Source organism: Hoplias malabaricus, chromosome 16 (assembly GCF_029633855.1).
Source record: "Hoplias malabaricus isolate fHopMal1 chromosome 16, fHopMal1.hap1, whole genome shotgun sequence".
NCBI lineage: Eukaryota > Metazoa > Chordata > Actinopteri > Characiformes > Erythrinidae > Hoplias > Hoplias malabaricus.
Genome location: NC_089815.1, coordinates 19661555 through 19733643, shown reverse-complemented (window position 1 = coordinate 19733643; position 72089 = coordinate 19661555). Strand labels below are relative to the sequence as shown.

General features: G+C 41.2%; 1 protein-coding gene across 1 annotated transcript; it reads left to right on the top strand.

Annotated features, from left to right (window-relative positions):
- The first annotated feature begins 34443 nt into the window (after positions 1 to 34443).
- Positions 34444 to 66479, top strand: LOC136671369 (CUGBP Elav-like family member 5). Its single transcript, XM_066647042.1, has 3 exons — positions 34444 to 34822; positions 56874 to 56956; positions 66353 to 66479. Exons 1-3 carry the CDS (start codon positions 34444 to 34446, stop codon positions 66383 to 66385), a joined length of 495 nt encoding a protein of 164 aa, XP_066503139.1. The 3' UTR covers positions 66386 to 66479.
- The last annotated feature ends 5610 nt before the right edge of the window (positions 66480 to 72089 follow it).

The window sequence follows — 72089 nt, the reverse complement described above, 5'->3', positions numbered from 1 at the left end:
AACCTCTAAAACTCATCTCTGTTTATCAAAATTACACCTTTAGAAGTTATTTCCAAGAATGTAATCCCTTAAATCCATAAAATGGCTGAGACATATCTCTAAAACCTTACCTTAATTCAGTATGCACAGATTTATGAATATTCAGGTAATGGTCAAAAAATTAGAATATCATGAAAAAGTTGATTTATTTCAGTAATTCCATTAAAAATGTGAAACTTGTATATTATATTCATACATTACCCACAGACTGATATATTTCAAGTGTTTATTTCTTTTAATTGATGATTATAACTGACAACTAATGATATTCTAATTTTATGACCAGCACCTAAACATATAGATCCCATTCCATCCTATCCCCACTTACACCTTCTTTGATCTTGAAAGCTTGAAGCTTGAAAGCCCCACCCCGAAACTTGATGGGATGGGTTCCTCAGTGTTGTAACAAAAAAAAACAAAACCCTGTTTTTCTGAATTTACCTCTTTGAGATCTTCTTTGGAACACTGCCATGCTCTTCATCATTTATTTGCACTCATGATACGTCTTAGCGAATAAGCAACACAACACGGACAAGTTAACAAGGTGAACACACCATTTTCATTGGAAGGAATGTTCCATATATTCTTTATTCATACATTCTGATATTAACTCTATGATAATCCAAGAAAAGGTGACTGTAGCTTTTGGGACAGAAGATTTCAAATGAATTTTTCATCACGCTGAGGGACATATTCATACAACGTTGTGTCATTGACTTGAATTATGAATCCTCGACTTCATAATTTATCATAATTATCTATTAAACATTACTAGTCTCTGGAAATTTAGAATGTCCTTGTCTGTCCTATGGCGTGGCAAAAAATGACATGTTGGTGAAGGAAACTTTCTGAGGACAAGGGTCAGTGTGTGTAATGACTGGGTTAGTGTGTTCCTGTCTTACATCCAATGATTCCAAGTAGGCTCCAGACCCACCGACCTAATAAATAATAATAATAATTTTATATGAATTAATACATTCATATTTGGATGGATATTTTTTTGTATACAACTATTTTCCTTTTGCTTTCCCTTCTGAAAATCATTGAGAATAAAGAAAATATCAGAGATAATATAAGATTCAAGATGCCCAGATATTAGTTTTGCTCTTTGAGACACATCTTCAACCCATTATAAAAGAACTGGACCACAATGGTTGTAATGAAGGGAAGATGAAAACCTTGTAAACGGTCTGGCTTCAATGCTGTTGTGTTGCTGTCCAACAGCGAGGATAAAACCTCACATGAAAAGATATTATAGGTCCCTTGTCCTCTAACTATCCACAAATGCTGGCAGTGCCTATGAACCTATGATTAGAGCCGAGAACACTTTTGTGTGTATCCTGCTCACCTCTGTGTTCAATACAAATAAACTACCTTTGAAAAGGAGTTGGGTGTAATGTGTTGAAGAAAGAGGAGAATGTGCTTAGTGCATAGGTCCCACTGCTGAGATGCTGGAGTGGAGGAGCAGGAAATTTATTGACTGTCACTGTTGTCTACACTTTCAGTCTCCCATGGGCCATGGGCTGATAACCAGACCCTCAGCCTTTAAAGAGAGAATCATGAGATTTCTTCTCACTCTCTTTCACTTGCAAGCCAAGACCTGGATTATAAATACAGAGGGATGGGCAATTTATCCCCACAACACTCTCTTTTTAAGAGGGGCCTCAGCTTTATCTTTGCAGCAAGTACCCCACAAAAAAGAAATTAGAAATAGGTTGAGTAATTTATGATTACTGATTATCTGTTAAACAAAACCTAATAGAACAATTATTGTCTTAATCTCACATGACTGTGCTACATGAGGCTTTTTGAGCGATGCCATAGAATAACCATTTTTGGTCCCATAAAGAAGATGTTTTGATTAAGAAATGGATGTGTGAAGAACCTTATAAGGGTTTACAAGTCCATCACTCTGTCCCAAGGTTCTTTATCAATTTAAACATATTAGCAAAATGGTTCTTCATGGAACCAAAAGTTGTTCTTCTATGGCATTGCTCAAAGAACCTTTTGTAGCACCTTTATTTTTAAGAGTGTAGGCCTATTTATTTTTAAACTTTATTTAAATGTGTACACATATTGCTGCACATTTGTGTTGTTCCAGATAAAATGCAGATTTAGGTGTGTGTATAAATACATTTGAAACTTTCAGCACATTTTAAAATACAGGGATAATATTGATAAAAACACTGAGGCAGGAAGATCACATGACAAGAGGGACACAAGGGCAAGGTGATCACATGACAATAGGAAAACAACCAGGAACCAAAACAAAGCAGAAAACAGGGAACGAAACAAACACATTACACCAGTGTTCAGCTGCATCAGCAGTGAATGCTTGTTTGAAAGCTGAATTTACATATTTTGGGGATATAGTGTTTGCCAGTGATGGCACTTTCTGGGACCATAAAATCAACAATAAAATTATGACCGCCTCCTAAACTCACTGTCGATTTTCTCAGCTCCACTGATCACACAGGAGCACTTTGTAGTTTTTTTCTCTGCACACTTCGCTGTCCTCCTTTTACTTTGAAATGTTCGTCAATGGCCAGTACCCCCACAGGACCACCACAGAACACATGGTGGATCATTCTTAGAGCTGCAGTGACACTGACGCGGTGGCGGTATGTTATTGTGTGTTGTGCTGGCGCAGCAGTGCTGCTGGAGTTGTAAGACACCTCAGTGTCACTGCTGGACTGAGAATAGTCCACCAACCAAAAATATCAAGCCAACAACGTCTTGTGTCCACTGATGAAAAGGATAACCAACACAAACTGTACAGTAACTGATGTTTGTATACACACAGTGTATAAAAGAAGCACTGCTGTGTTTGATCCACAGACCATCACCACATCAGTGTCACTGCAGCTAAGAATGATCCAACACCCAAATCATACCTGCTCTGTGGTGGTCCTAAACATTGAAGAACAGGGTGAAAGAGGGCAAAGAGTGTATGCAGAGCAACAAGTGGAATACAGTCTGTAATTGTAGAGCTACAAGGTGCTCCTGCGTGGTCAGTGGAGCTGAGAGAATGGACAGTGAGTGTAGAACCAAGGTGGTCATAATGTTATGATTTATCAGTGTTCATCTGCATATACAATCATAGCATTTGGCACATGCTATAACCCAGTGTGACTTAAAAAATTAAACATTTTTTGGAGTCTTGCCCAAGGATTTTTACTGGAATATTGTGGTTATCTTGCCAAGCTTGGGATTTCTTTTTTTTCTCTGATCATATTTGACCATACCCCATGTCTTTTCCAACGTCCACCACCAAGCATCCGAAGCACTTACCTAAATGACTTCCTCTGCACTTTGTCTCATCCCCATCCATCTCTGGGATGGTCAAGGAGATTTGCTTGTGGACTGAGGGACAGTAAAAGCACAAGGAGAAGTTAAAAGTGCTTTGGAGGGAACATCAGGTCTCAAGGGAGAAGCAGAAAGAGAGAGGCAGGTAGCAAGGCAGCAGGTCTAGCCCTAGATGCTCAGCGAAGGAGAGAAGATGAGAGGAAAAATGGAGAAGAAAAGACAAGGTCCATTGATTTTCTTAATGGTGAGACTAAGCCTCTGACCCGATGCTTGGCTGCTGGAGGTGGGGTTGGGAGGAAAAACCCAAGAAATGTCAAAAACAAGCACTGACGGGTGGTTCTTCCTGCTTCTCCCCTCATCAGCAGCACGTCAACAGTGGCAGTTAACCTTTTCTCTCCGACGGTGGGCACTGAGCACTCTGTTGGAAGTCTGGATAGGACGCAGCCTAGTGGACTTTAATTAGAACCTGATTAAATGGGAGTCTTTACACTATGACACTGTTTGCTTGTTGCTTTTTCCGCCTGAGATACTTAATCAGTGGCTGTCATGGTGTCTTTGGATCAAAGACGCAGCAATTTATCAACGGCAGCAGACCGGCTCCCTGTGGGTCAGACCCCTCAAGAACTAACCCCTGTGGTTCTTGTGCATTTGCAAACCATCCTAGAGATCTGTTGGAAATTTAAGGACCTTTACAAATGGAAGTATTTCCACTAACAGCCTGCCATTTTTTTTGCTGAGTGAAGATACATAGCCCTTTCTTTTCCGACCCAATGACAACTGGATGGACACTACTCTGATTTCATTATTGGGCAGCATGCCATCTTTAACATCACCACATTCTGTCCATATATGAGCGAGTGTGCCTTTGCAACAACATTGCTTGTTATTCACTGGAACCCAGAGCTATGTCCTTGGCTTCTTATGTCTTCTTATGAGATTGCTGCCTAGCCTCCAGAGGGTGTCAGGAGGATGAGGAAGCCTCTCCTGCTGAATGGGTGCAAATTGAATCTGCTGGCTATGATTAGCAATGGGAGCTGCACTCTGTGCATTCAGTCTACACCCAGTGCTCTCTGGCCGCTTCTGTCACACACCTTGTCTACACCTTTCAAGTTCATTGGAGATTTATTCACCGATGTGGCATAAAACAAAAGCATGTGCTATTTAATGGACCTCATACTAGGACTGGACACAAGCCTCCTGCTTGGTTTCAGCTCTTCAGTGTCGAGGCAGGTGAAAATTGTGACCATGTGCTTAGTTAAATTGCATTCTTGAAAATAAAGGTGGTGTAGAGGAACCTTCCCAAAGAGATGTGCGAGAAGAACGTTTTAAAATATAAACAACACGTAGCACCTATTCCAAATATTCTAAAGGTATAAACATCACTTACCAATCTCCTCCAAGTGTGTTCAACAGTCCTATAGGCTTTGGAGTGATGTCATTGAGTGATGCCATAGAAGAACCATTGCCCTCTAGAACTGTGTTTGAAATGTGATTTAAAAGTTCTTTACCTATTTAGGAGCAGCCTGATCTCAACAAAAATATATGTATTTATTTCCCTAATATATCACTTCCTATTTAGCATGAAAAATCACCATGTCTTGAACCTAACCATAAACTTAAGTCTTAGTCTAAAGTCCAAAAATTAGAAGCAATAAAATTTCTTGTGTAATGTTCAACAACAGCAGTTTACAGCACTCTTCCTGCAATTCTCCTTTGGGTACATAACATCGTTTGCCTCGATTTAGTCAAACAGCGCCACCAGTGGACTGGAGCTTACTTTAATCACTTACGCGGAGTAAACTATGAATTGTAATGAATCATAATAAATCACAACATATGAATATCTGACTTTCTTTTTTCATTGTGTATGCACTAATTTGTGGAGATCTTGTTAAGGGTGCTTGTAAGTACCCGACTCATTTTATATTTACATACACAATTACATTTTTTGGCAGATCTCAAGCAGTATCCACTGACTCAGTGAACACACACACACCCTATTGTACTAGGGACAGTGAACACATCCATGAACACACACCGGTGCCGGGGGAGCAGTTGGGGGTTAGTTGCCTTGCTTAAAGACACCTCAGCCATGGACTGAGCTGTTCCTTCACACCCAACCCCAGTTTCCCTAACGGAAGTGGTGATATTCAGGTCCCAGTTCTGCATGATCTGCCCTCACTGGGAATGAAGAGCTTCCTTTTAACTCTTTTTTGAGATCATATTTAACCAAAGAAATTGTGGGGAATAAGTGAATAAGTCTCTGACATTGTCCAAGTTAATATTTTTTTTCCCCAAATCAGTGATGAGTACTAAAAGAGACAGCTTCTGTGGAATCTGGCATAGGTACGAACTTCCATTGATATACAGGTCTGTCTATCATTTAATATTTTCATGAATATAATGGAATTATAATGGAGATTTCTCCTTAGTACAATGTGAAAGTCAAAATTTTTTTTGTGTTTATTATTTTTGTTGCCATCTGGAGCGCTATATCCTTCCCTCTCCAACAACTATCTTTGTATCCAATGCGCCACTTCACTTTACTAGACATTTACATGAATGGCACAATGTCAAAATCATTTTGGCAGATCATTGCTTTATACATATACAGTGGGCAATTTACTTTACTTTGCATAGGCCTTAGGCACCGGAGATTAAAAAAAAGCTATTTATCGGAGTAGTAAGAATTTACTTACACAAAAACAAAAGAAAACCATCTATGGTTTTGTTTTTATTGCAGTTATTGCACTACATTTATTGGGGAGATTGAGAAAATGTATTTTAAATAATAATAATAATAATATTCCTATGTGCCTAAGGCTTATGCACAGTACTGCAATGTACATTCAGCAACTTTAAGCTGCACCCATTGTAGGCAGGTGTTCAAATGTGCAGACTCAGCTTGTACAGTCTCCATCACAAAGATTGAAACATGACCTTAGGTACCAACCAATGACAAGCCTCAGCCAGAGAGGTATACAGCCCCATTCTCTGGAGCGGAGGAGCACTACTAGGGTGGTGTTACCCAATGCCAGTACCTGACCTCACTAATGCTCTTGTGGCTGAATATCTTCAAATCCTCAGAGCAGGCTTTCACAGACCCTTGACTACATCAGTCTGAGAATTGGCACTGCACAGATGGAAAAGAAGTAGTGTCTCTGAGTAAGTAAGTGTTCATCCTGCACCCTTCTGAGGCAGGTGGCTTTTGTTTGTGTGTTGCTTGTGTGACACCAAGGGAGATTCACTAATGGGTGGTATTGGAAACAATTTATTTATGAAAAATACCAGTGCTTTGGCATTTGTTCACAGTTCACATCAAATATAATCCATAATATATGATGTTATACCACACAACAGTATGAGTTGCTACAAATGTGACGGATTTTCTTTCCTTTTGCTTTGTCTTTGGGCTTTTCAACAGGGGAGAATCCTGCTGAGTAAATCTTTAAAGCCTAGTGACCCTGGCATGCTGGTTTAACGCTCACAATACTAACTCATACTGCGCGGACTGAGACTGTAGGCAGCCTACATTCACTGTAAAACCCTTTCAAACTGTTCATGGAGCATAATCGACCTGTTCAAATGCGCTGGGTGAAAGAAAGTCCTCGCGGATCAATGAAAGGACAAAGGTTTTGCTTGAATTTCAACACCCAATAAATGTGATGTTTCTAGACCAAGTTGAGATATCATACACCTGTTGTTGCTGCAATATATTTCAGGACATTAATGGGTTTTTTAATCCTGGATTAAGACCCAATTACTGAGAAATGATTAGTTCCCATCCTTTATAGCTAGGATTCCACACTGCAATCAGGCAGCCATGTTTGTTGTTGTTCAAAAGGCTGTTGATGTGTAACATCACAGAAAGTATAACTTGCAGTTATATTTAGAGCAGTACACATGTAAACATGAAAGAGTGAGAGGATGAGAGATTGAAACCATAATGAATGTGGTGTCAGAAAGGAAGACAAATTAATTTCACATATCAATTAATGGAAGTCACCAATGGGGTGCTTCCAATCAAGTGCCAGATTGGAAAGGCCTGCAGTCCATTCTCTTTCAGTCCACTTTTTTGTTTTTGTGGAGTCTCTTGGATCCGACAGCATTAGTATTCAAAAGGGCCTGCATTGGCTCATTGAACACAGAACACAGCCTGGCATTCTCCCAGATTTTCCAGACTTATATGTGCTTGTGTAGGCCTTCAGGGCATTTGGGGAAAATCTCAGCAGACATGTCATGCAACATGTATGAAAAAATGAAACAAAGGAAAACAGAACCTAGTTGGTACATACCTGTTGCATACGGAGAAGTTCAGCCTTGAAGTTCAGCCTCTATACACCTCTGAAGCATGTAGTGTTCCACACTGCGCACATCGTTATAAAAATACTATGTGGGTAGTGTCCAGTTTAATTCATTCATGGATAAACATTTAAGTAAAGTACATTCAAGTCATAATAGCTTCTACATAAAAATACTGACATACACACTGTAGCTGCTTCATATCAGCCTAAATTCACCAATGCCCAGCCGCTTATCCAGTTCAGGGTTGCGGTGGGTCCGGCGCCCACCCAGAATAATTTTTTCACACACATTTACTCACACACTCACACCGTGGGAGGAAACCGGAGCACCCAGAGGAACATGGACATGGGGAGAACACACCAAACTCACAGACAGCTGCCCGGAGCACCACAACTTCCAGGTCCCCAGAGCTGTTTGACTGCGACACCTGCTGCACCACCGTGACAATTGTATGACAATTGTAATTTTATTTAAAGAAAAACAACAAAAATGTAAGTATTAATATGCTTTATTTGCTATTGTTATTATTGGAATCATCATCTTTTAATTGTCTAGACCAAATGTTTGGATACAAAATTATCCCAAAGAACAGAATAAAATCGATGCACATGTTTGCAGCACTTTCCTTCATGGAAATTATAACAAACGCAGTAACAATAAATTCTTTTCACTTGCAATTTTTAACCTGCTTAAATTTCAGGTTATTTTTGTGGAAATTACCAGAAAATGACGAAAGAGCAGGAGAATATTTGAATTTTGAATTATGATTATGCGTAACTTTACAATTATACATTACATAACTGCTTCATATTTGGTCAAAAAACTGAGAAGAGAAAAACATCACATTATATATCCTCAGTTCCTGTGCTGATAGTTGCTGGACGTATTAATAAGTTTGACTACTTATTAGTACTGCCTTTCAGCTTCTGTTATTTATTTATCTTAGACTCCATGTAGCTTACCCACCTCTGCACTGTAGAATATATCATGACAGATTAAATAATCTCATGCATAATTCCCATGCATAATGAATGTAAGTGGAAGAGTAGGATGGAATAATACATCACGGATCCCTGGTGATAAATAAACCTATGGCCCCCTCTCACCACACACGAACCAATGTAACTCATCCTGTCCTTCACCCAGCCAAACCAAATTCAAGCAGCCTTCAACGCTCCCCTCCCCAATACAACATCTTTTACAAAAAAGCACACACATTACTACACTACACATCCATTTGAATATTTGAGTTGCCTCACTAAACAAACAGTATACCATCTTAACTTAAGCTACATTCTTCTTTCTTGCGTTTCTCAACTCTAACAAGCCGTTAACTGAAAGCTCATTGGTTAAAAAAGCATAATGCTACACCAATTGGAAAACATATTGGACATTTATTTGGGAATTTATTTCATATTGTCAGGATCATGGGGCGGACTGACGGAGGCGGATGCACTTGCTAAAACACAGTGACTTTATTGAAACACAAGATAATAATAAACCAGACACAGACTTTGATAACTTGACATGATATAAGACAGAGAGACTTTGACAGATAGAGAGGGAACAGGACAGAGAAACCTAGTAGGAGCTAAACAGGGCAAACGGGACTGACAGACTAAAGAGTTAACGAAATAACGACAGAGGAAATGAAACTACGACATGAAACAACGACTTGGAAAACAATCACGGAGAAACTGCACAGACAGACAGACAGACAGACTAGATAACACGACCGACTTGATATAGTACAAAGGAGAAATGTTCGACCAACAGGAGAGACACAAGGGAACTTAAATACAAGGCACAGACAAGGTACACCTGGACAGATAATGAGGAGGACGGACAAGGAGGCGGAACAAAGGCGGGACTAGGGTAACAACAAAGAGCCATGTGCTGAGAACGAGCACATGGTCGGGAAAACAGACATGACAGGACGAGGGTGTGACTGTGACAGTACATTCATTGTTTCGTGCCCAATAATCCCAGTTGGTAATCCATCCCTGGTAACATTCAATACTATTTTAATGGGGGATTTTGGTTTATAAATACCAAATAATAATAATTTTGATGAGTTTTTAGTGTTGTTAATAGATGTCTACAAGGGTAAGCTGTTTTTGCATAACCCAATAATAATGTGCACATAACCAAATTCACGCAGAATCAAATGAATGAGTCTCTCGCATGGAGCAGAAAGTCACATCTGTTTATTTGCTGAACTGTTCGTGCTTGTGAATCTGGCAAGGTCACCTCCACTGAGCAAACAGGAATTAAGACCTCATTAAAGTTCTGCGGATGAGAGGTGGCAAACTGAACTCCTTATTTGATTGCCTGTGAGTTTTGGCAACTGCATGGATCTGAGGAATTCATTCTTACTCAGCCAAGATGAATATTTGAAGGAAAAAACAAAGGGCTGCACTTCTACCCCACTTTTCCCAGCCCTTGATCAATTATAGACGGTGAATTAAGAGAGTTCATGAGGGAAAAAGGGCTTTTACAAGAACCCAACATTCCTGACAGATCAGTTTAAGCAGGTTATTTATATAAATCTGAATTATGTGACGGAACACCACTAAATATCTCTTCAACAAAGGAATTAGCATTTCAAGGCCACCACAAGTCATATTTTTCTCGAGTCTTTGCTGCCTTAACTCGACCTGACTGACAGAGAATATTAATACATAGTAGGTGTAAGGACTCAGAGTCAGTAGCCCTCTGTTGTGGGTCTTTCAAACCACTTCATACAGGGAAAAGATGAATTTTTGATATATGTTAACATCTCAATGCACTTAAAAGCTGGTCTGGGTGTTTTGCTGGGTTCTGGATGCAACAATTTAAATAAGCAAAAAATACTTTATTTTAACTTTATTTTTAGGTGTCATTCCACGCCAGAGTCCCAGGCAAATACTAAAATTACCACCTACAGATACTGCAGACTTCAAATGCAGCAGTTGTTACTGACAAGTCGAAAACAGTGTAAGCAGATCAATCTCTTCATGTTGCTACAAGTTAAAAAAAGTTTCTTAAGGCAAGACATGGCAATTTTATTTATGTAGCACATTTCATGCACACTGTTAAGTGAAAGTAAGTAAGAAAAAGTAAGATGCATAAAATTTGTAATAAGTAAAAACATAGTGTCAGGAAAGGGTCATTGTATATTCTTTCTTTACATGGGCATCAGATCATACAGATATACATGTGTGTAAATATTCAGAGCTGTCCAAGGTCATGTTGTGCTGAACACAGCCACAGGAAATACACAAATTGAGCATGTTCCTGTTTTATTTCCTTTCTGACTAGCTCCACTGCCCCATAACATTTTATTTGAGGCTCTGTGCTTTTTTCTGGAGGTTCTTTAGCTTGACAGACCCCCATTCAGCATTACAGTTCACACTGAAGAACCTACTATTTGGTTCAAGCTAGGGACATGTTTTCAGTCAGTGAAAATTCACCAAACAGTTCCAAATTAGGTTCAAGAGTGGGAACCAAACTGGTTCCATGTTGAGGGAAAAGCATGTATGTTATGTACCCACAGAACTTTTACAAAAATAACTTTTCTGGGAGAATGTTACACAGAACAACATTATGCCATTTTAGAGTTTTAGGCTTAGGGTTTGAGGCAGGGTAAGGCTTATGGTCAGGGTTAGGGTAAAGATTAGGGTTTTGGGCAGGGAGAGGGGTAATTTATCCGGCTGGAAAGGCATCAGAAATTTGAACATATTTTCACAAAGGGCAAATTAATGTTGTAGCCTTTGTACAAATCATGGGAATGGTCTTTTAGTCAAATATGTATGAATACATGTTGAGGCCAGTCTGTAATATACTTTAGCTATAATCTTGTCACATTCTTTTTTCTGACTGACACCTTTATTTATTTACAATTTTGAATGTACCCCTCTTGTTGATGAGTGCAATCTCTAAATACTAGCATTGCATTTATTTTTAATGAAAAGAAAACAAGCCAGAAGATAAAACAATGATTCTCTCTTTAATAAGCACAAAATGGATGCCAGAGACAATTTCTTATGCTTCTCTCCAGAAAGGGAAAAATAACCATGAGATAGTGGGTCCAGAGTGTATGGAAAATCTTCAAGATACACACCCTCACACAGTGGTTTCCTCATCTTTAGTCAGCCATCAGATTGGTGAGGTGTAAATGACATTCATCAGAAGTTTTTTTACCTGAAAAATCTTGCTCTTCACTTCTGTGACACCACTATTGGATGTAAGTAAACATCTTACAGCAGATGGCAATAATTAAGTTTCATTTTGTCACTTTGAAATACCATCTACACCAATGGTGTACACCTGAAGAGGTTTCCAATATTTTTCCAACAGGTTTTCAAAATGACAGCTAACAAAGCTCGTGTGAATCTGGCTTCTGGCCTAAGTGTTAGACATTTTCACATCGTCAAGGATCAACATAAAAAGTGAAACAGCAGGACAGCATCGGCCCTCTAGTGGGCTGTGTGGATTAATACCTAAATTCTTGGTGTCAGGCCTGGGGCCTGTTTGCATTGATAGGATTGACAGCTCAGTGACAAAGTGGTAGAACAAACAAACTCACAGAATGGGGGATTAAACTCCCCAAATAAGCACTCAGTGACAAAAGATAGGACTGTTGCAGTTATGACTCAAATGATTACAGGCAGAGCCAGAGTGGCCAATCTGGAGATTCGGGAGGATTTCAGATTTGGCCCGGTTGGATGGGAAAAATTATTTTGACACTTATCTGTCACTTATCTAATCTTCTTGCATTCATTCTCCATTCTCCATCTGACAGTGCAGCCCTTACATCGCAATAGATTTGATGAGTTATACCATCTGATGGAATTCTTCCCTCCCAAATGTCTTTGTTGTTCCCAGGAGTCGTCTTTTCTGGAGGGGTGAAATTAAATATAGCAACAGAATAGCGCAAAGCGTCAGTCAGTGGTGTTGGGGGGCAGGAAGAGGCCAGGATAAAAAATAGAAAGGCATTGGATGAAGAAAATGCTGCCAAATTTTAATGTGCGAAATTAACAGACCTGTTGAGTACAGACCCCTGTTGCAGCCGGTAAAGAGAGATATGGAAATAATACTGTATTGCGCAACGCTTGCAATGACAACTTAGCACAGTTTATTTTTTTATAGAATTCTATAAACACTATTGATCATGCCCAGTTTCAAGCTGAAAATAGTAAACATAATTTAGAAGTGTAATATATTAAATAGCCTAACTTGCTGCGTTTTCTGTTAACATACCAACATATACCCAAACTTGTACCCAATAAAAATGCATCATAAGAGCTAGCTGCTGTTTCATTTATTCAAATTCCTCCTTCATGGAAAAAGTAGGCCGGGTTTGGGCATGAAACACCCGGCCTGAAAAAGTCTGGCCCCAATTACAGATGTGGTCTGATTAGACACTGGGTCTTTTAACAGACACACTATTAAAAACCTTATACAAATGCTGTAATCTCTTACATATATAATCATTGCATTCGCACATATCAAGATTCATTCAATTCCAACGACTCCTTTGTGGTGTGCTACCTCAGATGTTGCAATGGTTAAATGTTTCATTTTGTCACTTGTGCCCCTAGGGATCCTAGCAGGTTTCCAACAGGTCTTCAGAATGACTGCTGACATAGGTTGTCTGAATCTGGCCCCTGGCTGAAATGTTACTTACGACTGACACTTTTCCCAGGTCCAGGGACCAAGATCAAAAGTGAAACAGCAGGACACCAGTGCTCCAACAAGGGGGCTGTGTGGGTTAAACGGTATGATCTGGGTGTCAGGCCTGGGGGCTTGCTGCACTGATAGGATTGACAGCTGCCACAGAGTGATTTCAGCACGTCTTTCTTTCTCCCCAACCTCAAAACAGTCATATTAGGCCAGTTATCAGCATGACAGTAGCTGCCTGGAGCTACACATATTGATCCAGTGCACGCGGGCTGACAGGATCAATTTTCACAGCGGAGAAGCAGTCGTCAACAATATCTCATATCATAAACAAACACGGATGGGGAAAGCTCGGCGGGATGCCCGAGCACAAACAACGCACAGTGCTATGATTCTGCTGATGCAGAATTTATTGCTGGAGCTGGAAGGTTATGCAGATGAGCTAACCTTATTGGTGTATGCACCCTGCGCTTGGATGGTTTACTTCTGAATAATTCTACCTACAAATGTGCACCCGAAGCAGTTCCTGACTCCAAGGTAAAGCTATTAATAGGTGAACAGTCAGAGTGCGATCTCAGAGAGATGTTTTGGTGGTGGTATTCAGGCGTAAGACAAAAAAAACAAAACAAACAAAAAAAATAGAGGGGCAGAGAGTATATAAAATGAATATAAACTGATTCGTCTGATAATAGGGATATAAATACTTCGCATTCATTTGCATTGAATATTGCAAGTTTTTTGTCCTCTCTTCTCAGATGGCCACAACCTTCTCCCAAATTACTGAGTTCACAGGTTTCAGCCACACCCACTCCTAACAGGAGGATAAAATCAAACATATAGACAGTCCATAGACCAACACTTTGAGTAACATGGGGCATACGGTAGAGATCAACAGCTTTTAACATGGCACTTTTGTCATGCAACCTTCTATACAAGTCAATGCAATTTCTGCTTTGTTAGAGCTGCCCCAGTCAAATTAAAATGTTTCTTATGTAAAATAATAACATCAAGAAATTGCAACATCAAGTATAAACACTGTTTGTCCTCTAGCTACAGACTGTCACAGGAAGTAAACATTAGCACAAGAATTGTGCATCAGGAGCTTTAAGAAGTGGTCTTCCATGGCTGAGCAGCTCTATACAAGTTTGCACAATGTCAATTGTCCACTGCGGAGGTGTACATCATGCTATTACTTACCATACATCCTCTTTTTCCTGGACATATCCTCTTTTCAAATATGCATAATACCTCTGGCTGGGATTCCTAGAGTGTGTAAAACATCTGGAATTTTGCACTGATTTCACGTAAGGGTTTATGGCTACAATTGACCCCAATTCTATGTGTGTATTTATACAGCTTTAAACACAGCTGTTATGTTTTTTCTTACTGCTGCTATTTGTCTACACAAACTTGTATCCACATCAAATATTGGTCAAAGTGCTTCCCACCGAGTCTGACACACCACAGCCTACAAACGCCTAAATGCAGAGGTAAATAAACACTAATCAGGTTGACTTTACCTGAGTGAACTTTTTTATTGATATAAACATTCATATTTTGAAATTTACTTTCATGATTTTTTTATGTCATAACAAGCTTACATAAGTGTAATGGTGAGTGTAATGGTGAATAAATGAATGAGCTGCACTGACTTGTCAAAGTTTAAGCAGAGGTAAGAAATGTAGTCTGAAGCAAAAGTCATTTTAGCAATGACTTGAGAAATGTGTTGTCAGGGACACGGAGTCTACAAGCTTTGCCTGGATGAGATTGGACTTTGCTAAGTTGTTCAATTGCAAAGAGTGAAACCTAAGAAAGGGCATTAAATTTCAAGTTAATTTACTCCACACCGCAGAGAGAGAGATCAATTGGTGGGGCTCTGATTTCCATGTAAATTGACTGAGATGTGAATTTTAATTCACGTGGTTGGGTTGGGGGCATCTTTTGTGGCTGAGGTGGGTGATTCTCTGCTTAATATCTGAACAGCATTCATCTCAGAACCTAATCACGGCCCCAAGGCAACAAATGAACCAGATCAGGATTTTATTTCCAATATATTCAGGATTTTAACTTTTAATTTTACGTGCACATTAAACCTCTGCTTCAGTGCTGTACTGTTGTCCCACAGCTCCTCAGGATGAAGACTTATGGCATCTATCTGGGTTTACTCTTAGTAAAAGCAAAAGACAACCGCAAAACAAAGGTGTAACACGTTTCTGCAGTTAAACAGAGAATGGAATTTAAAATACAAAACAAAATAACACCAGAAATCACTTTTACCTTGGAATAATTAATGATTATTAATCATCCTCCAGTAACCTCTCTATTTGAGAACCACTGATATATTGTAAGTTATGTTGTAAATCCAATAGTCACTCCTCCTTAGATCATTTACACTAATAGTTCTAAATCCAGTGTGAAATGTTAGAATGAAATATTACAGGTTTTCTGTGGTAAAATAAAAGCAACCATCCAACCAATTTATAAATAATCCAGATGTAATAGGGCTTTATTTTCATAGAATTAGATGATTAAGTGAGTAAAATATCAATTTCAAAGAGTACCAGAATATAATTTAGAATATAATTATTTTTTACAGTTTCCATTTGTAAAGATTGTTTGTTCAACATGGGAAGCCATGTTTAAAACTAAAATGTATGTGTTGTTGTATAAAATATGGGGTACAATACAATTTTTATAGCAGCATGTTAGCTAGCAACTTACTAGCTAACATAACTTTATATCTCTTGGGTTATAGCATGTTAAGTATTAGAATTCGACCTGGTTTGCTGGTTAACATACTAAAATGAGATGGATCATTCACTGTTTGAATGCTCAAGATGCATTTTCCCCAGAGGGCTTATTAAAATGAAATTCATATTTGTCCCAATATATAGCTCTTGACATTTCTTGAAAGGAATTGGGAGTGGTGACCTACTTTTATTTATTTATGTTTTTTTTTTAATTCTGGTGAGTATGTGTGAGTAAAAGGTACATGGTAAAGTGTAAATGGCTTTATGTGTGTTTACCTCCATTATATCCCTGTACATTGGTAATCCTGAAAGTTTCAAGGTCTCTGAAAGTCAGCTTTTTCCAGTCAATGGTTCAAGAAGCAAACCTCAGCTCAGCTCGTCACACTCGGAGTGGATCAGTCGATCAGACTCAGGCAGTGATGATGAGAACCCTGAGAGAAAAAAGAAAAAAGAGAAAACTGTGAGGAGAAGCCTGAGGGCCATAAACATTTGGGAGAGAAATGTGGGCTTTTACGTCTCTAAACACTTCATTTGAACTTACCGCATAAAATATCTGAAAGTTTATAAGGGTGCAGCGCAAAGTAAGGTTATGTACAATTAATTTTTAACAACTACTTGAAATCCCTGGTCAAATTACATGCTTTAATATAAGTCAACACATCTTCTACAGTTACAGCTCTCATGCAGATCAACTTACCATTGTAAACCTGTTAGTATTGCCCAAGGACTCTCATTGGTCTAACATGGTGTTCTGGTCTAACAAACACCATGTTCTTTGTCCAGAGGCACCCCCACTTTTGCATAAGGTGGTAATCATTTTTAGATCCACACATAATTTCCATTTAACATTCATCTAACCTTAATTTCAGCAGCCATTTCCCAGGAGCTTATCACTCTTAAATGAGATGTATTAGTGGCTCAATATATGACGCATTTCACACCTTAAACTATATTTACCCAATAGTCTGATGATCTGAACACTGGGTATTAATATAATGTAGGACACAGGCTAATAGGAAATGAGAAAGCGGATCAACAATGCTGCATAATCATGTCTGATTACAGGTTTATTTGAAGCCTAATTCAGGCCAGCTAAAGCTAGCCGCTACAGCACCAGATGATGATGAAACTCGTCTTATTACTTGAGCTCTTTGGGCCTCAGTGGATGAAATGCAACATTTTTGCTGTTTGGTTTGTGAGCCTTGCTAACAGCAGCTTCACTCATTTATTTATGTGAGTGATAAGGCCATGCCAGAGCCATGCTATCTCAGCTTTGCCAGTTGCTTCCTTAACAACACACCCATGCAATGTTCTCTTGGCATTGTGTCCTTGGCAAATGATGAAGTACTAGTCATATTTTACAGTCCTGTTAAAACATAAAAAAATAATACGTAGTTGCCTGGAACATATACTGGGATAGTGATGTCAAATTGATTGGTTAGCTTAGCACTCACATACTCAAAGCACACATTTACCCTGCGTTTTAAATCTAGTTTTAACTTGCCCTTGCCCACCTCACCTCAACCTCCCCTCTGGGAATCCCTGACGGGTTGTTCTGAAAGTATGTTAATTGAGCCCTCAGTGTGGCTGAGGGAACAAGTTAACACTGATGTCCACTTCAGAAGCCAAAGTCGCCCAGTTGGGCAAAGTGGATTATAAGTGTAAGCTGAACCTGAAATGTTATAAATAAATAAATTAATTAATTGTCTGTAACTGCTTATCCATCTCAGGGTCACGGTTGGTTTGGAATCATTGGGCGCAAGGCAGGAACACACCCTGGAGGGGGTGCCAGTACTTCGCAGGGTGACACACACTCACACCTATGGACACTTTTGAGTTACCAATCTACCTACCAACATGTGTTTTTGGACCGTGGGAGGAAAACGGAGAACCTGGAGGAAACCCACAGGGAGATCACACCAATCTCCTCACAGACAGTCACCCAGAGCTGGACCCAGGTTACTGGAGCTGTGTGACTGTGCTGCCCTCCCCCTTACAGTTGCATCCATCCATCCATTATCTGTAACCGCTTATCCAATTTAGGGTCGCGGGGGGTCCAGAGGCGGGAATACACCCTGGAGGGGACGCCAGTCCTTCACAGGGCAACACAGACACACACACATTCACTCACACCTACGGACACTTTCAAGTCGCCAATCCACCTGCAACGTGTGTTTTTTTTTTGGACTGTGGGAGGAAACCGGAGCACCCGGAGGAAACCCACGCGGACACGGGGAGAACACACCAACTCCTCACAGACAGTCACCAGGAGCGGGAATCGAACCCACAACCTCCAGGATCCTGGAGCTGTGTGACTGCGACACTACCTGCTGCGCCACCGTGGTTCCCTACCATCCTCCAAAAAATGAATGAATAGTGTAGCTTCTGCAGTAACAGATGCTCTATTCTCCTATCATCTGTTCTCCTATTACAGGTCAGCAAAAGTATTACAGTGATTTTGCTGCTGTAATTATAAGATAAATATGCTGCATAATTCCTTTAACTTGAATTGTTGCTGTAAATTAGCTGTTTTAACAGCATTAAACATTTATTCTAAAATATATACTTTACAGGGATATTGATGAATTGTGAAAAGCATGTGATTAGGACTGTGGGGGGGCACTGTATGCAAAAAGGCTCCCATCATGTTCCCATTAATGATATATAGCTGTAGCAGTGATTTTCCTAACACTGTGTTCAGCATGCTACCAAAGCTGAGACATGGAGACTAATAGTTTTTCTTTCCAGTAACTGATAAACATGGTTACTTTCCAATTAGGGTGAATTACAGCTGTAGTGAAAACCCCCTTAGAATCCATCGTAACCCTAACTCTGCAGAACTACTACCTCATGCACCACTGCAGCATGGCAGGACATATGAATTTGGTGAAGCCACTGCTTGTTTCTGTGTATTGCAACCAATCCATTTCCTTTAGTCCAGGAAAGGTGTGCAAGACTTTAAAAATGTGTGCTTTGATTCATTTGGGCAGCTAATGCGACTCTCAGTCATCAGAGTGCGGGTCACGGCACTAACGTGTGCTTCAAGGGTTCGGAACATGGTGACGGATGCCCCTCAGTGAACTAATGGAGCAGGATAAAATGATTGCACCCATTCATAAAGTGTCATGCCATGACCAAAAGGAACCCAATGGCATCTTAAAAAAGGAAGCCTTTTCCTTTTGTTTGTCCTTGTCTCATTCAGGTAACAATTTATTAGACCTTAATATCACAGAGGCATGACACTGATGAATAAGGCGATTAAACAATGCACCACGTAAATGTGTTTTCCAGTGGTGAAAAACATGGCCACTAATGATGAACACTAGCTTGAGACGTTCTGTGAAATATGGAACTTACTCTCGCCTCAAATATTAAATCTCAGGCTGTGCATAAACCGATATTTCTTGTGTGCAACCTCAGTTACATGGTTAACAACAATAGTTTGGGGAGCTGTATCATCTCCATAGAAAAGCGATAGACTGGCACTCTCTTCATCAAAGGTATTCAAACCTTTCCCTCCAGAGGGTCCCTTGACAGATTTTGTAAATGTGCCACCCCCTGTGCAAGGTATGTATGACAAAATCACAGAGTAAATCATTTATTAAGTCTAGGACTTTTAATCTGTATTATTAACAGGAAAATAAAATAAAATAAAATAAAATAAAATTCCGGTTTCCTTCCACGGTCTAAAAACACATGTTGGTAGGTGCACTGGTGACTCAAAGTGTGAGTGTGTGAGTGTGTGTCGCCCTTTGAAGGACTGGTGCCCCCTCCAGGATGTGTTCCTACCTTGCGCCTAGGCTCTGGACCCACCGCGACCCTGAATTGTACAGGCGGTTACAGACAATGACTGAATAAATGATTCTAGGGCATTTTTTTCATTGTATGGTGCCTACCTACACCATTCTACTTGGAATTTTTCTTTTTTCCATCAGGTAAATTTGCAACCTGGTCCCTACAACTGGGTACATTTTTAGTACCTGCTCGCCCATGGTTTCAATTGTGGCAAGTAGGGACAAAACGTGACACGTAAACCTTGAAGAGAGCTGACTGGCCAAAGAGCCCTGTCACTCTAAACCATGAAATGCAGACGTCCAGAACAGATTAGCCATCTGTACAATCTTCAAGTAACAGTATAGATCACTTTTGTTTTCATTCCATTCACAACAGCAGCTCGCAAAATTATGCTGTGGTCTTTTAAGAAGTTCAGCTACACGGTACACAACACTACACTCAAACGCACAATAAGTAAACAACATTTACGGTTACTATAGCAGTCGTGGATTCTAAAGCCCACAACAACCATTAGTTGTGGAGTTTTGCAACCACACTAGATTTATTTTGAGTTGAACCAGGTACCCAGGATCAAAAGTGAGTAGAGTCGAGCAGAGTTAAGTAGAGTAGGTACCATACAGTGGACAACTGCTATAACGTCAACATCCTCAATGCTGAACATAGAGGGGAGGGGTAAGCCCTTGAGCACTGGGTTGTGGAGTAGTTGAGTTCTGTGTAGTGATGGCCCTCTATCCACCACTCTTGGGATGAGTTGGAGTGATGTTTGTGATCCAGAACATCAGTTTGTGAAAAATTTCAGATTCGTTCCTCACTCCTATTTAACACTTACCTCTCTCTGTTTGGAATGGAAATCTATTCTATAACCCGTGGGGCTTGGTTTTGCATCAAACTTCAAAAACCGCACTCAGGAGGAATGAGTCGGCACTGGACACCCACTCCAACGAGGCGCCTGGATGAATAAGAAAGAGCTGTGAGGAGTGGAGCCGATGCTCGCTGATGAATTACAGACTGCGCCCATGCTTCTTTAATGCTGTGTATGATTGGAACAGACAGCTTCAGGTGCTCGGCTCGTGTGAGAGATTGTGTAATTACGGCCGAGCGCGGAAGAGCTGAGGCCCCGCCTGAAAACTCATCTGCAATTCAAGGTCACAGGGCATTGATGGGCAGCAAATACACATGAAATATTAATCTGAAACTGTCCAGAAGGGCCAGGACAACAGCTTGACTCCCTCTCGCTGAGAGGTGCTCCAGCGAGCATCACCTTCTCCAACCAATTCCACAGCCACCTGATATCCCCTGGTCCAATTAACACACAGCCTCTTAACACAATCAAGGCAAAGGCAATGGTGCATTAATATGAGAGTAAGTCTGAGTGAAGATGAATGACTCACTGTTGCTCTGTTGAGGGCTGAATGTATTCCTTCAGTCATGTGCTGAGGTTTTGCTGGGAAAGTGCGTGATATGTTATGAACGTATATACATCCCTGAATCAGTCCTGAACAGATGTGGCAAAACTGATGTGACCTTTGTTATTGCTGCCATTTTGTAGGTATCTTGTGGTCAAGGCTGTTCTGTAAGGGTTCGCTTCTTTTCACTGGTGAAATGGCATTTCAAGGGATTTATGGTTTCAAACAGTTCCCAGGGAAACACACTCATACTGTAAACAAGGCAGTTGGAAGTATCCAACCAAAATGAATTTGGACCTTTTTCACAGACAGAAAAGTCAGGAAATTTACTATAAACTTTATAAAAATTGCAAACTGAGCACTGTTGATATCAACAGCTCCTGTGGCCTTAATGCAGGAAAATGATTTCATATTAATGGAAAACTTTTGAAATAGCCAGTATATTTAATAATTCTCATGCAATCAATATGAGTGAGAATATAATAATAATAATAATAATAATAATAATAATAATAATAATTATTATTATTATAATTATAATAGCAATAATAATCCAACCTTAAAGGAACACTAAATAATATATTTAGTTCACAAATGCAATACAGAGAACAGAGCATGTGTCACTGCTACTCTGAGCTTGTCAGGATTCACGGAGCGGACTGACGGAGGCGGACGCATTTGCTAAAACACGGTATTTTAATTATAATGAAAGGAATAACAAAACAACGACAGGAAACAGTAGTTACAACACAACACGAAATGAAACTAAACTAACACTTAGACAGACTAGACTGGGGAGCGAAACGACGAAGAGAGAAACTACAGAGACAGACAGATAACATGACTGACATGACAAAAGAGAATGTGAACGAAATGAACGACAAACATGACGTGAAACAAGAGGGCTTAAATACTAACACAAACGAGACACACCTGGACAGATAACAAGGAGGACGGGTTAACAGATGACAGACGAGGAGGCGGGACAAAGGCGGAGACTAGAACATAAACAAAACATAGCCATGTGCAAATAAAGCACATGGCGGGGACAACAGACATGACAGGACGAAGGCGTGACAGATGCCCCCCCCAAGAACGCGCAACTCCCGGGCGCGTACTCCTAAACCCCCCAGGAGCTGGCACTGGAGAGGGCACGGAAAACAAGACAGGACAACAAACCAACGGGTGACAGGACTCAGGACAGGACGGGAACAGACACAGGAGCTGGGGACACGACAGGACCGAATATACGAGACGGGACATGGGACATGACAGGAGACTGACAAAGGGGGGCAGCAAGAGACGAGAACGGACTGGACAGGACAGGAGTGGACACATGGGAATTGACGGGAGACTGGACTGGAAACAAGACAGGGGACTGAACGTGGGACGGATACGGAGACTGGACACGTTTGGGGACAGAAGACTGGACATGGACAGGTGACAGGACAGGGGACTGGAATGGAGACGGGACTGATGACAGGACTGAGTGCTGAGACTGAACGGGAGCAGAAACTGGTGACAAGACACTGGACAGGATAGGAACATTAGACTGGACAGAAGACAGGACAGGTGACATTACACTAGACTGATACGGAGACTGGACATGACCAACTGGGGACTGGACATGAGACTGAACAGAGGGTTGAAAGGGAGGCTGGACAGGACTAACAGGGGACTGGATATGTGACGAGACTGAGGGTTGAAACGAGGACTGGACAGGACTGACAGGGGACTGGACATGAGGCAGGACAGAGGGTTGAAACATAGACTGGACAGGGCTGACAGGGGACTGGACTGGACTTGGCAGGGGAACAGGTACAAGAACATTTACGGGGACTGACACCAACACAGTGACCGGGACCGGGACAGACACAAAGGCAGACACGGGTACAGGGACAAGGACAGAGACGGGAACCAGGACAGGGACAGACAAGGGAACCAAAATAACAGGTGGGTGCCCAGGGCTGGCAAATGTCTGTGGGGCAGTCCGAGGAACCAGCCTGGGCACAGTTCTGGGGATCGGCCTCGAAGTCTTACGGGCCGACCTACGGACATGGACAGGAGCGGCCGTAGCCACAGTCACGGGGACAGGAGAGGCCGTAGCCACAGACACGGGGACAGGAGCGGCCGTAGCCACAGACACGGGGACAGGAGCGGCCGTAGCCACAGTCACGGGGACAGGAGCGGCGGGTGCCGCCATAGTCACGGGGACAGGAGAGGCCGTAGCCGCCATAGTCACGGGGACAGGAGAGGCCGTAGCCGCCATAGTCACGGGGACAGGAGAGGCCGGTGCCGCCATCACGGGGACTGGAGCGGCGGGTGCCGCCATCACGGGGACTGGAGCGGCGGGTGCCGCCATCACGGGGACTGGAGCGGCGGGTGCCGCCATCACGGGGACTGGAGCGGCGGGTGCCGCCATCAACGGGACAGGAGCGGCGGGTGCCGCCAACACGGGGACTGGAGCGGCGGGTGCCGCCATCACGGGGACTGGAGCGGCGGGTGCCGCCATCACGGGGACTGGAGCGGCGGGTGCCGCCATCACGGGGACTGGAGCGGCGGGTGCCGCCATCACGGGGACTGGAGCGGCGGGTGCCGCCATCACGGGGACTGGAGCGGCGGGTGCCGCCATCACCGAGACAGGAGAACCTGCAACGTCCTCCTCGGAGGCAGGGGAACCTGCAGCGACGTCGTCCTCGGCGGCAGGGGAACCTGCAGCGACGTCGTCCTCGGAGGCAGGGGAGCCTGCAGCGACGTCGTCCTCGGAGGCAGGGGAGCCTGCAGCGACGTCGACCTCGGAGGCAGGGGAGCCTGCAGCGACGTCGTCCTCGGAGGCAGGGGAGCCTGCAGCGACGTCGTCCTCGGAGGCAGGGGAACCTGCAGCGACGTCGTCCTCGGAGGCAGGGGAGCCTGCAGCGACGTCGTCCTCGGAGGCAGGGGAGCCTGCAGCGACGTCGACCTCGGAGGCAGGGGAGCCTGCAGCGACGTCGTCCTCGGAGGCAGGGGAGCCTGCAGCGACGTCGTCCTCGGAGGCAGGGGAGCCTGCAGCGACGTCGTCCTCGGAGGCAGGGGAACCTGCAGCGACGTCGTCCTCGGAGGCAGGGGAGCCTGCAGCGACGTCGTCCTCGGAGGCAGGGGAGCCTGCAGCGACGTCGTCCTCGGAGGCAGGGGAGCCTGCAGCGACGTCGTCCTCGGAGGCAGGGGAACCTGCAGCGACGTCGTCCTCGGAGGCAGGGGAACCTGCAGCGACGTCGTCCTCGGAGGCAGGGGAGCCTGCAGCGACGTCGTCCTCGGAGGCAGGGGAGCCTGCAGCGACGTCGTCCTCGGAGGCAGGGGAACCTGCAGCGACGTCGTCCAAGGAGGCAGGAGAGGCGCGCGTCGCGCTCACGAAGACAGGAGAGCCGCGCGCCGCGCTCTCGAGGACAGGAGAGGCGCGTGCCGCGCTCTCGAGGACAGGGGTTTGTGCTGCTCGCCGGGCTCGCGCTGGAGCTGTGAAGGGTTTAGGGGGTTTCACAGGCGCACCCATTAGATCACCTCGAGGTGCGCCCCTGTTAGCCTCAGACCTCAGAGCTACTGAGGTGAGGCTAACAGCCCCTACCCTTAACGCCCCCCCAAAAATTTCCCCGGACCTGAGGGGGTAATCCTCCAGCGAGGGGGGAACTCCAGCACGGTTCTTCCGCCGACTCTTTCGACTCCTGCTGGCGCAACTACTCGATTCCCGAGTCGACTCCTCCGCTATAGGATCCGGAGCAGCGCCAGGCAGGAGCTGGAGCCGGCGACTCCATTCCGAGGCCGCTTTCAAAGCCTCCCCCACAGGATCTTTGGGGCCTGTGCGGAATGGAGTCCGGCGAACGGCACATCCCTTGAGATAATATTCCGTGCTAGCTGCGTCCTGTTGGTCGTTCATTCTGTCAGGATTCACGGAGCGGACTGACGGAGGCGGACGCATTTGCTAAAACACGGTATTTTAATTATAATGAAAGGAATAACAAAACAACGACAGGAAACAGTAGTTACAACACAACACGAAATGAAACTAAACTAACACTTAGACAGACTAGACTGGGGAGCGAAACGACGAAGAGAGAAACTACAGAGACAGACAGATAACATGACTGACATGACAAAAGAGAATGTGAACGAAATGAACGACAAACATGACGTGAAACAAGAGGGCTTAAATACTAACACAAACGAGACACACCTGGACAGATAACAAGGAGGACGGGTTAACAGATGACAGACGAGGAGGCGGGACAAAGGCGGAGACTAGAACATAAACAAAACATAGCCATGTGCAAATAAAGCACATGGCGGGGACAACAGACATGACAGGACGAAGGCGTGACAGAGCTTAGCACTGCAGAAACTACACTATGTAACTTTTGGAGGAAGGCAGGAAACCACCTTCCCCCTGCCTATTGATTTCAGTACAATTATATAAAAATGAATTACACAAGGGGAGCCCCAGGAGAAACCCCCCCCCCCCCCCCCCCCCGAAAAAAAAAAAAAAAAAAAAAAAATCAGTTCATTCATTCATTCATTCATTATCTGTAAGCGCTTATCCAGTTCAGGGTCGCGGTGGTTCCAGAGCCTACTTGGTATCACTGGGTGCAAGGCAGGAGTACACCCTGGAGGGGGCGCCAGTCCTTCACAGGGCAATACACACACTCACACATTCACTCACACACACACACACCTATAGACACATTTGAGTCGCCAATCTACCTACCAACGTGTGTTTTTGGACTGTGGGAGGAAACCAGAGCACCCGGAGGAAACCCACGCGGACACGGGGAGAACACACCAACTCCTCACAGACAGTCACCTGGAGCAGGACTTGAACCCACAACCTCCAGGTCCCTGGAGATGTGTGACTGCGACACTACCTGCTGCCACCTTGCCACGCAATAACAAAAAAAAAAAAAAAATAAAATAAAAAAAATAAAATAAAATAAAATAAATAAAACACATCTTACTTAGTGTAAGGGCATTCTAGGGCATTTTGTTCATTGTATAATGCCTACCTACACTATTCTACTTGGAATTTTTCTTTTTTCCATCAGGTAAATTTGCAACCTGGTACATTTTTAGTACCTGCTCGCCCATGGTTTCAATTGTGGCAAGTAGGGACTAAACGTGACACGTAAACCTTGAAGAGAGCTGAATGGCCAAAGAGCCCTGTCACTCTAAGCCATGAAAAGCAGACGTCCAGCACAGATTAGCCATCTGTACAATCTTCAAGTAACAGTACAGATCACTTTTGTTTTCATTCCATTCACAACAGCAGCTCGCAAAATTATGCTGTGGTCTTTTAAGAAGTTCAGCTACACGGTACACAACACTACACTCAGACACACAATAAGTAAACAACATTTACGGTTACTATAGCAGTCACAACCTCCAGGTCCCTGGAGATGTGTGACTGCGACACTACCTGCTGCGCCACCGTGCCACGCAAAAAATAAAAATATTAAAAAAATAAAAATAAAACACATCTTACCTAGTGTTTCATTTAATTTCATGTTTACTTTGCTTTGGTCTACATTCTGCATTTCCTTGTTCCCACCTGTTCCTCTTGGCCATGCCCCCTCCCCTTTATTAACCTGTCGTTTGAGTGCAGCTCACAAGAGCTTTCTCTCTGGTTTTGTAAACTCTGTGCAGTCTGTGTTCACATTTCATTGTGAGTACACAGAACCACTGAGGCCTTAATCAAATCTCCTTCACACACAGTGTTATGCTTTAGCATTGTGATCTACATCTAGAAATCACGTACATTGAGCTTACCACATGAAAGATATTACCACAGCGACCATTATTCTCCGAGTGTAAAGTACAGCTTTTTATTGTCTACAAATTTCCTTCAAACAGTCCCAGTGTAGTTTATAAATAACATTCAAAAGCAAATCAGCAGGCTGCAGTATGTTTACGTGACTGCACTTTTATAACTCCCAATAAATCACAAGCTATTATGATTCATTTATGATGCATAAATACTGCTGGAGACCATAAAATATAAATTGCAGGTTCAAATCAAGCCCAGCCTTAAAAGTGCGTCAGTCACTTTCTTCAATTATTCTGTTTCATTATGAAACAGCCATTACACTGACACCAAGTGGCTTGATAGTGTCAGAGTTTCTGCATTAAACATTAAAAATGATTTAAAATGGCCGCCCTGTTTGGGGAACCCACTCTAGAGAGCATTAACTGGCTCATTCATTGCAAAAATAATAAATAGTTATTTTTGTTTTATGGTATTAGTTAAAATGACTGTTTGCATCTTTAAATATGATTTATTTATTTATTATTTGTTTGTTTTTTTAATGATAAATGTAGTATGTAAAAGTTTCCCGTGCTGCAGATTATATATTACCATGAAGCAAACCGTCTGACACGTAATTAAATTACTCTCTGATTAAGTCAGAACCATAATTGCTTTGCGATGAGGTTGCCTGTCTGTTTTATTTATTATTCATATCAGACTCAACTCTCTAGGAACCAAAATGAAAAATAAGCTGTGGTGTGTAGAGTGGCCTAAATCCTAAATAATCACGTAGAAGGAAGTTTCTTGGGTATAAAAAAAATTGCTGCAGTTAAAGGAATACAATGTAAGAATGGGCTTTTTTGTCTCCTGAGCACCCTACCTGCTGCTGAGTGTATTTCACATTTACAGTACTGCCATGTATTCAAGTCTCACACACATCTCTCTCTCCCTCGCTCGCTTGCTCACTCACTTAAACAACTCTCGCAAGACTCTCCCTGTCTCTCTCTCTCAGACAAACACACACCTCTCTCCCACTCTCTCTCTCTCTCTCGCTCTCTCACTTTTACTCACTTACTCATTGAGTGATGTTTACAAAAGTAGCGGATGGCTCTGGGGCTCCGGCTGATTTTGCGCCGGGGGAATGTGTGTAATCTAATAAAATAAAGTTGACTACATGATAAAACCCATATATCGCTCATAATACACACTGGACCATTTTATTACAACCACAAAGTGTAACTTTGGCGGTACACTAGCCGTTACAACCACAGCAACCGACAGTAAATCACTTATTACCAGAATCTATGTCCAATGCTAATGACTGAGCTAATCTGGCTAATGTAAGCAGGCGCTAGCACTCGCCCACGTTCATCAGTAACTCTCAAAACTGGATTATAACACTGTTCTCAACAAAGCTTAGGTTCCACCAACGCAAAGTGTAACTTCAGTCATATAATCCACATAGCAACTGGCAATAAGCACTTATTACCAGAATCTATGTCTAATGTGAAAAAGTGAGCTAATCCGGCTAAAGTTAGCAGCTGCATACCCTGGCTCACTGCTCAGTTACTCTCAGAAACAGATTATAACACTTTTGTCACTAAGTAGCACAACAAATCTAGCATTAACACATGAAAAAAGGGCAACAAATACTTTCTGCTGCTACTTCTGCTTCAGCTCACTCTCCTGTGTAAATTTAGTCCCGTATTAACTCTTGTACGGCCACTCGCTCTCTCACTCTCTCTCTCTCTCTCTCTCTCTCTCTCTGCCATATAATGTCTGTACCGGGAATACCGAGCTAGATTCTTTTTGTAGCTAGGCAACCATCCACCTGTGTGCCATCTAGCTATGTGCCCTTAAGCGTTACCCAGTTCTTGCAAGAGTCCTCTGTCCCATGATTTAGAAGTTGCTTAGTTCAGTAAACAAGAAGAGGACCCGGCATAACCTCAGCAGAGGCTGTATTCTCCCTATTGCAGCTATGTGGAACATTACAATCATTTAGAAGCTGTAATTTTAAGATACAAATACTACATAATGTTCCTATAAAGGAATTGGGCAAAAATCAGGAGAAGAAATATGAAAGAAGCAGCTCTGAAAACTACTTAAGCACTGAGTGATTTCTTGAACTTATTAATACATTGGAACTTATTAATACATTCAGCGTCTCTCAGCACAGGAACTGAAGTTTGTACTTCTCTGCTCTTCTGGTTTTGTTGTACTCTTGATCAAAAGTAAATCAGTACACCTCAAAGACCAGAGGAATGACTAATCACAAAGCAGCACAGACGTATGTGTCCCTGCCTCACAGCTTCAGGATCTCAGAGTCTTGTTGCTGATCCTGATCACATCGGCTCACTGTCTGTGAGGCCTTTGATGTGTTCTCCCTGGGTCTGTATGGGTTTCCTCTGGGTGCTCCAGTTCCCTCCCACGGTCCAAAAACAGAATGGCACCCTGTCCACGGTGTGTTCCTGCCTTTTACCCTATAATTCCAGGTGGTCTCTACAGATTATTTTCTTCATTTCATGTACTGAGTAGAAGTTAAAATGGATACATATAAATACACAAGAAAATTCAAATCCATCTAAAGCACAATTACATTTCCTACCTATGATCATCATATAAGCCTCATTCCTAAATGTCTTCTTCCTTCTTGAGGAGAATGTGAGGGTCATGGAATAGCAATTGTAGCACAGAGGTTCCCTCTGGTGGTGACATCTTATTTTGCAGTTCAAATATTCCATGTCCAAAAGTATATTCACCCTGTACAATCACCTCGATTAAACTGTGCACACACAGACACACAGCTTGTGTACTCTCCATAGAAATGTTTGAAATTTAATGGAATACTCTACAGCAGCCATACAACTGGCTAAAGTTACCGTGCTCAATGTCAAGTGTGGACCAGAGAGGTATAAACCCTAACTGTCTTCTGTGAAGTGCTGTGCTCTGACACAATAAAGGTGCTAAAAAGTGTTCTTTGAGTGATGTCATAGAAGAACCACTTTTGGTTCCATAAAGAACTGTTTTGTTTAAGAGATGTATAAGTGTGAGGAACATTTTAAAAGTTTTAAAAAACCTTGATGTAAGTTATTAGCAAAAATGCTGGAACCCAGGTGAGTGTTCTGTGACATTGCTCAAAGGACCCTTTGTAATACCTCTATTTTTAAGAGTGTGGATGCTTCATTCATAACTGTGGAATGAGTTGGAGTGCTATTTGTGACCCAAAAATAATCATCCAAAATCAGTACATGGCCTCCCTATTGCATTCATGACTGAATTCCATCAATTCCTCATAGAAACATAGTAATATCTAGTTTAATCCCTTCCCTGAACAGCAGAGGCGTAGTGCGGCAAATGGAGACACGTTATTAATGCAGTTAATTTCTGAAGAAATATTAGATGAACTGGAGTCTGGAAACTTTTGGCCATGTATGTTTGCCATATTGTTCCTTTTCATCTTTTTCATAATGCACATGCTGAAACTATGTGAGAGTGCATGGTATTACAGACATGTAAAGATGAGTACACCAAGTAGCCAAGGTTGCCGAAGCATTACTATGGTCTAAATCCATTTACATGGAATTCTTCAAGTCTTTCAGAGTGAAATAACTCTTAGAGCACCTCCCTTTTGGCCATTTCCAAGCTTTGATCAATGCCAGAGTGCCACACAAGGAGCTGGGTCAGGTATTCACCTCAAACTGTCAGGGCATGATGGAGCCATTGCCCCAGAAAGTGTCGCAGCTATTGACAATTCTCAAAAGGAAAGTACGTACTGTGCTTCTCCAGCAAGTGTTTGTGTTTGTCTGGTGTCTTTTTTTTTCTGGAAAAAGCTCAACTTTTAAAATAAATGTATCATGTATTGCTAAACAACACGTGACCTCTACATGGAGAATGTAGAGAAAAATCCATCACAAACCTGTAATTCCAGTAATGTGCACTAACTATGTTATTACATGTAAAGTAATGATGATAACAATGTAATAAGCAACATTAATTTCAACGTAGCAGCCCCTAGAAGGATTCTGGCCATCTTTATTTACATACAGTACATTTACATTCCACTGATCCACACCCCAATGCTGGGGGTGGCTTAGTCCAATGTTGCTTTTCATGCTTTTCTTTGGAGTTTATTCAAGCCGTGTGCGCCCTGCTGACGTGAATGCCATTGTCTATAATGGTTGCACATTAAAATATTTCAATGCATTAATTGGAAGGTGTATCTGTAAACATATATTTGTCTCCAGCTCCATGAGGTCCTCTCCAGGGTCCAGTTATCAGACTCTTTGGGTGGTGAACCTGGGCTCTACTCTCTTGCCACATGCACTGAGTGCTTAACAAGCAGCAGAAGTCCCCCGTGCTAAACTGTACGCAACTTTTTTTTGGTGTGCACTAAACGTCCAGGCGTTATTGATTTCTTGTCACGGTCCCTCAGCCATGCGAAATCCTAATGGCGATGGTCAATAAACGACATGGACTGCAAGTTCTCTCTTGCTCCTACTCATCCAACTCATGCTCTAAATATAGGCCACTGTCCTCACTCCAAGGCTCTTTGAAAAGCAGCTATGAACCCCAAGGAAATTGCAGTGTCACAGCTTCACAATAGCAGACATACATCAGCAAGAATAAGGGGGTAGGGGGTTCAGATATACAGTATTAATTATAGACATCAATATATATATATATATATATATATATATATATATATATATATATATATATATATATATATATATATATATATATATATTGAGAGAGAGAGAGAGAGAGAGAGAGAGAGAGAGAGAGAGAGAGAGAGAAATTGTTTACCTAAAGAAACATTTTTAAACCTATGGCAGATAATTTTGCTGTTTCATGTCACTTCACTTATTTCTTGGAAAATGCAACATCTAGTTGTTTTCCCTGAAGGTACATTACAGTCCATCCTCCAGAAGAAGCAGTCAATATTTGTAAAATTTCATTATAAAATTGTGTACAATAATAAAAAAAAATACATAAGTCAACACAACTTAAAAATCTACAGTTATGTTCCCTAACTATTGTACTACCTTTAGAGACAGTTTGTTTCTGAGAGTGATTATCTCATAATATTTGTACAACGATCACAGTTAGGCGGATGTATGTGCAAAGATACACGTTTAATCAACAAGAAGATAACAAAAAGTAATCAAATAAACTAGAATAAAGAATAAAATAGACACTGTATATCAAGACTAGAAAAGACAGATTAATAAATAACTAGAAACAATCGACAACAGAACCAACTAAGGTGAATTAACCAAGGAACTGAGAAAACGAATCCAACAAGGAAATAGAATTAAAGTAAGGAACAAAGGACAGGGATTTAAAAAAACCTCAATAATAGCAAAAAAGACTAGGACACTCAGATCAAGGAATTAACATTGGAGCAAAGACTCCAAAAAAAAGTTAAACCCAGACAGAAACCATGACATGCACACTGACAGTAGACAGATATTTATCCATTCATTCACTCATTGTCTGCGACCGCTTATCCAGTTCAGGTTTGCGGTGGTTCCGGAGCCTACCTGGAATCACTGGGCACAAGGCGGGAACACGCCCTGCCAGTCCTTCACAGGGCGACACACACTCACACATTCACTCACACACTCACATCTCCATCTACCAAAGTGTGTTTTTTCAGGACTGTAGGAGGAAACCGGAGCTCCTGGAGGAAACCCCCGCAGGCTAGGACAGGAACAGCAGGATGCGTCACTAAAATGGTTTAGTATTCACTATTCCCTACATCAGTCTTTATACAGTGCACAATTATAGGGAACTGAAGTCAAGAGTCTATTGATTGATTTCAAACACTACCTCATGCAGGTTTTTGCCAAATTATGGGCATCTGCTATGTGCTAGGGCACATCAGCAGTACACTACTTAGTGCAGTACACTCTGGGATTGTTTGAGTGCACTGAAAATGGTGCACTATGATTTTGTACGGCATTACAAAATAGAGGAACCTTAAAAAAAGTGCACCTTAGTGCATAGGGACACTGTTTTGGACAAATCAGGGATTTTGCAGTTTGTGTCTGAACTGAAGACTCAGGAGATCTCTGAAACTCCTTTAGAAATCCCAATTGATGCTCAAGGAACTTTCATGAAAAAAAGGACCCCCCATAGATATAACATTATGACCGTCCTCATCATAAAAATGGAGGGAAACAATAAACAGAGCATTTTGTCTTTTAAAATGTCTTCTGCAGGATTGACTGAGCCATTGATTTGCTGTGCTGAAGTTCTATGCCACTTCTTGTCAATAATCTATCTTATGGAAACTGCTCTACCACCTACTGTGACATTTCAGAATGCTCAAAAACCCCCCACAAATTTCTAAAGCAAGAAACTCAGTGGCTCAGTGCAAAATCATCCAGAAACAACGTCTAATTAGCGAATCTGGTTAATATAAAGTGATCCACATTTTTGGTTTACAATATGTTTATTTCCTGGATGTCCTGTTTTGATGTGTGTAGCATAAATCTAAACACTCATATTTAATTTATACATGACCATTCCCCAATCTCTCCCTATGAGTTCATCAGAACAAGCTATTTTCATTAATGTTCCTTTAAAGGAACAATCAGTGATTTTGTTCAATAATTCTGGTGCAACATCGACTATAGTTTACTGATACAAATTGGCCCGGGTGTGTCAGAGATGACCTGTTTTTATGTTTGCATACATTTTGTATAAATGTTGCATTGATTTTTTTTCCCCTCAAATTGACTATTGCTCGTGATGGCCAGAGCTAAAGCTAAGGATGCAAATTTGGAACACTAAACACACGTTTCTGTTTGACTACATTTAAAGGATTTGTCAGAAAATATTTATTTTAAGGTTTTTTTCCTTGACACATTCATTTACACCTTTTTGATTTCACTCTTTGTGTGTTGTCACAAAACCAGCTCATTAATGAAGTAGTTTAGCGTCATGGACATATTCCTTCATATTTCATTGTCCTTCAGCTTGGACTGCGTTTTAAAATGAGGCCATTCACAACGGGAAAGAGTTCAGATCTGGATAAGAGTGATGTAAAGACAAATATTTAAAATGAAAATGCAAAAAAACCCCAGAAAAGTCCCATTGCAATGGGAGACTGTGACCATGTGGTGTCGCTCGAGAGCGGTTGATTGCATGCCTTCTATGCCTCTTTCCCCCTCCCCCTTCTGCTTGTTGTGTGTGTGTGTGTGTGTGTGTGTGTGTGATGTGTGTCGAGGTAGAAAGTGAGCCTGGGTTTCCAGCTGAGTGCTTGCGCTCCTCTCACTGTGTGTGTATGTGTGTGTGTGTGTGAGTGTGTGTCTGTGCGCGCGCGCGCGCGTGTGTCTACGCGTGTATGTGTGTGTGTGTGTGTGTGTGTGTGCTGTCATTATTACTATCCAGTCTGCTCCCCCTGCTCAGAATGGCCAGATTCGCTCAGACTGAGACAAGAAGGCAGCAGCCCCATCATCCCTCTCAATCCGCTCCATTCAACCACTGCAGCGTGCTGTACAGCCCCGGACTCGCACCACATCCACACCAGCACCAGAATCTGAATCAGAACCACAACCAGAACCAACACCAAGGCGCACAGATTCCACTCCCCAAACCCATGAACGGGTCAGAACCCATCTCCATTCACCCGGAGAACGGCACCATGAAAGACCAAGACGCCATAAAACTATTTATCGGGCAAATACCGCGGAACCTAGAGGAGAAAGACCTGAAACCCCTCTTCGAACAGTTTGGGAAAATCCACGAATTGACAGTGCTAAAGGACCGATACACCGGCATGCACAAAGGTAAAGAAGCCTCCAAGCCTTGAAATGTACCCCTTCACTGCTGCCAACGTTGTTTGTCTGTTTACTACTGCGTCCAGCTAAACCCATCTACTGTAAACAGTTGTTGTTTTATGTACGTTATGTTTTTTTTTAATATTCAATGCATTGTTTGGCTTAATCTGTCCAGCTGGTTTTGTTCACACTCGACTATCTTATTAAAACTAGTTGCATATTACAGACTAGACACTCGTTAATAGCTAATAGTGGTGTTTTTATTGTTTTATAGAGATTAGCCTATTCACATCAAACCTTTGTCTATTTATTTTAAAATCCCGGCTAATTATTTTTTTTCGATTTTTTTGCTTTGAACTGTTCTTCATCCACCCTTATTTTCAGACTGTGTCAAAGCTTGTGAGACTGACATATTAGTGCATGTATTTGCTAGCGTTCCTAGCTATTAAGAGTTCGATTTGAAATGATAAACATGTCACAGCTTCACCGGGGATTTAGTTAATAGTCTTCAGCCGTTTTAATGGCTCTAAATGTACGTTCTGACCATTTCTGTGGAACTAGGGCAACGCTGGGTTCCCAGAATGTATTTTTAAAAGCCTTTTGCAACTAGGGAACCATCATTTATTCATCTGACTGAGTATAAACCGCTCGCGCACAGCTGACACGTTTCTAGGTGATACACTGTGTTTTGGAACGTAAGCGGGAGACGCGTTCTTTTTTTATCCCGCCCGTTTTCCGACAAGACCCGCCTCCCTCTAGCTGTAATTGGCTAATAGCTGCGAGCGTCCTAAACTACGATTGGTTCTCGACTGGCTCGGTTCATACACACGAGCAGTCCGCCGAAGCGTTGTGTACTAACGGCCAATCCGTGCAGGTTGTGCCTGAAAGCGGGTTGAGAACAAAACAACGGTCCGCTGGTGCTCCTTTGCTGGTTGACCCCAAAGTAAACACAAAAAGACGGGGCTCCATTTTTTAAAAATCCAGTTTAAACCATTCGCAGAGATGTACACACATTTTTGAAGCTTTGTGTAGCGACTTACAATTTTAACTAACACTGAATAATGAACATATATAACAATGCCTCCTTTTAAATGATTAATATTTAATTTTTAACAGCTACAATGGTAGAAGAGCAGCAAACATGACAAGTGCATTTTGTTTGGTAACTATTTTGCCTTACAACACTCTACACGTAGCCTACCTCCCTTGTATGTTTTTAAAGATATTATTATAGGTCAAAATAGTAGTACTTCAGGGAACATACTGAAAATATTTCAGTCATGTTATATAATGCTATGATGTAGACGGAGGCAATGAACGTTTTAGATGTTTCTTACTGTTATCATTGGAATTATAACAGTCTTTTCTGGCTCTTTAATCCTTTCTAGAATGTTATATATATATATATATAAAATCATCAATAAACACTCACATATTGGTTGAATGTAGAAACTCAACTTTCAATATTGTTTTAGTTTATCCCTCTTAATTTAAACCCAATTTACAAACTCATTGTGTTTGACTTTTTATGGATTCAGCCTGTTGTAAATGATCTGTAATCCTACAGAAAGTATTGATTCTCTTTGTGTTTTCTCCATGAAGCTGTAATCTACAATCATTAATACTGTGTTATTTTGACACAGTAAAGGCCAAACATAATGAAAATGAATGTACCTTTGATAGGAAATGCAATTAGTGTGCTTTGTTAATGTTTGACTATTCAGGCCAAATGCGATAGGGCCATGGTCCAGGACGGAGTTAAGCTGCTGTGAAAGGCTTCAGTCCACAGTGGGCTGAGCTCTAAGAAGCAGTAAGTAGTTTAAGAGTCAACGAACATTTATGTTTCACCCTTTAAATAAACCTAGTGTCCTCTTTTCAGCTGGGAATCAATTCTCAGCTGCTTTGCTATTAGCTTGCAAAAGCTTATAGGAGCCTAATCCTATTCATGTCACTCTTTCAGAACCCTTTTAATATTTGAACGTGTCCAAATACAAGAGACATACAAGGACAGCTTATATTTTGTGTATGTTCTGTGGAAAATCTTTACAAATATCTTTAAATGAAAATTAAACCCTGAGCTTTTTAAAAAGGGGATCTGCTTAGTAAGGGGATCAAATGGACATGTTTTGGAAGGGAGTCACATCTCACCTCTAACTCGGCCTGGTAATTCACGCAGGAAAACATGGAATTAGTTAGTTAGGCGTGATAATAAAGCATGACCATAATGACTTGACTGAAGAGGATTAGAGACTGTAAGTTATTGTCTGAGGCCTAGTCCCCTGGATCAGACGCTGTGTCCCTTAACACTGCCTGATTTTCCCAATTAAAACATGCTCTGGTCTGGTTACTCTGCAGTATTTAATGTGACTAATGTCTTTCAGTGCTAACCCCTGGGCAATTATTTGTGCCTTGATTAGTATTAATAGTCTGCTTTCGCAATCCTTATATTTCTGGATTGATCACTCATATATTCTAATACTCCTATAGCACTTAATTAAACATCCTTTATAGTGCATTTATTTATCTTTAAAGTGCAAATGATTTTTTTGAGTTCTGCACGTCAGGTTTAATGATATTAAGATCCCATTTTCACTTGAATACAGTGTGATTAGACTGACAATTTGCAAAAAAACAACAAACAAAACAAAATCTTAATTTTATTCAATTCAATTTATTCAATAATTATCAAGATTATTATTATTTTTTTTTTCTGAACAAAACTTTGGAAAAAAGCTAAATAAACCACCAGTGGAATACAACACTTCCTCTCTCTCTGTGTCACTTAAAATAGGTGATACTCCGACAATACTCTGACTCGTAATCTCATAATGATATATTACATATGTTTACTATTAAGAAAAGATCTCTTTTCTCCCAAAACTATGTTGTCTTCCTTTTTTGGGATTTAGCATGACACACTACAGGAAGCGTGCATGTGCACTGTGGACTAGATGAGATGCAGGGCGACTGACATTACCAATGCTCATATCTGCGGAATATCAGCATTAAGCTAATGTCTTGGGGATCATGATGTTAATGTCTTTATAACTGGTGCAGAAATATTCCTGGAAAGCCCTTCACAATAAATCAAAGAAATGTGCTGTAAAATGTTGGCTTTATATTTTTAACCCCCCTCTGATGGAAGAACTCTACAGTGGTGTGTCTTTGCAGCTGTGCTGAGCTTTAAAATGGGCCGAGGATACCATATTTCCTGCATTATATTCACAGGTTCTTGTAGAAATAGCCCTGATTGCTTAAGTATTCCTGTGGCTTGATTATCTTTTCAATAGCTGGCATTACCATTCACGGGGGGTGGGGGGGACGGTTTGTTTTCTCTCTCTCTTTGTGTAAGTATTATATCATATATATATATATATATTCATAACAAAACCATGTATTTTAGAATCTGATTTTATAAAAGGAGAAGGAGATATACTTCAATGTACTTTAATGTACATAAAATGTGTGTAAATCTAGATTTTAATTTGCTGTTTTGATGTTATGCCCTACTCTGTGTGCATGCATTATATTCCTCCTCGTGGTGGATTTTGACATCACAGCTTCACAGTTTAAGACTCATCTGTTTGTTTATGGTGTATTTTCATTACATTCCCTAATCAAGCCTAACCCTTGTCTAGCCACTGAGGTATTAGGAAATAAATACAATGGCAGCTGTCTAGCTTCTTTCTGCATTCAGAAAAGTGTAATAAAACAAACAAACAAACAAAAATCAAACAACAAAGTCAGAGGTTTAAGAGTCCCGCCCACCTTCAAGATGCATCATCAAAATGGAAGTTTCTTAGAGTCTTTAAAGCAGAATAAACTGCTCCCATAGCAGTGGTTTTATTGGCTTTAATTTGGGTTTACAGGTCTCTTGTCTTGTATGAGGAGAATCTACTGCTACTAGGCAATTACAGACTGTAGTCCACCTGTCTCTGCATACGTTCTCATTCCCATTTCACTCCACTTTTCAATGGTCAGGGCCCCCACAGGATGACCACAGAGCAGGTATGATTTGGGTTGTGGCCCATTCTCAACGCTGCAGTGACACTGATGTGGTGCTGGTGTGTGTGTGTGTGTGTTGCGCTGGTATGAGTGGATCAGACACAGCAGTGCTCCTGGAGTTTTTAAACACCGTGTACACTCACTGTCCACTCTGTCGTTGGTGCACCTTGGTTGGTCCACAAACCCTGCACAGTTTGTGTTGCTTGTCCTCTAGTCCTTCATCACTGGACACAGTGTATATTTATATGCTGATTTATATGCTTTAAAAACTCTAGCAGCCCTGCTGTGTCTGACCCACTCATACCACTGATCCACTCAAACTACAAAATGTGGTCAGTTGTCAGTATTTTAATAGCAATATAATTTTTACAGAAAGCCATTACCTTCTTGGACACCAACCATATTGTAGAATGTAATAGTTACAGGTCGCCTCATCTCTTTGATTGACTCGAATACGGGACACACAGCCACCAGGGAAGCAGCCATAGCAACCAGATGTGTGGATTATGCACATGCAGCAGCACAGTGGCTTCACTGACAGGAGCCAGGATGAGCCACTGATCTTATAGTTTTGTGTGAACTCTAGGCTTAACTCAGTGGCCAGTTCGTAAGTGACTTTGGATGCGGTTTCCAATTGTTTGGTCATAGCATCCAAGGCTTTGATACAGAGATATAGTGGTGTCTTGGTTTGATATGTTTTGTTTAGTGGTGTCAATCAATTTAAACATTTAATCGCTTTAATCACAAAGACATTTTGTGATTAATCAGAATTAATATTGATTTAAAATGCTAATATTTCCTATTTTTATTTGTATTTTTTGAAAGGAGATGGTAAGAGGAAATTATTAATTATATTTGGATTAGAATGTCTTAATGTGCCGAATATAATTTCAGGGAGAGATCTAACATCAAACACAAAAAATCTCGGACACAAGCTTTAATTTAGAAAAGTGCAGCGTGCAGCTCACAGGTCAGACAATAAAAAACAGCCATATTCTAGTTTTGACAACTTTACAAGAGATAAATGTGGATTAAGCCAGGCATGAGATAAAAAACCATGCTGAACTTCTCGCAGCAGCTGTTTGTGTGTGTGTGTGTGTGTGTGTGTGTGTGTGTGTGTGAGAGAGAGAGAGACGTAAGAATGAGAGTTAGTTATGAGATGTAATACATATTTTTGCATAAATAAAATATAATCTACCTTCTGAACTCAGTATTACTGATGTTGTGTTACATAGACTCTAGTGGTTGAAAGCTGGCTTTATGTCAACAAGAGTTAAGAACACATGTATTAGTCTCTCTTATTTTTATTGTATTAAATTTATTTGTTTATTTATTTATTTTTTTAATAACATTAAACAGTGTCCTGAAGTGGTTTGTTTGAACCATGCCTCAGGATTTCGATGTGTTCTCCCAGTATCTGTGTGGGTTTCCTCTGGAAACATACGTTGGTAGGAGGATTGGCGACTTAAAAAAAAAAGCATCCCTAGGTGTGAGTGTGTGTCACCCTGTGAAGGACTGGCGCCCCCTCCAGGGTGTGTTCCCGCCTTGCGCCCAATGATTCTGGGTAGGCTCTGGACACACCTCAACCCAGAACTGGATAAGTAGTTACAGACAATGAATGAATGAATTAATGAATGTTATGTGTCTGTTATGTGCTCACAATGATGTTTGCTTTTTTGTCTGCAAACGTTATTTTTTCAAAAAATTATTACCCATTTATAGTTAGGTTTTTGGGTTTATTTATAAGTAGAAGCTTTTATAAACATTTTAGCAGTGTCTAAACCAGTGGGAAACCAGACTGCTGTCTGACTGAGCGTTCAGTGTGTGTGTGCATGTGTGTGTACAGATAATGAGAGTAGCAGAATATGAAAGAAGGGAAAAGGAAGAAGGTGAAGAGCAGGTGAAGATTAAAAGAAATGAAGAAGGCCGGCTGTTTGTGAAATGCTGAGTAATTTAAATGCTGTGTTTGTGGAGTGGTGGGGGGCTTCATCAGGCAGAGATGCGCATGTAAAAGGAAAATAAGTGGACGGCACCTTGGAGATTTTACTGTGGCGTTCTGTGATAATCGCTCGCAATTTGGAACTGATTCAGGAGGGTTTTTTTGTTTTGTGAGAGAAAGTCGCTGATGAAGAGAGCTGTAGACGTGGACTGAGACGCCCACCTGTAGGGACCCTTTTACCTTCTGGGAAAAAATGACAATTCCTTTTTTTTTCCTTTTCCTCCCAGACACATTTCCAGGGTGTCTTAGGTTTTGAATCATGTGGCAGTGGTAGTCAAGCATGGGCTGAGGAGTCTCGTGCGAGGACTCTTACTGAACTCTACTCTGTCTGTGGCATGGTCCGCTACACTGCAAAAAGATCTCTTGAATTATGGAAGACATTGTACGTCTGGAATGTGTGAGTGTGTGTCAATCTGTGAAGGACTGGTGCCTCCTCCAGGGTCTGTTCCCGCCTTGCACACAGTGATTCCGGGTAGGTTCCGGACTCACCGTGACCCTGTACTGGATCAGCACTTATAGACAATGGATGAAAGGATGAATTTTACATCTGGTAGTCTGTAAGAGGGAAGGTCTTTTACCATTGGCTGATTATTGAACCTCTTACTATTGAACCGGGTTATTTAATCTAGGAAAGAGTGGGATAATATTATAATATGTAAGAATGCTCTCCTAATAGGAAATATTAGAGTCACTGACTATATTTGTGATGTTTCACTTGTGGTGAGATCATATTTTGCAGTGTATTATTGACTGGCCATGCATTCGGACCCCGCTGTGTCTCTGTGGCAGAGGGCCCTGCATGACATTATGTGTCAGTCAGTGAACAGTGACAAATGTTGCACACAACACCCCCTCCCCACTCTCTCCCTCTTTCTCTTCCTCCCTTTTATGCTCTCTTTCTTTTTTATCTTTTTTCTTTTCCTTCTTTTATCACTCTTATTTTCCCCCGACTCCCTTTTCTCTCTCATTCTCTCCATCCTGCTCTGTCCGTTTCACTTTCTCTCTCCCTCCCCTGTTCCTTTTTCTCCCTTTCTCTTTATCCCACTCTCACTTTTTTATTTTTCTTCTCTCTTTATCTCTCCAAATCTTCCATTTCTATCCCTCTCTCTCTCTTCTCTCTCTCTCTCTCTCTCTCTCTCTCTCTCTCTCTCTCTCTCTCTCTCTCTCTCTCTCTCTCTCGCTCCTCTTTTTCTTGTCCTATTTCTTTCCCTCTACTTTTCTTACTTTCTCACTCTCAGTCTCTTTCTCGACAATCTATTTTCTCTCTCATTCACTCTTTTTGCTCTCTTTTTATCTCTCCCCCACCTCTTTGTTCTCCCCCTCTCTTTGCTCTCTCTTTCTCCTTGCTTTCTCTCACTACATATATTTCCCTCCCTATTTTTCACAATTTTCTTGCCCTCTTTCTTCTATCCTGCTTTTCTTACTCTCATTTTTGCTCTCAAGCACCCCTCTCTCTCTCTCTCTCTCTCTCTCTCTCTCTCTCTCTCTCTCTCTCTCTCTCTTTCTTTCTCTCTCTCTCTCTCTCTCTGTCTCTCTCTGTCTCTTTCTCTCTCTCTCTCTCTCTCTCTCACTCTCTCTCTCTCTCTCTGTCTGTCTGTCTCTCTCTCTCTCTCTCTCTCTCTCTGTCTCTCTCTATGTCTCTCTTTCTCTCTCTCTCTCTCTCTCAATCTCTCTCTCTCTCTCTGTCTCTCTCTCTGTCTCTTTCTCTCTCTCTCTCTCTCTCTCATTCTCTCTCACTCTCTCTCTCTCTCTCTCTCTCTCTGTCTCTCTCTCTCTCTCTCTCTCTCTCTCTCTCTCTCTCTCTCTTTCTCTCTCTCTGTCTCTCTCTATGTCTCTCTTTCTCTCTCTCTCTCTCTCTCTCTCTGAGCTGGAGAGGAGAGAAAAGAAAGGCAGGCAGGAGGCTAAACACAACAGATGAACTGACAGAGAGATGGAGTGATTGTCAGATGGAGTGAAAACAAATTGTGACTTTAATGGGAAGGTGGAGGAAGAGTAGTGGAAACAAATGGATGCAATACAAAGGGAAGGAGCAGAGTAGGACCTTGTATATTTCAGTGCTCATATTTTCATTATAACCCCCCCCCCCTCACCCCAACTGTCCATTTTAACTGCCTCACTGACCGTGCAGATACAGACTATATTCCACCTTTTACTCTGCATTCATGGTTCGCCACCTTTCACCCTGCTGTCCACCACTGAGCACCATATCATCACAGTGGACCAGAGCGACACTGATAAGGGTGGATCAGACACAGCAGTGCTGCTGAGAGTCTTTAAACACCTCAGTGTCACCGCTGGACTGAGAACAGTTCTCCAATTGAAAATATCCTGCCAACAGGGACTAGTGTCCATTAATGTAGGTGTAATTACAGTCAATTACATACATAGTCAATTACGATTGCAGGCTTGTGATTTGTTGCTTTGTGTGTCGGTCAAATTGCCTTTGTCTGCAGTAGAAGGTGGTTACTGGCCACGTTAAGTGGTGAAAGGCATCAGAGTCTCCCTAGAGAGTCTGGCAGTATGAGACTAAGTGGTCTCTGACTTCAGCGCCCGAGTGTTTGTACACGCACAGCTGTGTGTTTAATAGACGGTGTAGCCCGTACGGCCTGTTGCGGCTGCGGTGCTGCTGCTTGGTCAATATTAGCGAAGCCCTCCCCGCAGTTTTTGATTGTTGTTTTTACTGCGGTGATTAGACGGATCAGCGAGACGCTGAAGAAGACGGATGAGGAGAGAGGGAGAGGAATATTATTAGTGTTCTTTGTGTCACCCGTCAGGGATGCGTTTGAAAGGAGCGCTGCTCAGCACGGCTATAAATAGTAGTCTGTGGTATTTCCGAAAATAGGTTAAGCTGCCATCTCTGCACTGCTGGCATGACATCACCACTCTGCTGCCAGCCTTCCACCCCCCAACCCCTGCCCCCCTGAAGAAGAAGGAGGAGAACAAGAAGAAGAAAAGAGAGAGAGAGCATGTGTTTGTGTGTGTGTGTGTGTGTGTGTGTGTGTGTGAGAGAGAGAGAGAGAGAGAGAGAGAGGGAGTGAGATGGATAGAGGAAGATGGGGCAGGAACGAGTAGGTGTGAGAGCTGGAGAAAAGGAAAGAGAGCGCGGGGGATGGAGAAAGGGGGGAGATAGATGTAGAGAAGGAGAGAGAGGCAGAGACAGACAGAGAAAGAAAGACAGAAGACAGAGGAGACACAAAAAAGAAAGAAATATTGAAAGAAAAATGAAAGGGTTTTGAGAAAGTGATAAAGGGTAGAGAATAGGGGGAGAGAAAGAAAAAAGAGACAGACAGCGACAGAGAAGATCACAGAGATACAATGATAAGATGATATCATCATGCATCCCGACTTATTATTACTGTTGTTACTGTCTTAGAAGCTATTATTGTTGTACTCTGATGCAATATTACATCTGATACAATCAGAGTAATAAAGGCATCTTCAACTTGAACAGAGAGAGAGAAAGAGAGAGAGAGAGAGAGAGAGAGAGAGAGAGAGAGAGAGAGAGAGAGAGAGCAAGAGAGAGAGAGCGAGCGAGAGAGAGAGAGAGCAAGAGAGAGAGCGAGAGAGATAGAGAGCGCGAGAGAGAGAGAGAGCGCAAGAGAGAGAGAGAGCGCGAGAGAGAGAGAGAGAGAGAGAGCAAGAGAGAGAGAGAGAGAGAGAGAGAGCGAGAGAGAGAGAGAGAGAAAGAGAGAGAGAGAGATGTAAGGTCCCCCATCTCTTTTTGCTTTTACTTTGTTTATTTCTAAACACTGGGAGCAATGATGTATTTTTCAGAGACACCGTTTGTCTTTGCTTTGCCGAGATTTTCTTTGGCGGACACGAACACTCAGCCTCAGCCCGAGTGACTCACACATTGGTGACTTTAGTGCTTCTGTGACGTAAAGTTTGGTGACTCACACAAAGCGCAAGTGCCTCGTGGCTGAGCTTTCTCAGGCATTACAATCAAGATTTACTGATGTGGGTCCTGTTTCCAATAATAGCTCTGTGCTCTTAGGAAAACCAGTGTAGAGAATAAGAAACTGATCTCTCATTGTATCTGATGTAAACCCCATTTCCCATCAGATACATTGGCTTGGGTTTTGGGGGAGCCTATACCTACAGTCTTTCCAAATGATTCTGGGTAGGCTCTGGACACACAGAAGGCAGTATTTCCCACTAGGGAGCCTGTAGAACTGACACTTTCTTTTATGGCATGACATTTCCACTTTTATGGTGCTTTTCTACTATATGGTACCAAGTCTACACGACTGTACAAGGCTCTTCACGGCTCTGCTCGTTTGGTACCTGGTTGGCTTTCCACTATAAGCCCCCACGCACCTCGCTGTCTCTGAAATGTAGCTGATGATAATGTCACAAAACCCAGTCTCTAATGGGAACCACAGGTTTGAAAAACCACAACACGGTGGTGGTAACCTTCAGCTTGTTTACTCATCAAGTATTGTAGTTGGTGCTGGATGTCTGCATTCTCTCCTGATTGTCAAGTCTCTAGAGTCGTGTTGAGAATAAAAGGTATGGTGTAGGTACACTAAAGTTACAAACAGTGTAAGGTACAACAGTGGTGTTATAGTCCTGTTGTGTCCCTAAAGGTAGACATTGGTAATGAGAGGTGAATATTTGTAAAATTTGTAAAAAGAGGTGAACTGTGTAAAATTAAAAAAACGTTACAGTTTTAAATTCTACAATTACAGTAGAATAAGGTTCAATTATGTTCCCTAATTAAAGGTATAGAATCTATGCCCTTGAGGGTACCACCACAGTGAATTTGTCTGACAGTGTAAAAGTGAAAAAGTATCATGTGGTACCTTTGTTTTTCAGGATCTCAGCTCCCGAGTAAGGCCTTCTTGAGCATGGCCTCAAAGGGACCCCTGCTCTGAGCCGTATGACTCTACGCAGGGAGCATAGATGTTGGGCACACTTTAAGGTGCCTGCCTTAATTAAGGTTTACAGGTTACGCTAGAGTACTGCTTATATTACAGAACTCATTACAAGCTCATTAGGCTGGGGCAGGGACAGTATTGTTGTTGGAACGATTAGTGTGATCACATTGCAGCGGATCAAACTCAACACTTTGGTGGTCAGGTCATTATGGGCAGCGCATCAAAGATCACAGCATTCAGAGAAGAAACTGATCACAGGGCTGTGTACACACTGCATTAGACATTATCCCACTGTTCAAATGTAAAACAAGGCTATGTTCACTAACCCTTGAGCTACGTTCACATTACCAGCTTCATTGAAGCAACGGTGTGTAATAGTTTTACCTTAAAGTGACAGCTTCAAAATCATTGTGACTGTAATAGGGATAATATGACCCCTGTTGTTGCTACTCTGGGCTCAGCACTGTAGAAACTGTGCTATGTCACTTTGGGAGGAGAGTAGGAAACCACCTTTTTTGCTCTGATCTGATTAGACTACTTCTGCTTCCAACTTTGGCAACTCTTCCTGAAATGGTGTACATGCACACATTGATATGTGTACGTGACTGAGTCCCTAAGCCCTTTGTAGTGCACAAAGTAGGTCCCTAAATCCATCAAGTACTGTGCAACATGTATGACACAAATCCATTATATTCAGCTATAACCTGCATTCAGTGCATTATTTTGGTTCACAAGCTGTAGTTTCACCTGTGCTGTGTTGTAGGACGTATTGAGCCATTTGGGACACAGCCCACATGTCGTTGCAAGTGCTGGCTGAACACGACATGTGAAGTCAAGGAAAGGAGAGCGTAGGGCTGGGGGGTTGGGGGGCGGGTAGTAATGACGGGGGTAGCTTAGGTTTAGGCTAAGAGAAGGAGAAAGGGAGCTTGAAGGAAGATTTATCCCAAAGACCTCCACTCTTAATGGGCACCTCACAGCTCAGGGCCAAAGTTGAAGGAGCAGGACCACTGTTCCTCCAGCAGCAGCAACAGCACTGGAGTTGCAGTAGCCTTGCAGTAAATAAAGCGGCAAATGGAGGCTGTCAATGGAGAGGAGGCAGAATAGTGTCCTCCATTCAGCTGCTTAATCACAGCTATGTCTCTCCATCTCCCGCCGAAGCCCCAGTCTCTCCTTTAGATTTGTCTGAATACACTACAGCCCTCGATTTATGCAGCAGCTCTTTAGAAACGGCAGTAATCACTATGCGACAGTTGTGAAATGTGGTGTCCAAACATTTATAGACGCCTCTTCAAACGAATGATTTCCAGCACTTTAAGAGGGACATAATATGAAAAAACCAAAATCACATTAGCATGAGAATGTAGAGCCTGCCAACCCACAAACTGTGAAATAAGACCAGCCAGGTTTATTTTGTAAGGATGGAAAAGTCAGAAAAAAAGTCAGTCAATAATCTTTTCTGAAGAGACTTTAGAATTGTCTCACCGTCTCTTCTGAGTCTCTCCAATCACAGCATAGACCTGCAAAAGAATACTGATTAAATGTATTTAAAAAAAAAGAGAAACAAACAAAAAAGGCTAAAATCCAAATTTCTGCTCCTAACTCCCAGGCTGAACGGAGCTTTGTGTGGCTCATTCTCATTTAAAGAATCAGGCGCTGACTCTGGGCATTCTGAACTGGGCTGTGTAGACAGAAAGGAGAACTGTATTGTTTGGTCCTTGTGGTACTTTGACAACTGTGTGATCTTATGATTAGTAAAATGTGTCTCATTATATTACTACGTAATAATTTTACCTTAAAATTCAAGTTTTAAAATCATTTTTGATGGTCCACTGAACTGTAATACAGAGAACAGAGCCTCTGTCGTTGCTACTCTGGGCTCAGCACTGCAGAAAGTGTACTATGTAACTTGCTGCAGTGCTGAGCCTGAAGTAACCACCGCAGAAATAAATTGAAAGTGGAAAAGGGGTGGGTGTGAAGTCCTACCCTCCTGTTAAACTGTATTATGTTACTGTAATATAATACACTTAATTTATTTCTGCCCCAGTAGGCAATAAATAAACAAATCTTTGTTACTTTAAGCAGCTTAAAGTCTCCCTGCTCAATGCCAAGTGCTGGCTATAGGAGTATAAACCCCCACAGCATCGGACTGTGGAACAATGGAGGCAATATTCCAAGAGCTGGATATGTGTGATGTATGCGTGACTAATCACATTGAATGCCACCGAACGCCACAAAATCCTCACAGCAATGTTCCAGTGTGTGGTGTAATGTGACTCCAGAAGTGTCGGATGCAAACTCCTTGTTGATAACCTTCAGTTGAAAAGAAACATTGGGTGTGGCGCTACACTATTGCCCAAGTTGACAATGTTTTCCTCTCTCCATCCAGTCTGTAACACTCAGCAAATTAAGAAATTATTTGTGCAGAACAATGCATTTTCACTTAGATATTCAGCAAAACATCTCATTGCAGCAGAGGTATCCAGACTATAAATGTGGAACATCTTTCCTCATGTGGAAAGAGGTGATTTTTCTTGCAGATTGCCATCAAACGCTGCGGCAGATCGTTTTCTAACTCCGTCCCTTTCCCTGTTTTCCCCCCCTTTATCCCGCCGCTCGCTGCTGTGTCAGCACGGTCCAGTTGCGCTCCCTTTATGTCGAGTTTCAAACAATTTCATCATGCAAGCCCCCCAAATTTTTGCACTTGGTATGCAACAGCGTGGCGGTAATTTGTACGTGTTTGGATTCCAATTATGAAGTTGTTAGAGCCGGTGCCTGTGGGCTGCAAATTCGTATTACACCATACATTAAAGCGCAGAGAAACACTTTCAAATTGAGATTGTATTTCTTTCTCACTCCATGTTTTTTTTCCCCTCTCTCTCCTTTCCCATCTTTTTTTTTTTCCTGGCTAATATTATTGCAGCAATTAATTTGCTCTAGATGCCCCGTGTTTTCTGCCTCTGCAAATGCATCCAATTTGGAAGCGCCGTAATTGCAAGATACAAAGATACAAGGTTTTCTCCTCCAGCCGAGGGTCAGGGGGAGCGCGTCTTGACTGCAGGTTTCTAGACATAACAATGCTTTGATGTTTGCAGACGCACTGCTGCCTCAGCCAGACGTTGTTGTAATGGGTAAAAAACGAACACGATCGACTGACTTGTTTGTTTACCGTAGGAAATCAGTTTGTTAGGACAGGACTTAGAGTGAGACAGATCCTGCTTTGACACAGCCCCTCTTTCAGCTTGTGGGAATGTGGGATGTGACCCTCTGGTCCAGCCAGGCTCGATCAGGAGACAAAGTGGAGAGGGACTCTTTCTTTTTCCTTTTGAGTGGAGTATGTCATTTTCCTCCAGAAATCAGCGCTACATCAAAAACAGGCCCCGTGAAACAAAGTTGTTTGTATATATGGTGTTCTAGTTAAATGTTTGAGAGGGTTTCCTTTGTTTTGGGTCATTTTCCACATATTGTGAATGTACAGTACCAGTCAAAAGTTTGGATATCTTCTCATTCAATGAATTTTCTTTGTTTTTTATTATTTTCTACACTGTAAATGATATGGAAGACATTAAAACTACGAAGGAACACATGGAATTATGTAGTAAACAAAAAAGTGTTAAACAAACCAGAATACAATAGATGTATTCAATACAATAGATGTTTTATACAATAGCTTTGCACAGTCTCTGCGTTCTCTCGATCAGCTTCATGAGGTCGTCACCTGGAATGGTTTTCAGTGAACAGCTGTGGCCTTGTCAAGAGTAAATTTGTAAAACTGCTCGCCGTCTTAATGTGTTTTAGACCATAACTTGGGTTCAAATGTTTGACCTGGTACTATATATATACAGTGAAACCTCTACCTACGAACTTGATCCGTTCCGTGACCTGGTTCGTAAGTAGAAAAGTTCGTTTCTCGAGTCAATTTTCCCCATTTAAAATAATGGAAAAGAAATTAATTCCATTATTCCAGCCCCCACCCCGAAAATCACCCTTTTTGCACTGATATATGTTTACAACACTCTCAAATTAGTAAAAAAACACATGTAGCATTACTAAAAATAAAAAAAGAAACACAGTGGAAACAGTAATAAAAAAGAAATAAATAAAGTTTTAAGTGGTTACACATCGCTACCTTGAAGACGTGACGACTGGCTGGAGGAGTAACACAGGCACTGGCTGTATGACGGGAGGTGGGGGGTGGGTGGAATAACGGAGAGTAGGCGGGTGAATGTGGGGAGCTGGGGAGCGTAGATACGGCTTAACTTCGATTTTCACAGCATTTGTGAAACAAAATCGAATTTCGATGTCTGCTATTTACACTAATGCTAAATTGCTAAAGCTACAATGTGCTAATCTTAAACGCTCACTCAAGTCTGGGCGCTGGGAGACTCGCCTATTGGGGTCAGTGGCCATTTCTATCCGCCGGCTCAGCGGAGCCTCGGGTTTGTTTCTAGAGTCATGGTTCGTTGGTGGAGGCCAAAAATATTCAAATGCCCGGTTCGTATCTGGGAAAGTTTGTTAGTAGAGGTTCCACTGTATACATATATTTCACAGAGTAAGAAATCATTTTATTTGTGTAGTGCTATTTGGTGTTTGTGTTAAACATGTGCCCATTGATTGCTAAGTCAAGTTTTTGGTAGCGTAATAAATATATGAACAGTTAATGTGAATAAAACTGAAATCTTCCTGTCACCAGAGTGTGGGTTTACATGCCCCCCCCCCCTGAAAAAAAAAAACAAGGACAAGAGAAGAGAGAGTGTGAGAGAGGAAGAGGACACGTTTTATAGTAGTCACTTTCACACCTACAAAAGTGTGATCCCGCTGTGTGCTTTGATATGTGCCAGTGAGGGAGATTAACCCTGGCAAAGCTGGGCCTGGCACTGGTGTGAGTACACGAGTACAGCACTGTAGTGTGTTTACGGTCACTGTCATGGAGCAAGGCCACACTCATAACGCTGCTCTGCGCAGTGCACTGCTACAAACTGATCTCTTACATCTAGTCAGTGAAGCTAGTATTTCTCTTTATGAGTAATGTCCTACTTATTTTAAAGGGGACTTACTGTCCCACATTGACAGGCGAGCACGGTTCTGGGGTCTTAATGCAACGTCTGTATCTTTGGTCAATGAGCAGTGAATGAGCAGAAGCTCTCATTTTCAGTCATTTTCGCTTGGATCTTTTTCTTCTCTGTTCTGGTTTTGCTCAGCGCTCCTATTTCTCCACACACTTTGTGTTTGTCCTGTTTAGTTTCACCTCGGCTTTGTGCTCTCATATGATCCCAATTGTAACGTCTTCTCTCTTAACATCAGAAATGGAGCAGTATCCGAGCGGCTCTTTTTATGCCATGTTTTCTGACCCACAAAAACCAAGTGAGTGGTCCTGTCTCACAGGAAGTAGGAGTAGAATAGTAAAGTCAGTAGACATTAGCTGGATAAATTCACTAGAAACATTTAAACTGTCTAGAGATAGCTGAAAAGTCTCCTATTATTCTCAGTTAAAATCTGATATTAAGATATCTGGAGTAGATTTAAAATGTTTGCACTTCAATATATATCACTGGGTGCAGTGTACTGCCTTGTTTCCTTTGGGCTCTTGTGCTTTAGTGAGTGGCCTTCATCTGGCGGTGTTTCATCTGGATAGTCCAGAGAACAGTGGATGACATTGGGTCTCTCATGATGCTCTGTTACCTTCTCTCTCAGTTTGTGGGTGTTTGTATGTGTGTGTGGCTGTTGTTTACACCGTTTGAGTGTAATGTGCTGTATTTGTGTTCTGATTTGGGTAATTCACCATCATGTGGTTTTGGGTTGCCCGTGGTGGCCTCTGATTCTCCACAGAATACAGATCCAGTCGTTCACAACAAAGTACTGGGGGACTATTAATTGCGCAAATACATTTTAAAGTGTTTTATTAAGGAAGGCATACATCATTCTGCTCATTCATTGGTTCATTCATTGTCTGTAAGCACTTATCCATATAAGCACTGTAAGCTGGAACAAACCCTGGAGGGTGCACCAATCCTTCACAGACGCAGGGTGGAAACCCATGCAGACACAGAGAAAACAAACACCTGCTCATTTGTCATGTAATGGCAACTGTAATATAAATATATATAAAACACAGTTGTCATTTTATTCAGGAAAAAAATAACATAAAAATTAAGTCTTTTGAAAATGGCAAACGCGGGAAATTGAAATTAAGAAGGTTTTTCTTTCTCTGTGATGATTTATCGAACAGTGACGATTGGCCACTGGATTTATGAGTTCCATCAAAGAAAAACAACTACAAAAGCATGCGCATCTATTTGTTCTGTTCTTGGAGATAAGACTGTAAAAAATATCTGTCAGTTTTGGTTTAGATGATTGAAAGATGATCATTTCTGTTGTGGATATAAATAAAAATATGTATTTTTTAAAATATATATTTATGACTTTTTAATACTACAGTTACCATAAAATACCAAAAGAGCCAGAGAATATTTGAATTCTGAATTACGGTTACACACAAAAATGTTTAAAAAAATTATTTGTACACCAAATATACCCCAGAGCATCTCTTTCTGCTTGGTTTTCTGTCCCAATTACTATTAGATTTTGAATGCACAGTGCACACACATCCTAATTGGAACGCTGGTCTCTTCAGACAAAGCTGTCAGCTTGCTCTTGTGAACAACAATGCAAAAAAGAAAAAGAATTGTCAGCGGAGATATTTGTCAACATTATTTTATGAGAGCCTTAGTTCAGATAGCCCTTGAGCTATAGGCCTCTCTCTCTCTCTCTCTCTCTCTCTCTCTCTCTCTCACACACACTCTCTCTCTGTCTCTTCTGTCTTTCCCCAGTGGCTGTTCCTTTCTACCCCCATGGGCATTTCCTTCTGCTCCCTCTCTCTCTCAGTAGCTCTCAGAGTTTATCCCACTCGGTCGGGATGTGGGTGGTTTGGACAGTGACGGCAGGCTGATCTATGGAGCTGGGGCAGGAGCTAAGACACACACTCATACACACACACACACACACACACAAACACACACACACACACACACACACACGCACACATGCACACATGCCCAGTGAAGAGTGGATTGGACAGGCGCCCCCATGCTAGAAAATAGACGCTCTGTATTTAGCCAGTCCATGGGGATTCCTCACAGCAGCACTGGCCTTGTCATTGTAAAGGGCCTGCTTGCTTCATGCCTGCTCCATTCTTCATCAAAGCCGGTGGTTAACCCCTTATAGGACCTGTCATAACTTCATACTATACATGGAAACACTTTACTAGAGGTGTCCATTCATAAAGCCACAAGAAGGGGTTTCAAAAAGCCAAAAAAAAAAAGAAAATTAAGATAACAGAGAAAAACGATGTCTGCTGTTGTAACTTTAAAGGTGAATCCTATTTCTCATTTAAGATGAAAGAGGTTAACACTATGGATCCTGTCAGAAATGCAGAAATGTTTACTCCAAGTGTCGTTCTTGGACCGGAGTTACACGGCATAGTGATTAAAATCTTCCCGCACGAAACGGGTCGGCCCTTGAAGAGCCTGATACGTCATCAGAACACAAATAAGAAAAGGGTGGGGCTTAATTAGCCGGCTCTGTACTGGTCTGCAGCTAAAGGAGCACTGCTGGACTTTAGAAGTGTTGAACAATGCTGTATCACCCACTCCTATATCTTCTGTGACATGAAATTGAATCCAGCTTCTTGTTCCGCAGCTATATTTTTCCAACCTTCCAGTTCCACCTTAAAGGCTGCAGTAACATAAGGCAGTAGAATTGATTTGATTCACATTTTAAGGTGGAACTGGAAATGTACTAGCTCAGAGAAAAAGGTATGGTAGGGATACATTACTGGTCATTAAAGGTACAAACAGTGTAAATGTATCTTTAAAGGTTCAACAGTGGTTTAAAAGTCCAGTTGTGTTCCCTAAAGGTACATTACACTGTATTTTTCAGAAAGAGATGTAAATATTTTTAAGATTTAATTATAAAACCTTATTAAAAATAAAATAACGCAATATCGAAGTAATAGCTTTGGAGATAAAATGGGGGCATTGTTTGGAATCCAAACAATTTAAAAATCTACAATTATAACAGAATAAGGTACAGTGATGTTCCCTAATTAAAGGTACAAAATATTTACCCTTGAGGGTACCACCGCAGCAACAGTTTTTCTGACAGTGTACTAGTGATATTTTATGCTTGTTATGGAAAAAAGGTCATAATACATAAAAAGTACTTAAATAAATAAAATAATACAATAGTTATCAAAGGTTTTAAAGAAAAATACATAATTTTTTGTAGTTTATTCCCCATGGAGAAACGAGAAGCCCCAGCCATAGGCAAAGCAAACAAATGGGATTCACCCTAATTCTGAAAGTTGTTAATAGGTGTGTGGAGAACCAAATATGACAATGTAAGTTATATATTTAGTTTTTGAGAGTTTGTGTTGCCTGGGTGGCGATATGAACCACTGGACAATATATGGGTCGCTTGAAAAAAAAGTCTGAAAAGCCCTGCTGTGGATGAACTCCTAGGGGGAGGTAGCTCCTTAAAGAACCTGTCATAATACACACAAAACACAGTAAATCTTTATAGTGGGTGTCCATTCATAAGGCCACTCCATACCTACATGACATTAGACTTTTATGAAAACTGACATGAACCTACTTTCATGTTTTCATTCATTTTCTTTGACCATTTAATCCTGTGCAGTTTCAGGATGCATTGGACGTAAGGTAAGAACACACTCTGGATAATACCAGTCCATCACAGGGCACTACACACACATAGGTGCTTTGCACACTTTTGCATAATACATCTCCCAAAAAACATGTTTTGTTTTGGATCCTGGGAGGATAATGTGAGAACACACCAAACTCTTCATAGACAGGGATTAAACCCACAACCCTGCTGCCTGTAAGTTTTTACTCATTCATCTGTAACTCAGTCTGTTTAGTTTTGCAGCATTTTGTATTGTGTTTACTTTCATGCAGTTAGTCTCTTGAGTATGGAGTCATTTCCACCTTAATGTAACTACAAAAATATGTCAATGTTACTGCCCTATGGAGCATTTCTTGGCTGTGCCTGAGAGGGAGTGATAGCCTGAGCCATTTTGGATTGAGAAAATATATTTGTTTCCTATTTACCAAGTCAGGGCTGTGTACAAACACAGGACCTTTTTCCAGCACACAAACAGAATCGAGAGTTAGCAAACGGTGAGGAAATATTCTCTGAATTTTATCAAATGTGTATCTGATCAAAACCTGAACATTGCTTGTATAGATGTTTACCTAGGTCCAACTCAGATGAAATGGAAGGTTTATGGAGATGTCCCATAGCCTTATAAACACACTCCTACAGTAAAGTGTTCACTGCTAATTAACAGGGCATTGCATCATTCCCAGCATACAAGTGAAAGCTGTGAATACTTCAACAGGGTAAGGTCTGAAAGGTCTGTCACTATCCCTGACTTTAAATAAGACATTGAAAGTTATGCTGATTAAAAAATATGAATGGTTCCAGGCGATAAAAACTAATCAGTGGAAACAGTCTGACAACTGTCTTAAAATAAAGGGCAATAAAATGCAATCCATCCTGCTCCTGAATGTAAATCAGGTCTGGTCTACAGAGGTGAAACAGGGACTCTTTCTTCTTCAACACCATCAGTTTCATCAGTTTTATCAGATTCTTTGACAGATTGCTGGTCCAGTTTACCTCACTTTCTTCACTCACACTCTGCTGCTTGTATTCACAGTGACTTGCAGTCTGCTGAAACAGGAAGAACATGTTCATGTTAAACAGACAGCTAAAAACCACCTAAAACAAAGCAAGCGTTTATGAACAGAGATACTAAACAACATAAACCACCCTCAGAACACATGTGAGGTGCACAGTAATTTGTGCAAAGACCTTCTCAAACACAGGTGTTTAAGAAGCAGAGTAAATGAATCTCTGAGCAGCTGAGAGTCATTGTCGAGGGGAGGAGCCAAGAGGGTGTTGGAGCAGGACTGAAGCATTTGCTGGGAATAATGGCTCAGACCAGTTTCCTAGGAGGGAGAAATAATGATAAATAATGTCTTAGAAATGCATGTTGTGACTGACATTCTGGAATGTGAACTGAATTTAATGGATAAAGTTGCTTTCACATGGATTACGGGATTCGCTACACTGGCAGAATGTAAAGGTGGGCGGACCTCCCTGGGCAAGAAGGGGGCAGAAAGTAACTACACTTAGGCTTTCATCCACGTTTGATGCACTTTATATGACTCTGGTCTGCATTAGTCAGCCTTTCATTTTATTAGCTTTGCTGTTTTTATTTATTCTTTTAATTTGAGCTATTCCTGAGCTTTTGTTATTGTTTTACATTTTATGAATATTTATTTATTCATTATTTACATTTTTGTACTTTAATTTAACTTAATTGACTTTAATATTTTACATGTTTTTTTTTTTTAGATTTTTATCTATAATTTATTTTACCTTGGTTTTTCATGTATTATCTCAGCTAAACTGTAAATGAGGGACACACCCAAAAAATAAATAATCTGAAATAAAAGTGAATGAACTACAAAGCAAATGTATCTATGGCTCTCCTCTGAACAGTGTGTAGCTTTGCAGTGCAGTGCACAAAATTTGCAAATCCACATCTGTTTCATGTATCTTTGCCGGGATTGGTCTCCGGTTTGATGTGATTTGGTGTGATCCTGTGTTGTAGTTGACATGTACTCAATTTCAACACCTGTCTCCCATAGCCACACCCCACACCTGTAAGCTGTAAGAGACTCATGACTGAACTCGCAGGTGCATCCTATTGTCTCATGTTATTTAACCCCTGAGTTTGCATTCTTGTTTTGTTATTTATTTTCATGATCGTATGATGTTCTTGATCTAGTTCAAGGGCTACCTCTAGTGTTAAGGCTTCTAGGTGTGTATCCATCTGTTGCATAGAGAATGGACAGTTGAAACTGTTGAAAAAAGTATTGAGGAGGACGTAGGGGATGTGTTGACCTGCATGAGGCAAGCTGTTTTGTTTTGATCCTGATTATTCCCTCATGGATTACTCATTTGTCCTGTTGACTGCGGTTATTCAGTAACAGAATGTAACAGTAATGGCCGCATCCCGCGTTGCTATTGAGTGTGTAAACAAAGCCCACCACTGACTGGTCCACATCTCTTCCGTTTTCTTTTTGTCTCCCAGGCTGCGCCTTCCTCACCTACTGCGCCCGCGAGTCGGCCATCAAAGCCCAGAACGCCCTCCACGAACAGAAGACGCTTCCAGGGGTGAGTCCTTCCTTCCTCCCACCTCTCCTTAAGGCCTCAGTAGGGAGGCTGATGCCAGCATGCCAGTCAAAGCCAAAGCAGGAGTGTTTTTAGTAAAGAAAACCAGGAGGGAACTCAATCGATAAGTTCAGCCTTTTAAGACCAGGCTTAAACTAGTTTCGTGGGGCCTCTCTCAGGGGCTACGGCCACCATTGATCAGATGCTTTTCAGCCATGAGACTCGGGGGTGGGGGTGGGGGGAGCGTGGGCTGCAGATAGCAAATGTCAATTCATTTGTTCTTTCAATTTTTCCCAAATTGCACCACTTACGGGAGAAATAAAAAAAAAGAAAACAGAGGAGAAAAGACTGGTGAGTCATTGTTGCCCAGATGCACCCAAGTGAACACACAAGCAAAAATAATCCCAACCACTGGCCCCAGCAAATGTAGCTTCCATATCATCTCCCTGAGAACCATGTTGTTCTTTGTGCTGAGGATAAAACTGTGATAATGACAGAATAAACTTGGGCTGCTTGTCTTTATACACTACTACAACTGCAGTAGTAATTAACAATTCCATTGCAGTTTCAGTAAATGCCAGAAAACTAGGGGACCCTGCAGGTAGTGTGTGGTAATGACAGCTTTAGGGGGGTCCTGGGTTCGATCCTCATCTCACCTAATTATTTGCGAGGAATTTACTCTGTTTTTCCTGTGTCTGCATTTGCTGTAAATTCCAGCCACTTGGGGACGCATAGGTCAGTGCATTTGTAGGGCTGGTCCCACCATGGATTTAGGAGAGGGTTGTGTTAGGAAGGGCACTTGCATATATCTTGTGTGAAGACTGGAGCAAGTGGCGACCCAGAGGGAGCAGCTGACAAAAGTAAAGAGAGTTACACTATATGGCCAAATGTTTGTTGACATTGCATCCTAATTTACTCCTCATTTCAAGGGTATTAATAGGCAGATTGACTTATTAATAAGTAGATTTAAGTCTTCCAGGCAGAATAGATTTTCAAACAGGTTCTGATTGCATTCAAGTACATTAAACTTATGTCATTTTTCCACTGTATGGTACTTACTTCTTTTGGCTATACTTGTTTTTCTTATCTGATTTGTAATCCACTACAATACCCCCCCCCCCCCCCCCTCAAAATGTAGCTGGTGATGTTGCAACTCACCGTCTTTAACAGGAACAGCAGCTTTTGGAAATGACAAGAAAGATGGTGGTAAATTTAAACATTTTTTACTCATCATGTATTTGCATGTTGTTGTAGTTTTTAGACAGATTAGTGTAGTTTTTTGTTCCTTGTCACACTATTCAGCTCTCACTGGACGTGTCAGCCACCTCCAAACATTTGAACTGCTTCCAAAAATGAGGGTGTAATTTTAACATCTGCCGTTGTGAGTTGAATACAATTGTAGCTTGGAGTTTGCACCGGATGTCTGCATTTACTCGTGATTGACAAGCCTCATTGGCACATTCAGTCCCTGCTTGGCTTGCTTGGAACCCTGAGTAAGCAGGTACAATAAAGTACCCACTTCCGAGTACAGTCCAGTCGAGTCGGGTAGGTACCATGCAGAGGAAAAACAGCATTTGTGAGGTCAGGTATTGAGACTGTCACAAATGTACAATGCACCAATCTGGTGAACACAGTTGCTCTGCTTCTTTGCCCAATGTCGGTTTACACTGACACATGCACAGAGTATGGTTACTCCAGAGCTTCCCAGTTTGCTTCATGCTTTTCTATAGACATTATACAAACTGCCCAATATTCCACAATGTATTCCTTTTTAAGTATTCACCAGTTATAAAGGGGAGTCCACAAAGTTTGGACAAGTTCTTGCATCTGTAAAGTACCTTTTTTTTCTCTCGCAGTGAACGTAGCCTGCATCAAAAAGAGGCACATCACCAGTGGGTTGTATGTGGGCCATATGATGCGCATCCCTATACAACAGCTGCGAGGAGACACGAGTCGCACCCAGAGGCAGACGTTTCACATTAAAGATGCAAACACAGCTATGGCCACTTTGAACCATGCCGGCGGTCCCGTGAAAAACAACTTGCTTCTTTTATCCCGTCATATTTGCCAAGCTTGAGACTTGAGGGGCTTCTTTTTCCCCTTAAAGGGCATTTGAATAATGAAAAGAAAGTTGTTCTTTGAGAGAATGCCAAGGGGAGGTGTTGGTAGGAGGCAATGAGTGTGTGAAGCAGAGCATTGAAATGAAATGAAAAAAAAAGGCTTCTCCTCTGAGTTGATCTCTTTAGGCTGGCAGTGCCCGTCGGTGGTTGAGACACTAATTGCGCCCACATGCCAAGCTCAAGGGGCATCAGTCTGGGTCCACCGGATACTAGGATTATGGACGACCTGAAGATGAATGACAGGATGTGTGTTTTAGGAGGAGAGAGAGTGGCTCTTATAGCATCTGGACACTGAAAGATTTAAGATCGAAATACGATGAAACTAATTAGAGCCGAACGGTGCGTGACAAGCAACGTTAAAGCTTTATTCCAAGGAGGTTACGGTGAGGTGTTTAGAGGAACACACAGAGGCAGCGCTACTCCCTGACACTTAGTGAACAAGACGAAATGAACACACACACATACACACACACACAGTCTTGTATCAGTGAATTTGAGGGGACATTGCATACATTTCCATTCATTTTCTGCAGATTTACTATTAACTTTGGCTATTAGCTCAATCCAACCTTAAAACTAGTCTTCACTTAAAATGTAATGATTAAATTGCACATACTTTGTGGTGGTCCCTATCAGGTGAGTGTGTAACACACACACACACACACACACACACACACACACACACAAAGTACAGAACTTGCCATTTACAATAAATTGTCAGAAGATCTTTCATTTACAAAATGTCCAGTTGAGTATTTAAATACAAAGTATATATTAATATTGTGAGGAAATTAAACAATTTAAAATTGAGCACAACTACATATTTATTTATTTATTTATTTATTTATTTATCAGTATTCAGCATCTTTACCCTCTGCTGATGCCACACAAATCAGTAGAGAAAGCACTGGCTGTGGATGGAATGAGGGAGAGGTGTAAAGGGGTGAACGAGGCGAATAGAAGCCAGTGTGTAAGCTGTGAGTTTGAAGTGTCTTCACCCTTCACTCTGTGTTAAAACTGGACGAGTTGCAGTGGGCCCTGGCCAATCTGGCTTTAAATCTTTCAGGGGCTCCGAGCCCCTGCTGCGTCGTGCTGATGGTGAGTCGACGTTGCCAGTTGTTTGTTTGCTAAATCCTGCTTGATATGCAGTTTGCCAAAGGCTACAGCGTAATTCATGTAAACTAGGATTCCTCAGAGGTGGGGAGCCTTACGAATTATTTACACCTGCTATTTTCTCTATTAACTCTTTAACCAGCGTTATGCAATGGGCCATCGGTCTGAACGACAGGGCTTGCATAATTCTGTTGAGTACCACATTTTGAGGGCACCCTGAATCATTTATAAACTCTGAGATCCTAAGATGCGCCTGTTGTGGACACAGGCCCCTTACATAATACAGTAGGATGCTTTGAAGCAGCTGCACATGAGCATAAGTTCAAGCAGAGTATGGGTTAGAGCGATTTAAATTGCTGCATCACTGGTCTGTTGTACTAGACTTTTACACTGTGATGACAGAGATTTGGAAAAGTTTGGTGGATGTCTCCTTCAAAATAATTTATAAATAGTAAACTCATAAGAGTTCAAAATCAATATTTACATTGAAGAAGGTTGCTTTTGGTGGCAATGACACAAGATTAGCCATCATAGCTCTGTGTTGATGCTAGCAAATCTGTGTTAGCTTAGCTGATGCTAGCAAATCTGTGTATTAAGGTGGGCTATTTAAGGTGGACATACATTTGTTTTTGTGGTAATTACAACTGAAACTGTTGAACATTAAACGGTCTGTTAGTGCTAGCGGGCCTTAACCTTGTTATTTACTTTCCAAAAATACCCCAGGTCTTCAGACAAGACGTTTGTTCAGGAGCTAATAAGTCGAAATGCTAACTGTTAAAACAGGGCATTAGTGATAAGAGAGAATGTTTGGACTGTTTTGCATGAGGCCGTTGATTAGCATTATTTCTGCTTGCATGGTGGAAATATTAAGTAATCAAAGCAAATATCATTATGTCAGCTTGTTTTAAAAAGCTATCTCAGAGGCCTAATCTGGGCTTCGGCTTCTCCAGCACGCATTCATAACCTAATGGAGCTAAAGGCCAGAGCTGAAAATATTTTCTCCCACCGTAAATTTCACCATCAGTTTCTCTTTTGAGTTTCCATTTCAGACCTCAACATCATCAGATGACAAGGTGTTTCATTAGATTCAACGGCTTAGTTCCGAATATTTTGTAAAATCTGTGTCCAAAAATTCTTAGATACCTCTTATAATAGTACAGTTTTCTTTTTGGTTTATTATTTTTTTTTTTCATATAATGAATTTTCATATTAAGGCGCTCTTATATTGGTTACCTCTAGCAGCCTGTTCTCAATGTGAATTTGTACTTATTTGAATATAACAGCATTCCCAGGATTAATGATGGTGTGATGCCTTCCCAGTGTGAAAAATCAGCCTTAACCCCACCCTTAACCCTAAACCTAACCCTAATCATAGCCCTAACCCTAAACTTAACCCTATGTCTAGGTGTAAGCTCCAAAATTGTACATTCATTAAGATTAAAAAAAAAATAAATATATAAAAAGTATAAGAATGTTTCTTTTAATAATAATAATTAAAAAAATATATACAAATATTTGTCATTTTAATGCTGGTGAATAGTGTGTGTGTGAGTGTGTGTGTGTGTGTGTGTGTGTGTGTGTGTGTGTGGTTGTGTTGTCACTATAGGGCAGTTGCTTGCTGAAGCGAAGGTGTGTTTTTGCAGAAGAGCCCCGCAGGCTGAGGCTGAGGAGGAGGAGTGTGTGGGAGTGTGTAGGAGGGTGTTGGCAGTTTGGTTGAGGAGAGGAAGATGTTCTGACAGCTGTCTGTTTCCATAGCTCTCAGCTTATCAGCGTCCTGAGCCCAGCCGCTCTGCCGCAGCGTGTGAGAGACGAGGCGATAACATCAACATGTATACATGGCAGCCCGTCATGAGCATCTAGGAATCACATCATTGATCTGTGTGTGTGTGTGTGTGTGTGTGTGTGTGTGTGTGTGTGTGTGTGTGCAGTCAGTATTTTATTTATAAACTATATATAAAAAAGGGAATAATTGGCAAATATATCAACAACAACATTTATAAACACTAATCAGCCATAACATTAAAATTACCTCCTTTATTCTACACTTATTATCTATTTTATCTGCTCCAATGACTGTATAAATGCACTTTGTAGCTCTACTCCCTTTCTCTCTCTCTCTCCCTTTCTCTCTCTCTCTCTCTCTCTCTCTCTCAGCTCATGGAGTTTTGTTACTGTGGACTCTCATGGTCTGCTTTCAGTGGTGTTGCTTTTGTCAGTTTGCTGCTCATTGATTTGCTGCTCATTGATATTACTTTACATTATATAAAGCTACATTAAAGAGTGAATTTACTAAATAGCTGGGCAGTTAGTGTTCTCCTCTAAGTGTGTTGAGCTTTCCAGTGCAGTGTGTTACTTTGGCAGCAGTTTGAAAGGAAGCTGACTTCACATGTCTTGACGGATGCTTCATCTGTAGCCAGTGGGAGGAGCTGGCAATGGCTAAATTGGGTAAAAACAAACAAGAACACAAAAAAGAAAACAACAAAACAAAACACACACACACATATAATAAGGTGTCGGCTGTTAGGGCGGAGACACAGTTTTACTCTTGTGTAAGGGTTGAACTTGTGGAGTGGGTATGGTGTGTGTGTGTGTGTGTGTGTGTGTGTGATGTCCACAGGGCCTTTAGATACCTACTGGAATCACAGATCCACATTCTTGTCAACAGCTTACATTCACTCCCGTGTGTGTGTGTGTGTGTGTGCTCATACTGGAATTGTTTGTTTTTCACACCTGAACGCAAAGCTTGTTATCACATTTTCTCTGTGAATGTTTGAAGAGCCGCGTTCCTGAGACTCGGAAAAGAAAGGAGCCTTTTGTTTGCTGTGGAAGGAAATGACATCCATACAAAACATGTCTGAAGACGACAGCAATGACAACGCACGCTCCGCTGTTAATTGCCTAAAGCTAACGAGGTCATTTAGTGCTACACCGCCATGAAATGTGTACGGAACAAAGGAACTGTTATCTTTAGGGTAAAAATGCTGTCTGTTAATTTATAGCTCCACATCTCGTCCAGTCGAGCAGAGCAACATTTTCACCGCTGCCTTTGGAATTGCATTTTTAGGAAAATATCACAGCCCCCCAAAAAACTGTGCTATTTTGCAAACACTTTGCATATGCAATATATTATTTGCCTCACCAACATTTCTTCTACAAGCAACTGTACTAACAACACTAGCTTCGGTCTGAGCAGGCTTCAGTAAAGATGCTGCAACATTTCTGTAAATATATGATAGCATCCAGCTATAAGAACAATACTGAGGTCAGGTACGGAAGTTTGATGATTGGTTCTGGATCCTCAACTCATCCTGTAATATAGAGCAGCCAAAATATATATATATATATATATATATATATATATATATATATATATATATATATATATATATATACATACATACATGATATCATAATGTATATAATAATATATACATAACATACATATCACTGTATATATATATATATATATATATATATATATATATATATATATATATATATATATATATATATATATATATATATATATATATATATATACAGTGATATTTATGTTGCAGTTGGTGTCTGAGTGGTTCATGCAAAGAAGTACTTTATACTATGTACACTTTATATTATATAATAATTGTGTAATTACATCCTGAAGGTTCTCCATGCAGAGAACACAGTTCCACTGGTCTTGGATGCATGAAATCTTCTATAGCTATAGGCAGAGTGCAAGCACCTGGGCTTCAGCCTTTACTACTGCAGATGGTTTGACAAGACTTTAAGGTGAATTTAAAGTGAATTCATTACAAGGCTTAAGGTGGCTTCAGTACAATGTTGCCTATGCTCATAGAGTAGGGTTTGTTATGTGTTTTAGGAGTTTATTGATGAGGTTGTTGGTGACTTTAAAGATTAATACTTCATTGATTGGCAATAATAAATACGTCACTCAAATATTACAGGATGAGAAATAAATTTTATACTAAAAAAAAGCCCAGTAAAGGCCTCTCAACTCAACGTTTTCCTAACATTTAATTTATAAATGTGTAATAACATGATCACAACATTGCAAGAAGTGCCCACAATGCTTTCCTCTTGTTCTTTCAAACTGACTTCACTACACAGCCCCCCTCCCCCTGAACATATTTTGTGAAACCTCACACAGCCTGGGCTTTTGGCTTTTTCAAGTTGTTTTGTGAAAAGTTGGCTTTGCACTTTTTCTGTGAAGAGCAACAACAACAACAACAACTGTGTTTAGAAACTGTTTTGTTTCTTTAAATATATTTCTGTAGGTAGAAGGAAACACATACAATGTCGTCTTCCCAAATGGTGGGCGGGCTGTTACCTAAGGGTGGTCTAAAATGGTCCCAGGGAAGGGAGTGTTGGTAGGTTTTTTCCTGTAGTTTTCAGACAGTTAAAGGAATTAAATGTCACTCTCAGCGATTGTAGCCGTAGGGTTGTAAAATTACAGTCATTACCCCAAACACAATGCAGCAGCTCTGAAATCTTAAAAATAAAGGTGCTACCAAGGGTTCCTTGGGCGAAGGTGTAGAAGAAACGTTTTTGATTTCATAAAGAACCTTTTTTGATGTAACTTTTAAAATTATAAAGGTTTCAATTCAAATGTTTTTCACACTCCCTCACCTCTTTAACAAACATGGTTTTGATCAAAGAATCCTTTGTAGCACCTTTATTTTTAAGAGCGTACTGAAATGATGGTGTTGAAGCTGTAAAATACAATACAAACTCACATCTCTCCATTTAGTTTTTCAGTCACTACATCTCTTATCAAATATTACATCCCCCATGTGGTGGACCCGCTCTATGGAGCATATATTGACTTTTTTTTTTCTTAGAGACCGCAAAGCAATTGGATACTTCAACTGGATATTTATTTATTTATTTATTTATTTATTTATTTTTAAATAGAGAAGGCTGAGACTGGGCATATGTGTGCGTGTTTGTGTGTGTGTGTGTGTGTGTGTGTGTGTGTGAAGTGAGGGGTTAAAAGTGGAATTATTAATGTTACTCATTTTTAGCCTCTTTCAGTCTATTTTGAGTTGTGGCTGGAGACTGGGATGGAGTCATGTGACAATGCGATCTGGGTTAGGTTACTGGTTGTACTCCGTGCTTGATGGCACATCCCTCTCTATCTCTGGGGCCTTCCCTGTTTGTGAATGTGTGTGTGTGGTGGTGGGGGGTTCTGGAATGGAGACTTGGGGAATGAGGGTTGACGGAAAGTCTGACGATGGCCCAGTGAAAGGCCCACTTCCTTCAGCTGCCTATCCATCTTCCCATCCCCACGGCGGTCCACTACTGCAGGTGCGCTGTAATAGTCGTCTGAGACAGGGGGTTGTGGAGGGGTGGGGGATACAAATTGCAACCAGGGCTTCTTCTTCTTTTTTTTACCCTGTCTTTGCTTTTGGAAACCACAGCTGGTATGAAAACCGAAGTAAACAGATAGACAGACGGGGCCCTGGAAGGTTTCATATAACGTGTCATTCTTTTCGGCAAGGAAGGACACACTTAAGACATGAGAAAGCTAATCAGCTCTGACATGTACCACCCCCCCACCCCCCACATACTCCCTTTCTCCTTCCCTCCTTCCATGACACAGAGAGAGAGAGAGAGAGAGAGAGAGAGAGATTTACGTTCAACAGGCAATGATAATTGCGGCCTGTGATAAAGCATCCCTCCCTCATACCCCAGTGGATAAACCCTTAATAACACCAACTCCAGCCAGGGGCATGTCTATGGGTGGGCTGTGCTGGGCATTGCCCAATCCAGAGGAATTGTCTGCCCACCCCAAAGCACCTGCCTGTCCATTGAAATGAAGCAAAAGGAATGAAATGGTAAACAAACGCCACAAAAAATCTCTAAATTGCTGAATACCTATTGAAAAGACATAAGGCCATATATATATATATAAATGTATGTATATGTTTAAAACAGCAAAACAACAGCAATAATACTCAACTTCTGAGGGTTTTTCTCTTTTCTCCAGCCCTGGAAAGTCGAGTGGAGCTAGAATAGCATACACAGAGACGTGTCATGTTCACATACATTCACAGAGACCATGTGCAAGTTTGCAAACGGCTTTTCAACCTCCATCGCAAATGAAACTGTCACAAAGACATGCGGTGAGGCAATATTATTTCTTTCTTTCTTTTTTCCCCATCAGAAAGACATTGCTGACCGTGACTTCTGGCTATGAACTCTGCGGAGCAGTACACCCCAGTGACCAATCCATTATAGAACAGCACAATGACCACCAAAGGCCTCCTGGGGATAATCATTAAGTTGTCAGCGTGGGCACTACAGCCTATAGCTGGACAGGAATATTGCAATATTATTTTGAGGAACAGTGTGCAGAAATAAAATAATTATGTGACTCTGATACCTTCCACGGCGGCGGTGATCCATGTTCTTCATATAACGGGGCTGTGTTGTCTGCTGAGGATTGTCAATATTGTAATATAGAGTAGCAAAAGAAACCCCTGTAGCTATAATACAGTGCTTTGGAGTAATATTTCTGTTGCAGGTGGTCTCTGAGTGGTCGATGCAAAGCAGCAGCAAGGTCAAAAAAGTTCTGAACATTGTACTTGTAGCTTCCATATACACAATACACTCATATAATGAGCAGACAACAATCAAAACACAGAACATTGTGAGGTCCCACTTTATATTAATTATATCATATTACACCTTATGTACCATAATAATGATAATGTAATAACATGTTTACCAGTGCATGACTTTGTATTACTTACATGTAATTGAAGCACATAAAGTCGGCCATGATAAAATACTCTTCTATAAACTATAGAATAACTACGTTAATAACAAATGTGAAAATACTGTAACTAATTGTGATGTATTAATTGTTACTGGAAATACCAGCTTTAAAGGTTATCCATGTAATTACACAGGCATATCTGGTTAGTTACTACATAATTATATCTAATCACATGACTCAAAACTGGAGATAGAACATGTGTGTATTTGCACATATTTACATGTATTACTAAACAAAGAATACAGTACCATTAAATACATTGTTATTACATGTTTTGGTAATGTGTAATACAGTTATTAGATGCACAATATTAAATGGGATGCTCTTTCTCAAGAATTCAGCTCATCCTGTTTGGGAAAAGGAAGGCTGCATTTATCAAGGCCACCTTACATGAAGTATGGGTGGTGGGAGCTTCATGATGGGGCTGCTTATCTGCATTTTGATGTGCTTGTTGTTGTTGCCTCTGATTGGTCCAACTCTGTTATTGAAACTAAATATCCCCATTCAAAACTGGTTATGCCATTGTTCTTGATAACATATGCTCCAACTAATACTGCTGGTCTTCTCAACTGCAGTCGCAATATAAAAGCAACGCATCTTCCAGCCCTAGTCGCTAATTGTAGTAAGTTGAAATAATATTTCAGCATTCAAGACAACGACACTAAACACTCAGCTGAAATAACTCAACACTGGCGTCTGATCGAGAAGATGAAGGCACTTGCATGGCCTCGCCAATCTCCTGACTGGAATTTATGGAGGAGTTTGAAATCCCAAGTCCCATCAGACGGACCTTGGTAACCTTGGGGATTTGGAGACAGTTTGCCAAGAGGAATGGACCAGAATCCAGACTGAAAAAACTCTGCAAAGGAGCTAACTGACCTCCCAAAGCTGTAACTGGCAGAAATGACTTTACAGCAAAGTGCTAATGTGATTCATTTGTGGATTCTGAATATGAAATGAGTTTATGTTTTAATATTCATGCTTTGTTTACATCTACAAACACACACGTTGTTGTTTGTATTTCTAAGGGCAGAGTCAAAGGGCATCACCAGAGTAAAGCTGAAGTGGATATATGCAGCGGAAATATATTCAGCCTCCAAAATAATCGGAATATTTGTTTCCCCTTGATGTAATTGTAAGCTGGTATGTGTAAGCAAGCGTGTGTGTGTTTGTGAATATACCCCATTGGGGCCCTGAGGCATGTATGTGTGTGTGTGTGTGTGTGTGTAGCTGGCTAGTTTTTACAGCCTGTGTGTGTGTGTGTGTGTGTGTGTGTGTGTATGACTGGCTAGTTTTTAAAGTCTGTGTGAGTTTGTGTGTGTGTGTGTGTGTGTGTGTGTATGTGTATGTGTGTATATGAGTGAGACTGAATTGAGACGTCGCTCATCATCATGCTTTGCTGCTGGGGCTCGCTGACCAGTCGCCATGGCAACATGGGCAAACCACATACCAGGCCACTGCACAATCCATTAGGTGAGAGAAAGAGCGAGTGTGTGTGATTGTGGGTGTGTGTTGGGGAGTGGGGGGAGTTTAGAATGGGGCAATGAGGGAAGACAAGACAACACACCTTTATTTACCAGGTTTACTTGACCTGTTTTTCCTTATTTATTATTTATGAAGGTATTGATCTGTGTCGGACCGCCACTGGGACGAGCTCTGTCTTGTTAATCTGAATAAAAAATGATACTGACCTAGCGAACTCTTTTGATAATACATACATGCACACACACACACACACACACAGACACACACACACACACACACACAGACACACACACACACACACACACACACACACACACACAGACACACACACACAGACACACACACACAAATCTCTCTTCGGATCCTTGATTTTTCTCAATCAATCTCTAACAGATTTAAAGATAGGTTTAGGGTCAGGGGACATTTTAAGGCTAATTTCTCATGCTGCAGTGTGAAGATCCATGCATATATTTATTATACATTTTACAAATGCGAATTACATTTAGTGCTTGAGCTGGGGATCAATTAAAAAACCTTAATGAACTGCAAAATTTGCTTCAATTAATCCTGATTAATCACATTGTCCCTTTCTAAGACTGAAACCTGTAATAATACATATCTAAATATAACATACATAATCAACATAAGATCAACACAAATGAATTATGCAGCAGTAGCAGTGTCTATCGATTAAAAATGTTCATAAAAATAAAGTTAAAGTGCTACTTCCTTACTACTACATTTTTTGAGAGGGAGATAGAACTAGAATAGAATCACTGCTGCACACAGTGGAATTCGTTTTCATGGAATATGAGAATGTATAGTGTGACATAAATTTCACACTGGCGAGAGGAAATTTCTTTAATATACTGTTACTTTATCATAATTTCTCAGTGTCCTTTTGCCGATTTTTGAATTTGAATCTCTAAATTTGCAGAGTAAAAATTTCAGGGAGAGCTTCAGCTTTAATAGAGATATTTAATGCATAGCTCATATCTTCTGAACTGAACATTAGTGACACTGTGATGAAACTGCTAATAGGGTTTTAGACTCTGTCAAAAGAGTGAATTATGAAAGGAAGTTATGGCCTAATTTTGACAGAAATATTTAGTACACATTGAATGAATCCTGGGATTTTGGGTCTTTGTAAAATAGCTACATATCTATTAACACCAGGCTATTAATACAAACACCTCACTGTAAAAAAGAATCCGTAAAATTTATGGTAAAATCTGGCAGCTGTTGTTGCCAGAATTTCACCATAAAATATACGGTCAGGTTTTTGGCAATCATTAATTTTACATTTAAGTAAGTCTTAAACATTTGAGTAGTCTTTAAACATTTTTGTTTACAGTACTTTTCTGTTAAAAACAGATATACACTGTAAAAAAGCCATAATATTTACATAAAATTAACAAAGGAATATTGTTTTGCCATAAAATTAACGTGTAAATTGTGTTACAAATGAGAGATTGGCGATTGAGATATAGCCATATTTAGATACAGCCAAACCACATCCTGTATTCAGCCCTTAAAAGGAGATATTGCTGAAAAGACCAAAGAAATGTGCGGTATCTGGATGCCACACTCCAGCACTCGGAATACAGGCTGATGGTGAACTTTCCTGACCAACACATCTCGTCATAACATACACACACACACACACACACACACACACACACACACAAACACAGATACACAAATCACCCCAATGCAACCCAAAATCAAAAAGTCTCAAAGACAGAAAAAACAAAGAAACTGGTTTGTTGCAGTTGAATTAAAACTGTATTTTTTACAGTAAAGAGTTGTAAAAATGGAATATTTTGGCTGATAAGAGTATTTTCAGTATTTCCCTATTGCAGAAACCGTTTTCAAACTTTTTAGAGTTTACAGTCATTTACTGTCATGGTTTTACAGTTTTCCACCGTAAAATTCACAGACGTTTTTACAGGATGTGAAAACTGCAGTGGTCTTTATGTGATATTCTGTGCTAAACCCATTCAAAACATGACTACCCTCATGTGAGGGACCTAGTCTGTGCAATGTGTTTCTCCTTCTCATTGGTTACTTACCAGTAACGGTGGTAACAACATTTACTTTAAGATCACAAGCTCCACACAGCCATTCCTCCATCTCCTCCTGTGTTTGGAGATACCGGACACCCTCCATTTATTATTACCTTTGTTCCTGCACAGTAACCCAGAGGGTAGTGCGTAACTTCCTCTGTAGGTTTTATTTTAGCTTCTCTAAAGAGGAGTATAATAGGCAGTAATTTGCCCGCTCAGCCAGCGCCTGGGGCAGGCCGTGCTCCTGGCGTTTGGACGAGGTTCTGCCAAGCCTGTGGTTTTTCCACACCACTCTTGGCACGTTCCACAATTCTGTTTTGGAAAGATGGCAGCAGATGAGCGGAAATTCAGCAGGACAGCTTGTCAGGCCCTGATGGTTCCGTGCATGAGAATAACACAACAACAACAACTACAACAACAACAACAACAACAACAACAACAACAACAACAACAACAACACAACAGCATTTGTATCAAAATGAAACAGAGTGCTCAGTATTAAAGTCATACAGGGATGACTTAAGTTGGTGATTAGGAGTTAGAAACTCGCACTGCGGCTCTTGTAGGAAATTTCCCTGATGTTCTCATGTGTACAAAATGGGATGCTTTTTTCCAGGCAATGGGATTGGTATTTATTCCTGCTCTGACCCAATTTTCTCCCCGGTTTTAGTTGTTGCGTATTTGTTCCAACGAATAAGTCGCCAACACTGCACAACGCTCCCCAGATAGGAGGCTGAAGGCTAGCCCAAGCTACCCCTTTACCTCTGTAACACACGGAGTCACTGTAAGACTTAACACATGTGGAGGAGTGCAACAGTACACACTCTGGTATGTTAGCTAATGTTGTGCAAAGTGATTGGATAAAGCACTTGATTGAAATGTCATAACAGACCAGTTTATCTTCTTCTTCACATGTTGTCAGGGGCGGGGTTGAGGGGATGGGCCACAGATCTAACCCTCACATCCCCCCATCAGGTTTTACACTGTCCATTACTATTGTGTTAGTGGCAGATTAAAAAGATGTGCCCTGTGGACTATTTGTATAGTCTCATTGCATATGTGTATGTAAAGAAGAGCTTACACACACACACACACACACACACACACAAGCAGAGAGACACAGCATCTTTTAAAAGGGGAAAAATCAGTCCTTGATATCAAGGGCTTTTGTTTTTATTTATTACTGTACGCACAAATGACACAAACTCTAATAAGAGCGTTCTCCATCATTAGGAGCGGGAGATGAATTGTCCGTCCGAGCCCCTGTGGTCCGATGGATGAGTTTAATTAAGTTCAGGTGTCGAATTAAGATCACGGCACAGATTTAAATGGCTTAGTTCCCGCTAAAAATAGGCTGGTGCTTGATGACCCTCCCGTGGAGTGTTTGGCAGCAGAGAGAGTGGATGAGGGCGAGGCTTCTGGCTCAAGGCTGAATGGCAGAACTACACTATGTGTCTGTATACACCTTTTATACAGCCTTTATATTCAGCGATTTCATTTATGAATCATGATCTGTGATCTGTGTACAGATGTTCGGAATGAACGTGCTGCTCCTTTTCAGCGCACATGCG

Excerpts from the sequence above, each read along its gene's own strand:
- LOC136671369 (XM_066647042.1), top strand. The coding sequence starts at position 34,444 with ATGGCCAGATTCGCTCAGACTGAGACAAGAAGGCAGCAGCCCCATCAT. Across the intron at positions 34,823-56,873 it reads ATACACCGGCATGCACAAAG|GCTGCGCCTTCCTCACCTAC; the intron begins GTAAAGAAGCCT and ends TTTGTCTCCCAG. Across the intron at positions 56,957-66,352 it reads AACAGAAGACGCTTCCAGGG|AAAGACATTGCTGACCGTGA; the intron begins GTGAGTCCTTCC and ends TTTCCCCATCAG.